General features: G+C 41.1%; 2 protein-coding genes across 3 annotated transcripts; both read left to right on the plus strand.

Moving 5' to 3' along the window:
- The first annotated feature begins 23,883 nt into the window (after window positions 1–23,883).
- On the plus strand, window positions 23,884–34,549 carry IL1A (interleukin 1 alpha). Its single transcript, XM_025354301.1, has 7 exons — window positions 23,884–24,823; window positions 25,490–25,544; window positions 26,499–26,547; window positions 27,424–27,646; window positions 29,320–29,490; window positions 30,876–31,000; window positions 33,190–34,549. The coding sequence occupies exons 2-7, from the start codon at window positions 25,498–25,500 to the stop codon at window positions 33,388–33,390; spliced, it is 816 nt and encodes a 271-aa protein (XP_025210086.1). The 5' UTR covers window positions 23,884–24,823; window positions 25,490–25,497; the 3' UTR covers window positions 33,391–34,549.
- Window positions 34,550–43,747: 9,198 nt separating this feature from the next.
- Window positions 43,748–71,732, plus strand: CKAP2L (cytoskeleton associated protein 2 like). Of its 2 annotated transcripts, none has more exons than XM_025355082.1 (9): window positions 43,748–43,863; window positions 45,859–45,925; window positions 47,686–47,737; window positions 51,066–52,294; window positions 55,851–56,058; window positions 61,669–61,824; window positions 65,377–65,440; window positions 67,125–67,314; window positions 69,034–71,732. In XM_025355082.1, exons 1-9 carry the CDS (start codon window positions 43,827–43,829, stop codon window positions 69,257–69,259), a joined length of 2,229 nt encoding a protein of 742 aa, XP_025210867.1. In that variant the 5' UTR covers window positions 43,748–43,826; the 3' UTR covers window positions 69,260–71,732. The 2 variants fall into 2 exon arrangements, with proteins under 2 accessions (XP_025210867.1, XP_025210869.1); XM_025355084.1 differs by having other exon boundaries at window positions 51,125–52,294.
- Window positions 71,733–72,089: the final 357 nt, after the last annotated feature.

A 72,089-nucleotide genomic window follows, 5' to 3' on the forward strand; every position in this document is an offset into this window, starting at 1 on the left:
ATCAAACAATGACACTCACAGCCAACAAGCCTCACCCATGTATTCAGAGTTTCCAATCAGCTTTCCAGTTGCCCACGCTCAAAAATCTAATATTACTAAACATCTACAGAAAATTTCTAGCAAGATAGAGATCAAAACAAAACAACCCAAAAAAGCAGAGAGGGGAAAAAAGACTTGGCAAAGAGAAGAAAACTTTTTTTTAAAGTCAGATGCAGTAGTTCACACCTGTAATCCCAACACTTTGGGAGGCTGAGGCAGGAGGATTGCTTGAGCCCAGGAGTTCAAGACCATCCTAGGCAACATAGCAAGACCTCATCTTTATTAACAATTTAAAAGTTAGTGGCCGGGCACAGTGGCTCATGCCTGTAATCCTAGCACTTTGGGAGGCCAAGGTAGGCAGATCACAAGGTCAGGAGTTCAAGACCGGCCTGGCCAACATGGTGAAACCCCGTCTCTACAAAAATACAAAAATTAGCTGGGCATGGTGGTGTGTTCCTGTAATCCCAGCTACTCAGGAGGCTGAGGCAGGAGAATTGCTTGAACTGGGACCCAGGAGGCAGAGGTTGCAGTGAGCCGAGATCGCGCCACTGCACTCCAGACCGGGCTACAGAGTGAGACTCCACCTCAAAAAAAAAAAAAAAAAAAATTAGCTGGGTATGGTGACACATGCCTGTGGTCCCAGCTACTTGGGAGGCTGAAGCAGGAGAATAGTTGAGCTCAGAGATCAAGGCTGCAGTGATCCATGATCACACCACTGTACTCTAGCCCGAGTGACGGAGTAAGACATTGTTTTGAAAATAAAAATGTAAAAACTAACTATTATTAGTATCTCCAGAGTAATAAGATAGTAGAACTGTCAACTGAAGACAAAATACTATGGGGGAAAATGTGAGGAAGAGAGAGGTGTATTCAAAGTAAAAAATACATAGCAAAAGAAATGAAATTCAATAAAAGAGAGGAGATAAGGTTAAGCAAGTCTCTCGGAAAGTAAAGCGAAAGGATAAATATTTAGAAAATGAGGTAAAGTCAATAGGAATATTAGAGGACAAATCTAAGAGACTCGGGACTGAAAACAGACCAGAGAAAGACACAAGAAAAAGGAAGTAATTAATAAAGTTTGCAGAACTTGAAGAACACATGTTTTTCCAGATTAAATGGCCCACTGAATGCCTAACATAATGAATGAAGAAGGACCTACATCATGAAATTTCAGAACACTGGGGATAAAGAGGCAATCCTACAACATTCCAGACAGAAGACAACAGTCAAATAGAAAAAAATCAGACATTTGAATGGTGTCAGACTTCTCAGCAGCAATACTGGAAACCAGAGGAAAATGGAGCAATGTCTTATAAATCAGGAAGGAAAATTAATTCCAACTTAGAATTTTATACCCAGCTGAACCATCTACCAAATGTCAGGATAGGATAAAGATATTGTCAGATATGCAAGTTTCTAAAGAAAATGTTTCTTCCTACACATCTCTTTCCAAGAGGCCACTGAAGGGAATGAAACAAACAAACAAAAAAAACTCAAGAAACAAGAAGAAAGATCCAAGACAGGAATGAGGTGAAGGCAATCCTGATGGTGAAGGGAGATCCCAGGATGAAAGTAGGCACAGCAACAAGGAGCCACCAGTCCAACTTGCAGCGGGTCAGAGAGCACTAAGAATTTTTTTTTCATAAGATAAAAAGAAACTGCCTAATACATCTGAATGTCTTAAGAGGAAATTTAAATAATTAGTGAAAAGTTTGGAGTGAAATTAATGATAATCAGAGGTGGATTTACTGTAAAGTTAATCAAACTTAAGTTTCAGAACACTTCATCTGCAAGAGTCCTTTGCAAGACCCTACACCTAATTTTGTGTTTACGATTTTATATTTGTTTTCTTAAAGAAGACCACCAATGTAAACTATACCCAGTCTTCATGAAAAGTACATAGGAAACCGTGCAAATAAGGGGGAAAAAGACAAAGAAAAATACCTAGTTTACTAATGGTTCAGTTCTGAATAGCATATATTCATAATAATACAAGCACTGATTACTAGTCTAAGAAAATGAAGATATAATTGCATTAGGAAGACCAGGAGGTAGGAAATGTGGATGTGTGTGGTATAGACTAGGGCAGGACAAAGAACCTAAATCCTCATTTTCCAAAGATAATTGTTAATATGTAAAACTCAAAATTCAAGAAGTAACAGTAAAAGCAGTCATTAAGAAACAAGTATTAAACACCAGGTAGGAAGCGAGAGATGGGGGAAGAGGGCAAGAATCTGATTATTTCTTGCAATAAATTTTAACTATTTGACTGTTTACATGTAGAACGTGGATCTTTTTTAAAAAACACAAAATAATACTATTATTTTTTAACTGGATTTTTGAAAAAGAAGATAAAAGTCAGTCTCATTTTAGTAATTAAAACTCATTCCAGGTTAGTCCACTCAAAACTTATATTCAAAAATTAAAACTTTGGGAGGCCAGGGCAGGCGGATCACCTGAGGTCGGGAGTTTAAGACAGCCTGACCAACATGGAGAAACCCTGTCTCTACTAAAAATACAAAATTAGCTGGGCATTGCGCACACCTGTAATCCCAGCTACTCAGGAGGCTGAGGCAGGAGAATCGCTTGAACCCAGGAGGCGGAGGTTGCAGTGAGCTGCGATCACACCAGTGCACTCCAGCCTGGGCAACAAGAGTGAAACTCCATCTCAAAAAAAAAAAAAAAAATTAAAACCTCTGGAAGATGAGTTTGCAGATGTTCATTATGCTCATTTTTTAACTTGTATGTTTGGAAAATGTCATGATGAGAATTGAGGTTGGGGGATGAGAAAAAAAGAAAAACATCAACTGCACATCCCATTCAATTTTCAGCCCGACAGACAGCTCTGGGGAAGGGCAGCAGGTCCATCCTTTACTCCTTCTTCACCTCTTTCCCCTCCTTCTGCCTCTTCCTCTCTAAGTTTGAGCCCAAGAAGAGGCACTGGGAAATGGAAAAGTCTTTTGTATGTGGTACTTGCCAGGGAAGCTGCCATGGAGACCTGACCCCGCTGTGGGACGGGAATGCCCAGCTGAGGCCTCGTGCCCATGCTAGGATAGACTCGTCCAGACGTGTCAGGTTCTGACAGAGCAAGCAGCAGGAAGTCATGTATGAGTATAAACTGATCTGTATGCAAGGGTGGGGAGAACATGCAGAGGACTGGGACGTGAGAAAACAGCACAGTACGTTCCTTGAGCAGGTGTCTCTGCTCAGCCATGGGAGGTCACAGAGAAAGAGGCTTGGAGGCGTTATTTTCACTGTGAGATGTGAGTGTAAAAAAGTGCCCGAGACACAGTGAGTACCAGGGAGATGTCCACTTGCCTACCCGAATACAGAATGACCACAGGCCTTAAAACACACACATGGGTCCTCAGAGGAGAGACAGGCCTCTAGAGTGGACACCAGCATTCTCCCCTGGTCAGCGGCAGCAGGGCGAGTGCTGGGGCCCTCATGAAGCTTCACAGGCAGTGAGCTCTCAACAACAGCAGGAACAGTGCCCGGGAGACTGTAGCTGCAAGACCGATTTTCATGTAAGAAGGCCTCTGAGGACTCTGAGATACGCCAGACTGAGACTAGCAGGCAGCTCCAAGATCTTGGTCAGAAGGGAACAGGAACTAGGGAAATTGGAATTATTGTTACTACAATTCCTTTACCTCTGCAGTCATAAGGTCCAGAGAGTCTCTCTTATTCTTTTTTTAAAGACAGAGTCTCACTCTGTTGCCTAGTCTAGAGTGCACTGGTGTGATCATGGTTCAGTACAGTCTTGACCTCCCAGGCTCAAGTGATCCTCCCGCCGCAGCCTCTCAAGCGGCTGGAACAGCAGTTGCATGCTACCAGGACCAGGCCTGGCTTTTTTGTTTTTGTTTTTGTTTTTTCTTCAGTAGAGACTGGGTCTCTCTATATTGCCCAGGCTAGTCTTGAACTCCTGGGCTCAAGTGATCCTCTGGCCTCAGCCTCCCAAAGGGTTGGGATTACAGGCATGAGACACTGCACCCAGCCAGTATAGTCTTTTAACAGCTTTATTGAGGTATGGCTAACATTGAAAAAACTACACACATTTAAAGTATGCAATTTGATAATTTTGACAAATGTATACACCAGTGAAACTATCACTACAGTCAAAATAAGGAACATATCCATCACTCCCAAGTTTCCTCACGCCCCTTGGTAACCCCTCTCTCCCGACTCCCTGCCCCCTAACATCAACTACTGATGCATTCTGTCTCCACAGACTCATTTACATTTTCTAGAATTTTACATAAATAAAATGATATAGTATATACTCCTTCATGTATGGCTTCTTTCAGCCCAATTATGTCAAGATTCATGCTTACAGTTGTGCGTATCCTCAGCCCATCTCTTTGTCTTGCTGAGTAGGATACCATTGCATAGACAGACCACAGCTTGCTCATCCATTCACTCTTGACAACGTTGAATTGTCTCAGTTTTTAGCAATGACAAATAAGGTTGCTATGTACATTCCCGTATAGACATTTGTATAAGCACAGGTTTTCATTTCTCTTGGGTAAAGACCTAGCAGTGGAAGGGCTGAGTCACATGGTAAATATATGTCTAACTTTTTAAGAAACTGTCAAACTGTTTCCCAAAGGGATTGTACCATTTTACATCCCCACCAGCAGTGTATGAAAATTTCCGTGCTTCCACATCCTCACCAATATATGGTGTGGTCAGTCTTTTTAATTTTGGACATGCTAATAAGTGCAAAATGAGGCCCAGAGAGTCTCAAGTTACATTTGTGTCATTTTTGGCCTCCAAAACAGGTGTCAACCATAGAGAAAATACTTGTTCCTTGAATGATCGTCATTTACAAGTGGAATTCATTACAAACCGGTAGTTCTACTGGGTTAAACTATGCCTTAGTGTCAACAGGCACATACTCATACAGAGAGACAGGAAGGCACAGAGACAAGGCAGGGCATTGATAAGGAGGTGACTTGGGCTCTAGCTCTGGCCTATCACCTAGTAAAATATTAGTTAAGTAGCCATGAGTAACTCACTTAACTTACCATGGGCTCCATTTTCTTATCTGTAAAATAGGAACATTGAAACAGCAAATCTTCCAAGGTTTGTGGATAATCAGAATTACAAAGATCAGTGACATTTCTAGGAGAGAAACATATTTCCAAGCATTTTATGGAGTATATCAGACAAAAAGTAAAGGAAACTGAATATTTTTGAGGTTTTTTTTTTTTTTTTAACCAAGAAATTCACATTTTGTTAAATTTTCAGAACTACCTCCTGAGGAAGGTGTAGCTGCACCCATTTAGAATGATAGAAAACATCAATCTGTCTGACTCCAAAGCCAAGTTCTTGCTACAATGAGAAATGAAACAACTGGATCCCTACTGATGCAGAGACCTGGGCCCCACAAATGTGAATTCTGTTCCCCTACCGAACAGAGTTATGGTTCCATAATATAGTACTCCCTCACTTTTCCACAGTTTCACATTCCACAGTTTCAGTTACCCGCAGTCAACTGCAATCCGAAAATATTAATGAAAAATTCTAAAAATAAACAATTCAGAAGTTTTAAATTGTGCTCCATTCTGAGTAGTGTGATAAAATCTTGTGCCAACATCCCGCCTGTCGAGCTTATCATTAGTCATTGACATCGTCTGCTCCTGACATCCAACCATTGACATCATCATGACTTTATGACCCACGATCACCAAAGCAGATGACCCTCCTTCTGACATATCATCAGGCCAATATCAGCCTAACACTGCATCACAATGCCCACATCAGTCACCTCATTTCATCTCATCAAGAAGGCAATGGATCAACTCACATCAACACAAGAAGAAGGGTGGCTATAGAACAATAAGATAATTTGGGGGCAGGTATGATGGCTCATGCTTGTAATCCCAATACTTTGGGAGGCCAAGGCAGGAGGATTGCTTGGACCCAGGCATTCAAAACCAGCCTGGGAAACATAGTGAGACCTCTTCTCTCTACAAAAAAATAAACAAAATTATCCAGATACAGTAGTGCATGCCTGTGGTCCCAGCTATTCCGGGGACTAAAGTGGGAGGATCACTTGGTCCCAGGAGGTCAAGGCAGCAGTAAGCTGTGATCACACCACTGCACTCCAGCCTGGGTGATAAAGTGAGACCCTGTCTCAAAAAAAAAGGTAATTTTGAGAAAGAGACCACATTCATATAACTTTTATTACAGTATATTGTTAGAATTGTTCTATTTCATTATTACTTATTGCTATTAATTTCTTTCTTTGCCTAATTTTTTTTTCTTTTTCTTTTTTTTTTTTTTTTTTTGAGTCAGAGTTTTCCTGCCCAGGCTGGAGTGCAATGGCATGATCTCAGCTCATCGCAACTTCTGCCTCCCAGGTTCAAGCAATTCTCCTGCCTCAGCCTCCCGAGTAGCAGGGATTACAGCTGCCTGCCACCATGCCCGGCTATTTTTGTATTTTTAGTAGAGGCGGGGTTTCTCCATGTTGGTCAGGCTGGTCTCGAACTCCCAACCTCAGGTGATCCACCCACCTCGGCCTCCTAAAGTGCTGGGATTATAGGCTTGAGCCACCGCGCCCAGCCTCTTTGCCTAATTTATAAATTAAACATTGCCATAGGCATGTATGAATGTATAGGAAAATCATAGATATATAGGGTTGGATACTATCCACAGTTTCAGGCATTCACTGAGGGGCTTGGAACATGCCCTCCTCAGATGAGGGGGGACTACTGTCATCTCCTCAATCATCCTTGATTCAATCCTCAACACAAATGGTTTGGCCAGGTCTTGCCTCTGGAGACAAAATTGCTAAGGATTTAGAGGGGAAAAAAATGTGGTTCACTGAGAAAGTCACCTCTGCTCCACTGGACAGCAATTTAAAACCCAGACCACGACAAGCAGAAAGGCCACCCCTCGACTCTCCTTCACACCTGGAATATTCAGGAGTCAATCATATTTCAGGACCACCAGGGGCAGACTGGGGAAAACTGAGCTGCTTGAGGAAAGCAATCAGCTCCACAAGGGGCTTAAGAAACAAGCTCTGGGCTACTTGGGAGGCTGAGGCAGGAGAATGGCGTAAACCCGGGAGGCGGAGCTTGCAGTGAGCTGAGATCCGGCCACTGCACTCCAGCCTGGGCGACAGAGCGAGACTCCGTCTCAAAACAAAACAAAACAAAACAAAACAAAAAAAACAAGAAACAAGCTCTGGGAGGAGTGGCTGGAGAAGACTTGGGGACACATAAGAAATGCCATCCAATTTCTAAGGGCTCCCTCGTGGTGTCAGACCTGTGCATCTTCAAGGGCATAAACAGATGAGATAAGCAGATGAGACTCACAGAGGACCTCAAAATACTGGCTCCCCAGAAGGGAGAACATTCTAGTAACAGAGCTGTCCAGCTGCAGAGTGGACTGCTTAACAAAGCGACGGGTGTCCTGCCTCTTGAATCACCATCTTCATAGGAATGCAGTAGAAGGGACTTAACTTCTGCCCTGAGGAAAAGGTTAGACTAGGGAAACAGCTCCAAAATTTTTTAAAAGGAAGCAACATAGCCATCTACTGGGAGTTTTCTAAAGCCTTGGTTTAATTAAACTAAAGAGCTGGGACAGGAAATGCCAAATTAAATTAACAGAGACTTGCTTTAAGACAATGCAAGTGGATGGTAATGAAGGAATGAGTCCTAGGCCCTGGATCAACCGTATTAAGCAATGCAGAGCATAAAGCCAATTCTGTTCACTAGATTTGCTTAGAAAGGGCCAGATAAGAAGGACTTTTCTAAAGGCACCTACTACCCAAAGAGCTGCCAAGGTGTCCAATGGAGCCCAGAGAGAATATGCTAACAATAAAAAGTTGAACATCCTCAATAAAAAAGGGTAAAAGTGGCCGGGCGCGGTGGCTCAAGCCTGTAATCCCAGCACTTTGGGAGGCCGAGATGGGCGGATCACGAGTTCAGGAGATCGAGACCATCCTGGCTAACACGGTGAAACCCCGTCTCTACTAAAATACAAAAAAAATTAGCTGGGCGAGGTGGCGGGCGCCTGTGGTCCCAGCTACTCGGGAGGCTGAGGCAGGAGAATGGCGTGAACCCGGGAGGCGGGGCTTGCAGTGAGCTGAGATCTGGCCACTGCACTCCAGCCTGGGCAACAGAGCCAGACTCCGTCTCAAAAAAAAAAAAAAAAAAGGGTAAAAGTAATTAACAGAAAATTACTGAAAGCTTTTTTGAAACCAAAGGTAGTCAGCATTGGTAAAAGTCCACAAAAGTGGACACTTTTATATAATGTTGGCAGGAGGGTAAAAAGACATAATCTTTTTGGAGGACAATTTGGCAATAGAGTACCAAAAACCTTACAATTGAAGAGAACTTTGGGCTGAGTGCAGTGGCTCACACCTGTAATGCCAACACTTTGAGAGGCCAAGGTGGCAGGATTGTTTGAGCCCAGAAATTCGAGACCAGCCTGGGGTAACACAGTAAGACCTCGACTCTATGAAAAATATGAAATGTTAGCTGGGCATGGTGACATGTGCCTGTGGTCCCAACTCCTCGAGAGACTGAGGCAGGAGTATCACTTGAGCCTGGGAGGTCAAGGCTGCTGTGAGCCATGTTCATGCCACTGTTCTCCAGTCTGGGTGACAAAATGAGACCCTGTCTCACAAAAAAAAAAAAAGGATTGAGAGAGAGAGAGAGGGAGAGAAAGAAAAAAAGAAAGAAAGAAAGAAGAGAGAAAGAGAAAGGAAAAAAGGAAAAGGAAAGGAAAAAAAGAAAAGGACAAAGAAAAGACCTTTGAACCCTGAATTTCACTTTTAGAAATTCATCTTAAGGAAATTCATTCCAAAGAAATTTATCCCCAGGATTATCTAAATATTTGCCTTTATTTTCTTCTAGTAATTTTATGGTTTAACTTTATTATATTTAAGCCTTTAATTTATTTGGAATTTATTTTGGTATGAGGAAGATGTGACCTTTTTTTCTTTTACTTTAAAAAAAATGTATTACGATTATTATTTTAGAGACAAGGTCTTGCTCTGTCACCCCGGCTAGAGTGCAGTGGTGTGAGCATAGCTCAGTAAAGCCTTGAACTCCTGGCCTCAAGCCATTCTCCCTCGTCAGCCTAGGAGTAGCTGGGACCACAGGCATGTACCACCATGCCCAACTAATTTTTTTTATTTTTTGTAGAGACAGAGTCTTCCTTGTTGCCCAGTCTTGCTGTATTGTCTCAAACTCCTGAGCTCAAGCGATCCTGCCGCCTCAGCCTCCCAAAGCACTGGGATTACAGGCGTGAGCCTCTGTGCCCAGCTGCCTTTTTATTTTTTCATTTTTCAAATGCTTTGTTGGTTCCAAAATACCATTTATTGACCCACGCTTTCCCCCTCTGGTTTTAAATACTGGAAGTTTGACTTTGAAATGTAACCCGCTGCCTTATTCAGGCTACATTCGAGGAAATCTGAGACCAAGAGTCTGAAGGCTCAGTTTCCTTCCTCAAACCCAGGAGATGGTAAATGTGTCACTTCCACCCTTTCGATCTATTTCTCAGAACTCCTTCTTTCCAAACTCAGCCATGCCCCTGGCTCAGGTCTATAGAAATTCCCAGGGTCCACAGACAAAGCAGAACTCACTTATGGGGAAATTGGGGAAATACCTATCTATTCAGTTAAGCCTGCCCCATATGGTGACTCAGATCGTCTGAAGCCCAAAGCATCATTTTCCACCCCAAAACCATTTCCTCCTCCAGACTTCTCTATTTCTATGGTCCAGACTCAAGACCTTGATATTACCCTAGAGTCCCCCTTCTGTTCTCCTGCACACCCAGATGGCCCTCCCTCCCCAGATCCATTCTCCCACCCTCCCTCCTATCAGTTTGGTGGGCCCATCACCGCTTCCCCTGGCCCAGGCTCTCCCTTCATGCGCTTGGAGCAGACTGATCTCCTAGCCTTCACTCACTTCATGTGGTAATCTGCTGTGTTCATCACTGTCAGGATCTTCTGCCTCCCCTCACTGCTCTGCTGAAAACACTCTAGTGGTTCATCATTGCTCATTAATGAAAGTCTAGATATTAAATGTAGAAGGCCCAGCACAATTTGCCCCTACACCACCTACCTCTCTAATCTTTTCTCCTTATTCTGACAGATAGACTCTCCGTCTGTCATTTATATATATTTTTTACTGCACTCTTCTACTTTATGGATTTTTTAAACATTGCTTTCAAGTATGGAATAAAGAATTTTATTTATTTATTTATTTGAGACTGGGTCTCACTCTGTTGCCCAGGTCAGAATGCAATGGTGCAATCATATCTCACTGTAACCTCAAATTCCTGGGCTCAAGCCATCCTCCTGCCTCAGCCTCCTGAGTAGCTATGACTGCAGGTGTACATCACCACATCTGGCTAATGGAATAAAATATTACAATGCCTAATCTTAATTTTCAAAATGTTAAATTACATTGTACCTAATACCCATGCATTTACTTTTTTCAGTGGTTCAACAGCCCTCACTTTGGCAAAGGTCCCAGGCCCAAGGTAAGGCCTTGCTTTTTCCAAACTCATCTTTGAAAGACGTTAAGTGCCTGTAAGTTGTACTACGTTAGGTTCTAGGACATTTTCATAGAAGACTTTATCAGACTATTTTCCTCTAACTTGAGAAAGAGCTGGGGGCAGAATACAGCACTGAATGATTGAAGAGGATGCACTGAAATCAGGCCAGAGGTTGCTGGAAGGAGCAATGAGGAACACCAGCAGCAATAAGGAGCCGGTGATGATTTTGGCTTCACAGGGAGGTGTGTACCACACCCATTTTATCTCTACGTGGATGAACCACAGCTGTTGGCTCCCTTGTCTCCAGGACATCACACTCTCCACATTCCCTCCCACCTTCTGGCTTCTGCTTCCCAGGGGCCCTCATCTGCCCCGTCCTGGGTGAACACCGGTGAGTCAACTGCTGGGCGTGCCTTCCTGCTCTGCACACCCTCCCTGGCCACCCTACCCACTCCCACAGCTCGCACTGCAGACAAGCTGCATCTCTAGCTCCAGCCCATCTGCCTCTTCTGAGCTCTAAATTCATGCAGGTGAAATCCTGCCGGTGTTGCCTCAGAGGCCCATCGTACTTCTCAAGCATTTTCCCCTCAGAACGCATATCCAGAAGATGCATCTCTTAGGCACATCCCCGTGGCTCTCACCTGGATGACTGCATTCACCTTCTCCCACATTTGCCCCCTCCTTCGGAATTTATATAGATTGTTTTAAAACACAAATCCAATGTGCTTGCTCTCCTGCACCTCAAAACTGCCTTCAGGATAAACCACTGCCTTTAACATGTTCACAGGTTGCCCATGGCCTGGCCCTGCTCATCTCTTCAGCCTCATCTCATGTCCCTTGCCCCTCGCTCTCTGGGCTTCTGCCTCCCGGGCCCTCCTTTAGGTTCTCTAACACACCATAGTCCTTCTAGTGTTGGGGCCTCTGCACATGCTGTTCCCATTGCCTGAGACATGAATCCCTCTCCCTATCTCTACCTGCACCTTCATCTGATTAATCCCTACCCTTCCTATCCATGATGTTGCTTTCTCAGGGACTCTCTCTGACTTTTTAAACTAATCAGGTTCTCCCCGGTATATATCTTCATAGCACCTTGTATTACTCCTTTCTTAATGACCACCTGCTATAGACTGAATGTCTGTGTCCCTCCAAAATTCATATGTTAAAAATTAGTCCCAAATGTGATAATATTTGGAGGAGGGCTCTTTGGGAGGCAGAGCCCTCATGAATGGGATTAGTAGCCTTATAAAAGAGACCCCTGAGAGCTCCCTTGTCCCCTCCGTGTAAGGATGCAACAAGAAGGTGTGGTCTATGATACAAAAAGCAGACCTTGCCAGGTGCCCAATATGCTGACACTTGAACTTCCCAGCCTCCAGAACTGTGAGAAATAAATTTCTATTGTTCATAAACCATCGAGTCTACGGTATTTTGTTATAGCAGCACAAACAGACTGATGTGCCACCCAACCATGATTATATGTGTAATTTATGGTTTCTCTGCTAGTAGGGATGCAACATGGGGTTAGGAACCATGCTTATTTCCCACATAGTCCTTAGGCCCAAGCATGTTCCTGAATCAAAATGCCTCATCTTTTATGAATGAAGGAGTGAGTGAATGAATTAATGAATGAACTGATAACCCTCAATAATTATTCCAGCCTTTTATACCTACTATTGACAAGCTTGCACTCTACTCCAAATTTATTGGGCTTTAACTCTATTTTTGGCCAGCCACATTTGACATTCCCTGCAGTAAGTCTATGCTTTCCATCCTATGTCAAGGAAGGACATGGACTAGTACGGCCAAGAAAGGTCTAAATTCCATGGGTGGGAGAGAGAGACTAAATCTGAAAGGAAGAATAGATTGAGCAAAGGTGTAGAGATTGGGGAAGGCTGGACATTTGGAGAGAAAGAAAAGGAAACTGACACTAAACCGAACAGTCTCACAAACACAATTTCATTTCATCCTTCCAAAACCCTGTGAAGTAAGAATTACTACCCCAGGGCTAAGCTCAGTGGCCCACACCTTTAATCCCAGCACTTTGAGAGGCCAAGGCGGGTGGATCACCTGAGGTCAGGAGTTCAAGACCAACCTGATCAACATGGTGAAACCTCATCTCTACTAAAAATACAAAAATAGCCGGGTGTGGTGGTGCATGCCTGTAATCCCAGCTACTTAGGAGGCTAAGGCAGGAGAATCACTTGAACCTGGGAGGTGGAGGTTGCTGTGAGCCGAGATCGTGCCACTGCACTCCAGCCTGGGCAACAGCGAGACTCCATCTCAAAAAACAAAACAAAACCAAAACAAAACAAAGCAAAAAACAAGAATTACTATCCCAGTTTTTCAGATGAGGCAATGGAAGCTCTAAAAAGTTAAGCAGGAGAAACAGATATGAAATGTATGTCTTACACTTTTCCTCATTCTATTTTCTCAGCCTGGAATGTCCATTCTCCCTCCACTACACAAATCTACTCTTCAAATTAACACATAGCAAAGTCTAAGAAGCCATCCCTGTGTTCACTCTGTCAGCCTCACTTGCTCGCTCTCCATCCCTCTGCTTCCTCTCTAACACTTCTTTATTCTGCTGGCACCACAGTCATCTCCACCCGCCTTCCTCACAAGTTAAAAGCTTGTTAAGGGCAAGTGGTGATCTTTGCCACCTCTTTCCCCAAGGCTTTTAACACAAAGCCTCATGCATGACAGAGCTGTAAAACAGGTTACCAAGCTGGCTCCAGGCAGGTTTGCAGGGAACTGTGCTCTACAGAAATACCTCCTCCCCGCAGGCCCTGGGTCCTGTTCCTGAGTCATGAGTCCTGTTCTCTCATCCTGCTTGTTCTCTCTAGGGGAGCTACAGTACCTTTGAGCAACCTTGCAGGAGATACAATGGCTTATTAGAGGCAGCACAAAGACCCCGTGGAGGGAAGAGTACAGAAAGGGAAAGCGATAATCATGTATATTTTTAGATGTTCATTTTCTTAACAAAATGCTCCAAAACTTGTCCAGACTTTCAAACTCAAAAACCTAAGCCTCCTTTTCTTGAGGATCATCAAAGTCCCCGATGGTCCTTCAGGTATGTCAAGCTTCCTAGAAAATAAAGCTAAGTCATAATCACTTAACACACATGGCTAAATGGCCATTTCCTTCTAATTTATCAGCAACTGTTATAAATTTCTATACTAGAAAAGAAAAATTTCTATTTATACTCAGAGTGATACGTTAAATTTGCCATTGAAGTAAAGCAGAAAGAGTGTAGCATGTATGTATTTGTAACTCGACTGTGCATGAGACAAAGATCTATTTAGGAGAATGTGTCTAGCATGGGTCCTGAGTAACCGAACACAATCTATCATGAGCATAGAGGTGCCATGAAGTAAAACATGGTATGTTCAGGGTAGTCATGAAATACTGAATGAACAGGGGCTGGAAGAACCCCAGTAGTTAGCCAGTCCAATCTCCTCCTTTCATAGATAAGGAAGCCCCAGAGACACATGGGAATTGCCAGAGGTCACATAGCTCATTAGGATCAGAGCCAGGATGAGGATCCAAGTCTCTTGCCTCTCCAGCCACATTGTATGCCACACCTGCCCCTCCCAGTCCTACACCACAATTGCCCTAACCAGGGTCCCTTCCCCCCTGCAGCCAGGAGTTCACACCAAAAGGAGGAAGGAGAGAACTGTGCACTGGCGTAGGACTTCACTATTCACTGTTTGCAATGGATAAAAAGCCTTGTATCAGATTGAATGCTTATATTTATGTTTATGAAAAATGCTTTGAAAAACTGTAAAGCACCATATAAATGTTAGATTAGTAATACGTTTATTACATGATTTGTATCTGGGATATTAATTCAACAGTACCAACATTATTATTGGTCATTTTATTTTCACAGCTAATTTATCTTTAATCTGGAATCCAAATTTGGCCAACATGAAAGCATCTGATTAGTTTCTGGGTTTGTCTTATTGGAAACTTCATCTCTCAGAGAGTAGAGAATATGACAGAGGAATGCTAATCTAAACATATTTCTGTCCAAGAATAAAATGATTTGTGAAAGAGGAATTTGAGATAAAGTGAATGTCATCTTGCAGTTTATGATAAAGAAGGGAAGGCGAGTCATATAAAGGATTAGTCAGAATAGACTAGGTTATATTACCGTAACAAATAAATTCCAAAATCTCAGTGACTTACTACATCTAATACAGGTCATTCTATTCACATGCATTTGCAACCACACCTAATTCATTTGTAGCACATTCTCTAGAACACGTGACTTCCAAAGTTGCTGCATCAGGGCAAGTTTATGTGACACAGGCATACACTGGCCCTTGATTGCATCAGCCAAGACACGTAACACATCATCTATCACTTCCTCTCAGAGTTCAATGGCCAGAAAAAAACGCATGTCCCCAGCTTAAACTACAAGGGAGACCAGGAAAAGAAGACAGACATTTACAGAGTAATCTCTCAAATGAGCAGGTATTTGGTGAGCACTGTCTACCACATGTATGTTCTCTAGATTTCAGGAAAGCAAATATCAAAAAAAGTTTGAGTGTCCTAATTGTCTAAAACCAAATCTATATATGCCTTGAATAAAAGAAAGACCAAAAGAAAAGACAATGGAGTCATAAGAATGATTATCTCTAGTTATTAAATTGCAGATTTTCCTTTGTTCTTTATATTTTTATATTTCCTCAGCAAAATTTAAAGAGCATGTTTTAGAATCTGAAAAAAGTAACACGAGCTATTCTTGGAAGTTGAAACACAAGTTTAGACCAGAGATAACCTTGACTCCACTAAAGAAAATGACTCAAAAGGAAAGGGAATTTCTTTAAAATGCGCTTTTGATGAGATAACCAGAATTAGTCAGAAGAAAAGTGACAGACGGGCACAGACATGACTGCTTCCACACCGGAAGCTCTCTGAGGAACTCTGATTTTTAAAGGGCATCCATGAAGAGGGAAAGGAGGACAGGTCTCCAAGAAAGAAGAGAAAGAGGAGGCAATCCTGTTCATCACTGTATTAGGCCATACTTGTGCTGCCATAAAGAAATACCTAAGACTGAGTAATTTACAAGGAAAAGAAGTTTATTTTGGCTTATGGTTTTGCAGGCTGTACAAAAAGTATGACACCACCATCTGTGTCTGGTGAGGGCCTCACGAAGCTTCCAATCACGGCAGAAGGCAAAGAGGGCCAGGCATGTCATGTGGTGAGAGCAGGAGCAAGACAGTGAGGGAAGAGGTACCACACACTTCTAAACAACAAGGTCTTGTGAGAACTCAGTCCCTATTGAGAGGACAGCACTGAGCTATTCACAAGGCATCTGACCCCATGATCCAAACATTTCCCAGCAGGCCTCACCTTCAACACTGGGGATTACATTTCAATGTGAGATTTGGAGGGGCAAACATCCAAACTTTATTATTCCACCCTTGGCTCCCTAAATCTCAGTGCTTCTCACATTGCAAAATAAAATCGTGCCTTCCCAATAATCCCCCCAACTTTTAACTCATTCCAGCCCCAACCCAAAAGTCCCAAAGTCCAAAGTCTCATCTGGGATTCAAGTCAAGTTCCTTCCACCTATGAGGCTGTAAAGTCAAAAACAAATTATTTACTTCCAAGATTCAAAAGTGATACAGGCATTGTGTAAACATTCCTATTCCAGAAGGGAGAAATTGGTCAAAATGTTACCAGGATTGGGTCCCAATCCAGAACCAAGAGAAGGCTCTGGACCTCGCACAAGAAAGAATTCCAGGCGAGTCCATAGAGTAAAGTAAAAGCAATTGTATTAAGAAAGTAACAGAATAAAGAATGCCTACTCCATAGGCAGAACAGCAGCTTGGGCTGCTGGACTAAGGATACTTAATAGTTATTTCTTAATTATATGTTAAACAAGGGGTGAATTATTCACAAGTTTTCTGGGAACGAGGCAGGCAATCCCCCGAGCTGAGGGTTCCTCCCCTTGTTAGTCCATATGGGGTACATTTTAGATGTTGCCATGCCATCTGTAAACTGTCACGGTGCTGAGACAGGCACAGACATGACTGTTTGGGTCATGGTGGAAGTGTCTTTTGGCATGCTAATGCATTATAATTAGCATATAATGAGCAGTGAGGACAATCAGAGGTCACTCTCATCGCCATCTGTATTAGTCTGTTCTCACACTGCTGTAAAGAACTGCCCAAGACTGGGTAATTTATAAAGAAAAAGGGTTTAATTGACTCACAGTTCTGCATAGCTGGGGAAGCCTCAGGAAACTTACAATCGTGGCAGAAAGGAAAAGCAAGTACCATCTTCCTAAGGCTGCAGGAGAGAGTGAGCATGTGTGTAGGAGGAACTTCCAAACACTTATAAAACCATCAGATCTTATGAGAACTCACTCAGTATCACGAGAACAGCATAGGGGAAATTGACTCCATAATCCAATCACCTCCCACCAGGTCCTGCCCTCAACATGTGGGGATTATGGAAATTATAATTTGAGATGAGATTTGGTTGGGGACACAGAGCCAAACCATATCACCATTTTGGCTTTGTGGGTTTGGGCCAACTTCTTTACTGCAACCTGTTTTATCGGCAAGGTCTTCGCTACCTGTATCTTGTGCCAACCTCCTATCTCCTCCTATGACTTAGAATTCCTAACCTCCTAGGAATGCAGCTCAGTAGGTCTCAGTCTTATTTTACCCAGCCCCTATATAAGATGGAATTGTTCTGGTTCAAACAGCTCTGACCAAAAAAAAAAAGCAACAGGTACCACACAAGTCTGAAATTGAGCAGGGAAGACATTAAGCCTTAAAGCTGCAACATAATCTTTGATTCCATGTCCTGCAAGCTGGTTCAAGAGGTAGGCTCCCAAGGTCGTAGACAGCCCTGCCTCTGCGGCTTCCCTGGGAGTAGCCCATGTGGCTGATCTCATGGGTTGGAGTTGAGTGTATGCAGCTCTTCTAGGCTCAGGGTGCCAGCTGCCGGTGCATCTACCATTCTGGGATCTGGAGGGCAGCAGCCCTATTCCCACAGCATCACCAGGCAGTGCCCCAGTGGGGACTGTGTGTGAGGACTCCAACCCCACATTTTCCCTTGGCATTGCCCTAGTAGAGGTTCTCTGCAAGGGCTCTGCCCCTGTATCATGCTTCTGCCTGGGAACCTAGGGTTTCTAACACATCCTCTGAAATCTAGGTGGAAGTGCCCAGGCTCCCTCAATCTTGCATTCTGCGTGTCTGCAGGCTTAACACGACATGGAAACCACTAAGGCTTATGGCTTGTGCCCTCTGGAGTGGTGGCCCAAGCTGTATCTTGGCCCCTTTGAGCCAAGGCTAGAGTCAGAGCAGAGTGGCCAGGATGCGGGCAGCAGTGTCCCAAAGCTGTGCATAGCAGCGTGGCCATGGCCTGGCCCATAAAACCTCTGGGCCTAGTGCACCAAACTTCTGCACCTGTGATGGGAAGGGCTGTTTCACAGATCTCTGAAATGCCCTCAAGGCCTTTTTCCCATTGTCTCGAATATTAGCACTTGGCTCCCTTTTAGTCATGCTAATCTCTCTAGCAACGATTGCTCTGCAGCCTACTTGGATTCTTTCTCTGACACAAGGCCAGGCTGCAAATTTTCCAAATTTTTAGACTCTACTTCCATTTTAAATATAGGTTCCAACTTTAAGTCATTTCTTTATCCCTGAGCATAGGCTGTTAGAAGCAGACAGGCCATATCCTGGCTTAGAAATTTCTAAGTAGGCCGGGGGCGGTGGCTCACTCCTGTAACCCCAGCACTTTGGGAGGCTGAGGCGGGTGGATCACAAGGTCAGGAGATCGAGACCATCCTGGCTAACATGGTGAAACCCCGACTCTACTAAAATACTAAAAAATTAGCCGGGCGTGGTGGCAGGTGCCTGTGGTCCCAGCTGCTCAGGAGGCTGAGGCAGGAGAATGGCATGAACCCAGGAGGCGGAGCTTGCAGTGAGCCGAGATGGCGCCACTGCACTCCAGCCTGGGTGACACAGTGAGACTCCGTCTCAAAAAAAAAAAAAAAGAAAGAAAATTTCTAAGCAACACTTTGCTGCTGAGAGGTTTCTTCTACTAGATACTCTAAGCCATCACTCTTACGTTCAAACTTCCACAGATCCCCAGGACACAAACACAATGCACCCAATTTCTTCACTGAGTTATAGCAAGGGTGACCTTTGCCCCAGTTCCCAATAAGTTCCCCATTTCCATCTGAGACTTTGTCACCCTGGACTTCATTGGCCATATCACTATCAGCATTTTGGTCACAACCATTTAGCCAGTCTCTAAGAAGTTCCATACTTTCCCTCGTCTTCTTGTTTTCTTCTGAGCCCTTTAAATTCTTCCAATCTTTGCCCGTTACCCAGTTCCAAAGTTGACTCCACATGTTCAGATATCTTTATAGCTATGCCCCACTCTTCAGTACCAATTTTCTGTATTAAGCCATTCTTTTTTTTCTTTCTTTCTTCTTTTTTTTTTGAGACAGAGTCTCACTCTGTCACCCAGGTTGGAGTGCAGTGGTGTGATCTTGGCTCACTGCAAGCTCCGCTTCCCGGGTTCATGCCATTCTCCTGCCTCAGCCTCCCGAGTAGCTGGGACTATAGGCACCCACCACCACGCCTGGCTAATTTTTTGTATTTTTAGTAGAGATGGGGTTTCACCATGTTAGCCAGGATGGTCTTGATCTCCTGACCTTGTGATCCACCCACCTCAGCCTCCTAAAATGCTGGGTTTACAGGTGTGAGCCACCACGCCCAGCCTGTATTAAGCCATTCTTATGTTGCTATAAAGAAATATCTGAGGCTGGGTAATTTATATGGAAATCAAGTTTATTTGGGCTCACAGTTCTGCAGGCTGTACAAGCATGGCACCGATATCTGCTCAGCTTTTGGCGAGGGCTTAGGAAGCTTCCAGTCACGGCAGAGAGTGAAGGGGAGCAGGGATGTCACATGTCAAAAGCAGTAACAAGACAGCAAAGGGGGAGTGCCATACACTTTTAAACAACCATAGCTCAGGAGAACTCATTCACTATTGAGAGGACAGTACCAAGCTATTCATGATGGATCTGCCCCCATGATCCAAACACCTCCCACCAGGCCCTACCTCCAACACTGGGGATTACATTTCAACATGAGATTTGGAGGGAACAAATACCCAGACTACATCAATCACCCGTCTCCAGAGAAAAGGAAAAGGGAATTTAGAAACAGAAAAAACCGCATCCATCAGGGAACAGATGAGCTAAGGTGACGAGGTAATTGCAGCTAAATAGAAATTTGCTGACTGAACGTGAAGCTGTCCCTTCCTGCTATGGACTTCAGATTTTAGCCCACTTGAATTGCTCCATATCCTCCAAGCCACGGCCATCCCTTGACTCTCTGGGTTCCCAAGCACTTGCTGCCTTCATCACACAGTTTGAGTTAAGGCAGAAAGACTGGTTTCCACGTACACTTTGTGGAAGCTTTCTCATTTCTCTATATAATCTCTGTCCTTTGTCTACTGCTTTAAAATCTAGAAATTGTTTACAAACACAAAGGTGATCCTTTAAAAGCTCAAAGTTGATTGTGTCACCAATATATACTACTCTTAATGGCTTCCTGTTAAACTTTGAGTAAACGCTTTACGGAGCCTACATAAGGCCATGACTGTCTGGCTCTTATGTTCCTCCTCATCCTCATCTCACCAATTCACCCTCCACTCCTGTATCCCTCACTCCTTCCCCCTTCTCTCTCTGAGCTCCAGACTCAATGACCTACTTCCACTCTTTTTGACCCCCAGGGACTTATCTCAGCCTGGAATTTTCCCTCTTCGCCCTCCACTGAACTGTACACTCCCAGTCTAAGACATGTGCTTCTGTCACACACCCTTACTGTACTTATCTCAGTTTATAATTATCTACTCATTTAGAAAAGTATCGATGAAGGTCTTCACTGTCAGCTTTCAGTATAGCAGGAATCATAGCTGATTTTACTTAACAGGGTTTCATTCTTTGTAACTTTTGTTTGTTTGTTTGTTTGTTTGTTTTTTGAGATGGAGACTCACTCTTGCCCAGGCTGGAGTGCTATGGCGTGATCTCGGCTCACCGTAACCTCTGCCTCCTGGGTTCAAGTGATTCTCCTGCTTCAGCCTCCCGAGTAGCTGGGATTACAGGTGCCTGTCACCACACCCAACTAATTTTTTGTATTTTTCGTAGAGATGGGGTTTCATCATGTTAGCCAAGCTAGTCTCGAACTCCTGACCTCAGGCGATCCACCCACCTCGGCCTGCCAAAGTGCTGGGATTACAGGCATGAGCCACCGCGCCCAGCCATTCCTTTTTCACTTATGGGTGAGAAGCCATTACAGATTATTTCTTCTTTTTTTTTCTCTCTTCACTGACACACCAGGGTCACTAAGTAGTAGGACACTGTGAACTAGAATTCAAGAAATTGAGTTTTAATTTTACCTCCCACTGTCATATGAATTCTCCATGTGACCTTGGGCCATACTTCCCCTGTACCCTGTTTCCTCTTTTATAAAAGTAAGAATTTAAACTAGTTGGTCTCCGACATGCATCCTTCTCTAACATATTCTGGGACCTTCAACAGACTAAGATAAAGCAGAATAATTAAAACTTAATTTAAAAGAACACAGGAAAGGAAGCGGCTACATTAAGGAAGAGAGACATCCTCATGGTTGAAGCAGCATATGCCCTGGTGTCTGGATCCCATTTAGGAAACATGGTAACTTTGCAATCTTGGGCAAATTGCTTAATTTCTCTGGACCTTGACTTCCTCTTCTGTAAGATGTGATAAGAACATCTACCTCACAGGTCTGATGAGAGGATTAAGTGAGATAATGTATTATAATCCCTTGAACCTGGTAGGCTGTTACGTTAAGTCCTTTCCTCCTTCACTGTAGCTATAATGGAATTTAAAAACACATTATAACTAGAGCATGAGTTGCGACGAAAGGCTCAATTGTCTCTGCATGTGTTGGCTTATGCATGCTTAATTCCTCTGAAAAGCTTTTATACCACGTGAAAGGAAATAATTGCATTTCCCTGAAAATTCACAGGAAAAAGTTACATTTTTCTCTTCATTCAAGTGATTCTGTCAGACCCAACCACATGCAACAATTTTAAAGTTGCTTCCAAATAGGTTTACAGATATTTCCTGTCTTTATGGAACAACGGCAAGACCATGACTGAAGTTCACATCCAGATTCCACCACTAACCATGTACCCAATTACTTCAGTCACCTTCATTCAGGTCTTATATATCACAGAATAAAATCAGATTTCATCAGAGGAGGTGAAGAGAGGGAGAGGAGGTATTTCAATCCCTTCCCCCCTCCCCTGTTTTTTGTTGTTTTTTTTTTAACAAGGATCCTAGAGTTACTGAATGATAGCATGTTCAAGGGGAAAAGACCCTAAGGATGATCTTTTTCAGTCAACACTTGGTGTTGGTGGTGATAAGAGACTCCAGCATCTTTATGCAGTAGAAAGAGAAGACTGGACTCGGAATCAGAAGCTTGACTTCAAGCACTGGTTTCATCAGTCTTGTGGTCTTGGGTTGGTCACTTCACCTATTCAAGGATCCTCAGCTATGAAAGAGGACAGTGTCAGCTAACTCTTGTAGGTGCAGTGAGGAGGCAGCGAGATAGTGCAGGTAAACTAGAAAACAATTGCCACATGAAAGGCATCACAATGGTTCTTTAGATTCATAAGCTCCAATCTTATAAAACATACCCAGTCACCTACCAACATAGAACATCTCACCTTGCATATCTGATTTTGTGGATCATGGGAAAAAACTGCTGATTCCTAGCAAAACCCATGGCATAGAATAAGTGCACAATAATTTTTTTTCTTCCTAAATGATTTAGATGACAGTGACTCATTAAGGGTTTCTTGAGGCCTCCTCAGAGTCGAGAGGTGAGTGCCTGAAGCCACCCAACGTCCCTGTCACAGGATGGCTCCCAACACACACACACCACAGGCCTGCCCAGTATGTTCCACTATCCCTTCCCTAGAAGAGGTAACTTTTGTTCACAGTCCCAGAAAAGCAGGCTCCCCAAAACAATGCAAGGACCCACCTCTCTCTGAACCTCACCCACCCTAGTTTTCCTTTAAAAATCAATTGACAAGACAATCATGTGAAGGAAAATGTTGGGTGATATTCTAACCCAAGTTCACTGCTTCTCAACCAAGTTCTCCTTGAGAAATTCAACAACCACATTTGGGGAATTCTCTACAACAGAGGAGTGAGGATGGGACCAGGATGGGTATTGCCTATGTGGGTGGAACCAGGGTTTTTTCCTGGATTACCAAAGAGATGGTATGCATTGCTCCCAGAAGCTAAATATCTTCAGGCTTTCAATGGTGGCCTTCACCTGAAAATGTTATCCCTGTTGAAGCTTTCGAGCCAATATTTTCATAAGAACTATATTTTCTTTGGTGAACTAAGGCATTATAATGATGACTATACAGGTTCTTGAGTGACTGAAGCCATCATTAGCATTGTTATTATTTTTGTTTAGTTGCATCTCCATAGCAGCTCACATTCACAATGTGCTTTGCAATTGTTCCTTAGCAATAGCCCTCACAAGATTCTCAGGAGGAGAGGGGGTAATCAGGATTAACATTTCTGTGTTGCCTAAGGAGGAACCAAGGTAAGCAGAAATGTAGCCAGTTGGCTGACATCACTGTTCCTTCAGGATTTATCCTTAGACACCCAAGCTTCTACCCTAGTCTGGTGCTACACTTACATTGCTTACATCCAAGTGTGGTTATTTCTGTGGCTCTTGTTATAGCTATTATAGCACCAGGTACATGACCAGGAGAATTAGACTGGCATTAAATCAGAATAAGAGATTTTGCACCTGAAATAGACCTTATGACATCTAACCAATCCTATTATTTATAATTAAACAGGAACAGAGGGAATACTTTATCCAACTCACACAAGCCGCTTTCCTCCCAGATCCACACTTTTTTGCTTTTCTATACCATGTTTTAGTGCCTTGCCTCTTTTTTTTCTCTCTCTTCTACCTTGTTCTTCCATCCATTTCCTTTGTTTGTTTGTTTTTTTTTTTTTTTGGAGATGGGGGCTTCACTACGTTGCCCACACTGGACTCGAACTCTGAGCCTCAAGTGATTGTCCTGCCTCAGCCTCCTGAACAGCTGGAACTACAGGGGCATGCCACCACACCTAGTTCATTTCCTTTATTTAAAATATTTATGGCTTAAACTCCACCTGGGAACATCCATTTGCTAAGAGTCTGGTGTTCTGCCACCTGAACTAGGCTGGCCACGGGAATTATAAAAGCCGAGAAATTCTTTAATAATAGCAACACCATTGAATAGCAACACCATTGAAGTCTTAGATGTAAAAATCCATGCCTTCCTTTCTCCCAATCTCCATTCCCAAATTTAGCCACTGGCTTCTGGCTGAGGCCTTAGGCATACCTCCCGGGGCTTGCACACACCTTCTTCTACAGAAGACACACCTTGGGCGTATCCTACAGACCAGGCTTCTCTCGGGTCCTCGGTAGACGGCTACTTTACTGTAACAGGGCCAGGGTGGAGAGTTCTGTCCCGAAGCTCTGTCCCCTCTCTAGGAAATGTGTTGACAATATTCAGAGGAGTAAGAGGCTCAAGACTTCTTTGTGGTCAAATATCACTTTTCTCTTCTCTACCCTGACCTAACCAGGAGCTTGTCACCCCATACTCTGAAGTGATTTATGCCTTAATCAAGCAAACTTCCCTTTCAGAAAAGATGGCTCATTTTCCCTCAAAAGTTGCCAGAAGCTGCCAAGTATTCTGCCAATTCACATTCAACCTGGAGCACAATCAACAGATTCAGCCGGAACACAACTCCAGCTACTATTAGAACTATTATTATTCATGAATTCCTCTCCAAATCTAGCCCCTTGGCTTCTGATTTCAGGATTTCTCCCTTCCTCCTAGAAACTTGATAAGTTTCCTGCACTTCCCTTTTTCTAAGACTACATGTTTGTCATCTTATAAAGCAAAGCAGTGAATAAAGGAACCAAGTCAATAACTTCTGGAATATCTGCAAACAACAATAATATCAGCTATGCCATCTTTCATTATTTTAGCCAGTATCAAGTTGAATGAACGTAGAAAAATACAAAACTGAATTCTTCCCTGTAAATTCCCCCTTTTGACGACGTACTTGTAGCCACGCCTACTTAAGACAATTACAAAAGGCGAAGAAGACTGACTCAGGCTTAAGCTGCCAGCCAGAGAGGGAGTCATTTCATTGGCGTTTGAGTCAGCAAAGGTATTGTCCTCACATCTCTGGCTATTAAAGTATTTTCTGTTGTTGTTTTTCTCTTTGGCTGTTTTCTCTCACATTGCCTTCTCTAAAGCTACAGCCTCTCCTTTCTTTTCTTGTCCCTCCCCGGTTTGGTATGTGACCTAGAATTACAGTCAGATTTTAGAAAATTATTCTCTCATTTTTCTGATAAGGACCGATTCGTTTTACTGAGAGATGGCAGAATTAGCTTCCTGTGAGGGCATGGGGTGAATACAACTGAGGCTTCTCATGGGAGGGAATCTCTACTACCCAAAATTATTAGGAGAAAATTGAACATTTCCAAGTCTGTCTCTCCCTTACCTCTGTGTAAGGGAAACACCTTATTCTTGTGGTGTTTCTGTAACCTCTTCAAATTTTCATTGATTGAATGCCTGTTCTGTGCAATACATTAGGTTGGGCACATAAGGAATACCAATATAAATAAAACATTCTAAAAGAAGTTTATGATCTAATAAAGGAGACAGGTACATAGCAAACTAATTCAAAGGAGCTAGCAGATGGAGAAAATGCTGAATGTGGACTAAGTCATTCAACAAAGTTTTCAAGAAGCACAAAGAGGAGGGGTTCCCCTCACAGGTATCCGGGTTAGAGGCTGGCTGAGCTGACCATGGCTGGTGTTCTCTGTTGCAGAAGTCAAGATGGCCAAAGTTCCGGACATGTTTGAAGACCTGAAGAACTGTTACAGGTAAGGAATAAGATGTATCTCTTGTGATTTAATGAAGGTTTCAAGGCTCACCAGAATCCAGCTAGGCATAACAGTGACCAGCATGGGGCCAGGCCGGCAGAGGCTGTAGGAATGTGTACTAGTCCTGAAGTCAGAGCAGGTTCAGAGAAGACCCAGAAAGACTGAGTATTCAGCATGTTAAACTGAGATTACATTGGCAGGGAGACCGCCATTTTAGAAAAGTTATTTTTGAGGTCTGCTGAGTCCTACATGAATTTCAGCATCAACTCAGACACAGCCTCTGTTGAGATCACATACCCTGATATAAGGATGGGTTTTACTGGTCCATTCTCAGGAAAACTTGGTCTCCTGCAGGAATAGGAAATGACTCCACAGCAAGCTGGGCATGTGAACGCAGATACGCAGGCAAATCTCGCTCATATGTAGAAGAAAGGTAAATGAACACAAAGATAAAATTACGGAACATATTAAACTAACATGACGTTTCCATTATCGGTAGTCAATACTAATGCAAACTAGGCTGTCAAAATTTTGCCTGGATATTTTACTAAGTATAAATTATGAAATCTGTTTTAGTGAATACATGAAAGCAATGTGTAACATATAATCTATTTGGTTAAAATAAAAATGAAGTGCTTCAAAACCTTTCTTTTCTCTTAAGGAGCTTAACATTCTTCCCTGAACTTCAATTAAAGCTCTTTGTTAGCCAGGTCTAATTTTTATAGATAAAGCACAGGTAAAGCTCAAAGCCTGTCTTGATGACTACTAATTCCATATTAGTAAGGTATGAATTACTCTACCTATGTGTATGTGTAGAAGTCCTTAAATTTCAAAGATGACTGTAATGGCCGTGTGTATGTGTGTGACCCACAACTACCATGGTCATTAAAACACGTTGGCCAGAGACCAAAGTGAAATAACAAACAATTACATTCTCATCGTCTTATTTGGCAGTGAAAACGAAGAAGACAGTTCCTCCATTGACCATCTGTCTCTGAATCAGGTAAGCAAATGACTGTAATTCTCATGGGACTGCTATTCTTACACAGTAGTTTCTTCATCAAAAGAGAACAGCAATGACTTGAATCTTAAATGCTTTTGTTTTACCCTCACTAGAGGTCCAGAGACCTGTCTTCCATTGTAAGCGAGAGCAGCTGCCTTATAAAGTTGATGTGCATTGGCTTCTCCCAGAACAGAGCAGAATTATCCCAAATCCCTGAGAACTGGAGTCTCCTGGGGCAGGCTTCATCAGGATGTCATGCCATCCTGAGACAGGCCCCACAGACCGCTTCACCAGGGGTCTGTCTCCTAACATGATGTGTTGTGGTTGCCCTCTCTGACACCAACATCAGAGGTTAGAGAAAGTCTCCAAACATGAAGCTGGGGGAGAGGAAGCAAGCCAATTGAAAGTGAGAAATCTACAGCCACTCACCAAGCTGTGTCATTGTGTTTGGAGACCACAAATAGACAGTATAAGTACTGCCTGGTATGTCTTTGGTACTGGCTTTAAAAGCTGTCCTCAAAGGAGTATTTCTAAAATATTTTGAGCATTGTTAAGTAGATTTTTAGCCTCCTGAGAGGGAACTAATTGGAAAGCTACCACTCACTACAATCATTGTTAACCTATTTAGTTACAGCATCTCATTTTTGAGCATGCAAATAAATGAAAAAGTCTTCCTAAAAAGTCATCTTTTTACCTTGGAAGGAGAAAGGAAGTTGAGACAAAAGGGAGAGAGGGAAAGAAGCCTAATGAAACATGAGTTACCTAAGACCAGAATGGAGATCCTCCTCACTACATCTGTTGAATACAGCACTACTGAAAGGACTTTCATTCCCTGACCATGAACAGCCTCTCAGTTTCTGTTTTCCTTCCTCATAGAAATCCTTCTATGATGTAAGCTATGGCCCACTCCATGAAGGCTGCATGGATCAGTCTGTGTCTCTGAGTATCTCTGAAATCTCTAAAACATCCAAGCTGTCCTTCAAGCAGAGCATGGTGGTAGTATCAACCAATGGGAAGGTTCTGAAGAAGAGACGGTTGAGTTTAAGCCAGTCCATCGCGGATGATAACCTGGAGGCCATCGCCAATGACTCAGAGGAAGGTAAGGGGTCAAGCACAATAATATCTTTGTTTCACAGTTTTAAGTAAGTAGGGACAATAGAATTTAGGGGAAAATTAAACCTGGAGTCAGAATAACAAGAAGACAACCAAGCATTCGTCTGGTAACTACATAGAAAGAAAATTAATTTTTATCCTTCTCCAGGAGGGAGAGATGAGCAGTGGCCCAAATTGAGAATACTTGCTCACAGCCATTATTTCTTGGCCATATTGTAAAGGTCATGTGGCTTTTAGCCTTTCAGGAGAAAGCAGTAACAAGACCACTTACAAGCTATGTTCCTCTCATACTAACTATGCCTCCTTGGGCACGTTACATAATCTTTCGGTGATTCAGTTTCCTCCACTGTAAAATGGAAATAATCAGAATCCCCCACTCATTGGATTGTTGTAAAGATTAAGAGTCTCAGGCTTTATAGACTGAGCTAGCTGGGCCCTCCTGACTGTTATAAAGGTTAAATGAGTCAACATTCCCTAACTTCTGGACTAGAATAATGTCTGGTACATAGTAAGAACCCAATAAATGTTAGCTATTATTATTATTACTACTACTACTACCTATATGAATACTACCAGCAATATTAACTTATTAATGACTGATTATGTCTAAACCTCACAAGAATCCTACCTTCTCATTTTACATAAAAGGAAACTAAGCTCATTGAGATAGGTAAACTGCCCAACGGCACACATCTGTAAGTGGGAGAGCCTCAAATCTAATCTAGTTCTACCTGAGTATAAAAACCATGGTTTCGTGCTCGCTTCGGCAGCACATATACTAAAAACCATGGTTTCTCCTCCATGCCTTTACTGTACAAGCCTCCACATGAACTAGAAACCCAGTATTCCTAAGATAATACCTAAGCAATAACATGTGTTTACCTAGAAGGTTTTAAAATGTAACAATATATAAGAAAATAAAAATCACTCATATTGCCAGTGAGAGTTTACTACTACCAGCGCTATGGTATGTTTCCTTAAAGTCTTTGCTATACACATACCTACATGTGAACAAATATGCCTAACATTATCAAGACCACACTATTTACAACTTTATATCTAGCTTTTCTTACTTAGCAATGTATTGAGGACATTTTAGAGTGCCCATTTTTCACCATTATAAGCAATGCAACAATGAACATCTGTATAACCATTCATTTCTCTCACCCTTTATTTCCTTAGAATATATTCCTAGAATTTCCCAGAGCCATGAAGATTTGTGACGCTATTGATATGTGCCACTTTGCAGAAATGTGGTGGATCTGCACTCTCAGTGACATATATAATTATTTTTAAGGCGTTCATTTTTTTCTCAGAGTGCATTCATTTGAACATATAGATAGGAAATACTGGTAGTCTTCCTGGTCAGTTAGAAACACCCACACAATGAGAAAGTTGTGCAAATAGTCTTTTTAAAAACAATGAAACTATTGCCTGAGGAATTGAAGTTTTAAAAGAAGCACATAAGTAACAACAAGGATAATCCTAGAAAACCAATTCTACTGCTGACTGGGTGATTTCACTTCTCTTTGCTTCCTCATTTGGATTAGAATATTCCTGATATCCCCTCCAGAACTATCTTCCCTGCTTGTACTAGAGTGTGTATATCATCTGTGTTTGTACATAGACATTAATCTACACTTGTGATCATGGTTTTAGAAATCATCAAGCCCAGGTCGGCACCTTTTAGCTTCCTAAGCAATATGACATACCACTTTATAAGGATCATCAAACACGAATTCATCCTGAATGACACCCTCAATCAAACTATAATTCGAGCCAATGATCAGTACCTCACGGCTGCTGCAATACATAATCTGGATGAAGCAGGTATATTAAAATGGTACCAGACATTTCTGTCATCCTCCCCTCCTTTCATTTACTTATTTATTTATTTCAATCTTTCTGCTTGCAAAAAAACATACTTCTTCAGAGTTCTGGGTTGCACCATTCTTCTAGAATAGCTTGAAGCACAGCGCTCCCATAAAAATCCCAAGCCAGGGCAGAAGGTTCAACTAAATCTGGAAGTTGCACAAGAGAGAAGTGTCCTATATTTGAGAGTAAAGGGTTGTGCACAAAGCTTGCTGATGTACTACCTCTTTGGTTCTTTCAGACATTCTTACCCTCAATTTTAAAACTTAGAAAACTCACTGTCAGACATATTAAATGACTTACTCAGATTTACCCAGAAGCCAATGAAGAACAATCACTCTCCTTTAAAAAGTCTGTTGATGAAACTCACAAGTAACACCAAACTAGGAAGGTCTTTATTATCTCTGATAACACATTTGTAAGGCAAAACCACCAATAAGCTACAAATATGGCTTAAAGGATGAAGTTTAGTGTCCAAAAACTTTTATCACACACATCCAATTTTCATGGCGGACATGTTTTAGTTTCAACAGTATACATATTTTCAAAGGTCCAGAGAGGCAATTTTGCAATAAACAAGCAAGACATTTTCTGATTGGATGCACTTCAGCTAACATGCTTTCAACTCTGCATTTACAAATTATTTTGTGTTCTATTTCCTACTTAATATTATTTCTGCAATTTTCCCAATATTGACATCATATGTGTATTTGCCATTTTTAATGTCACTAGATAATTCAATCATGTTGCTCTGTTGGTCCCTTGGGTTTACTCTAAATAGCTTGGTTGCAAATATCTTTGTATATATTATTGTTTTTTCTCCTATGTGGTAATCTCTTTGAGCATATCCCAAAGTGGAATGCCTAGATCAACGGGCATAATTTGACAGCTCTTATTAAACGTTATTCTGTAAGTAAAAACTGAACTACTTTTCAGTATCATTAGCAACATATGAGTGTATCAGCTTCCTAAACCCCTCCATTTTAGGTCGTTATGAACTCATGATCTAACAAATTACAGGGTCTATCCCACTAACAAAATTATAAGAGATTCAACACTTATTCAGCCCCCAAGGATTCATTCAATGTAGAAAATTCTAAGAACATTAACCAAGTATTTACTTGCTTGGTGAGTGTGGAAGACATTGTGAAGGATACAAAGATGTATAGAATTCCATTCCTGACTTCCAGGTATTGACACCATAGGTGGGGACCTAACTATACACACATACATACACACACACACACACACACACACACACCATGCACACACAATCTACATCAACACTTGATTTTATACAAATGCAATGAATTCACTTTATTTTTGGCTCTTCTCTTCACCAGTGAAATTTGACATGGGTGCTTATACGTCATCAAAGGATGATACTAAAGTTCCTGTGATTCTAAGAATCTCAAAAACTCAATTGTATGTGAGTGCCCAAGATGAAGACCAACCGGTGCTGCTGAAGGTCAGTTGTCCCTTTGTCTCCCACTTACCCTCATTTACATCTCATATGTTTGTAAATAAGCCCATAGGCAGACACCTCTAACAAGGTGACACCATCCTCTTTTCTTCCTACCACAGCCCCCACCTGCCCACCCCACTCCCATCGATTCCAGAGGCATGCCTAGGCAGGATCTGGAGAAAATATAATAGAGGTGGCAAAAGTAAATAAGAAGAAAATTACCTTCTTCTTTCTTTTTCCTTTCCCTGCCTGACCTTATTCACCTCCCACCCCAGGGCATCCATTTATTCCATTGATCTTTACTGACATCTATTATCTGACCTACACAATACTAGACCTTAGGGCAATGTGGCCTGCCTCCAAGAAACTCAAATAAGCCAACTGGGATCAGAGACGATTAATCACCTGCCAATGGGCACAAAGCAAAAAGTTGGGAACCAAGTCCCAAAATGGGGCTTGCTGCTTCCAGTGCCCCTCTCTCTGCATTGATGTCAGCATTATCCTTCATCCCAGCCCTATCTCCACTACCACTTCCCCCCTAAAACACACACACACACACACAATAGCCTTAGATGTTTTCTCCACTGATAAGTAGGTGACTCAATTTGTAAGTGTGTAATCCAAGACCTTCTATTCCCAACTAGAACTTATGTGCCTGCCTGTGCTTTTCTGGATCAAGTGATGCCCACAGAGTAGGGTAGCAGCTTCATTCATGAACTCATTCAACAAGCATTATTCATTGAGAGCCTTCTATTTTTCAGGCATAGTGCCAACAGCTGTGTAGACAGTGGTGCATCAAAGCCTCTAGTCTCATAGAACTTAGTCTTCTGGAGGATACGGAAAACAGACAATTCAAACAACCAACAAAAGAGCAAGACACTGCAAAAAAAAAAAATGAATAGGGTGCTAAGATAGAGAAAAGTGGGAGAGTGCTATTTAGACAAAGTGGTAAAAACAAATCCCCTTGTGAGATGAGAGCTGCCGACAGGAGGGGGTGGGTCATGGTTGTGGGTTTGGGGGTAGGACATTCAGAGAAGTGTGAACACACCCAAGCCCTACAACTTCAAGATGGTAAAGGACAGCTCCAAGGATCAGAAGAAGCACTCTTGGAACTGGGGCATTTTGAGAAGGAGAAAAAATATGCAGAGACTAGAGCTTGCATTTGGATTTCATTTGAGGTACAATGAAAAGCCATTAATGGGTTTCAGACAGTGCAATGCCCTGACCTCACTTATACTTCCTAAAATAGAAAACAGATCAGAAGGAAGGCAATAGAGAAAGCAGAAAGTCCAATGAGGAGGTTTAACGGCAGTCATGGGGGTGGGGTAAGGAAAAGAAATGGAAAGAAACAGGCAGAATTGGGTTATATTTTGGAGATAGAACCAACAGAAGGAAGAGGAGAAATATCATTTACGAGAAGGGAAAAAGTAGGAGAGGAATAGGTTTGGGAAATAAATCCTGCTGACATTGGAAACCCCAAGGAAGCCTCAAAAGTATGTTTACTTGCTTTGGATTTTAAAGAGTAGGAAAGAAGCATCTCAACTTGGAATTTGAAATCTATTTTTCCATAAAAGCGTTGTTAAATTCTACTCATACTCACAAGAAAAGTACACTCTGAAGAGAGTATATTGAAAGAGTTTAGTTACTGATATACTTAGGAATTTTGTGTGTGTGCGTGTGTGTGTGTGTGTGTGTGTATGTGTGTGTGTGTTTAACCTTCAATTGTTGACTTACATACTGAGATAAATGTCATCTAAATGCTAAATTGATCTCCCAAAGGTATCATTTGTTCATTTGGAGATCAAAATGTTTAGGGGGCTTAGAATCACCAGTGCTCAGATTTGATGCAAAATGCCTTAGGCCTATGTTGGAGGCAGGACAGAAACAATGTTTCCCTCCTACTTGCCTGGATACAGTGAGATACTAGTGTCCCCGGTAATCTTCATAACTAATTTAGATCTCTCTCTAATCAACTAAGGAAATCAACTCTTATTAATAGACTGGGCCACACATCTACTAGGCATGTAATAAATGCTTGTTGAATGAACAAATGAATGAAGAGCCTATAGCATCATGTTACAGCCATAGTCCTAAAGTGCTGTTTCTCATGAAGGCCAAATGCCAAGGGATTGAGCTTCAGTCCTTTTTCTAACGTCTTGCTCTCTAACAGAATTCTCTTCTTTTCTTCATAGGAGATGCCTGAGATACCCAAAACCATCACAGGTAGTGAGACCAACTTCCTCTTCTTCTGGGAAACTCATGGCACTAAGAACTACTTCATATCAGTTGCCCATCCAAACTTGTTTATTGCCACAAAGCACGACAATTGGGTGTGCCTGGCAAAGGGGCTACCCTCTATCACTGACTTTCAGATACTGGAAAACCAGGCTTAGGTCTGGAGTCTGCTCACTTGTGCAGTGTTGACAGTTCATATGTACCATGTATATGAAAAAGCTAAATCCTTTACTGTTAGTCATTTGCTGCACATGTACTGAGCCTTGTAATTCTAAATGAATGTTTACACTCTTTGTAAGAGAGGAGCAATGTCTAGTGGAACCAACACTAACATATAATGTTGTTTGTTATTTAAAGAACACCCTATATTTTGCATAGTACCAATCATTTTAATTATTATTCTTCATAACAATCTTAGGAGGACCAGAGCTACTGACTACGGCTACCAAAAAGACTCTACCCATATTACAGATGGGCAAATTAAGGCATAAGAAAACTAAGAAATATGCACAATAGCAGTTGAAATAAGAAGCCACAGACCTAGTATTTCATTTCAACTGTTTGCTTCTACTTTTAAGTTGCTAATGAACTCTTACTCAAATAGCATAAGTTTCTGGGACCTCGGTTTTATCATTTTCAAAATGGAGTGAATAATACCTAAGCCTTCCTGCCGCAACAGTTTTTTATGCTAATCAGGGAGGTCATTTTGGTAAAATACTTCTTGAACCTGAGCCTCAAGATGAAGGCAAAGCACGAAATGTTATTTTTAAATTATTATTTATATATGTATTTATAAATATATTTAAGATAATTATAACATATTATATTTATGGGAGCCCCTTCATCCTCTGAGCGTGACCAGGCATCCTCCAGAATAGCAGACAGTGCTTTCTGGGATGAGTAAGTTTGATTTCATTAATACAGGGCATTTTGGTCCAAGTTGTGCTTATCCCATAGCCAGAAAACTCTGCATTCTAGTACTTGGGAGACCTGTGATTATATAATAAATGTATATTAATTACTTTGAGCTGATAATTGGTCCAATCTTTGACTCTTTTGTAATTAAACTTGCCTGGGCGTTCTTGTTTCATTCAATTCCACCTGCAATCAAGTCCTACAAGCTAAAATTAGATGAACTCAACTTTGACAACCATGAGACCACTGTTATCAAAACTTTCTTTTCTGGAATGTAATCAACATTTCTTCTAGGTTACAAAAATTGTGATCAGACCATATGTTACATTATTATCAACAATAGTGATTGATAGATTGTTATCAGTCATAACTGAATAAAGCTTGCAACAAAATTCTCTGACACATAGTTGTTCATTGTCTTAATCATTATTTTACTGCATGGTAATTAGGAACAAAAGGTAAATGTTTACATAAATAATTGCATTTAGTGTTACTTTATAAAACCAAACCAAGATTTTATATTTTTTCTCCTCTTTGTTAGCTGCCAGTATGCATAAATGGCATTAAGAATGATAATATTTCCAGGTTCACTTAAAGCTCACATTACACAAACACAAAACATGTGTTCCTATCTTTATACAAACTTACACATATAGGGATACATTAAAAACAACTAATAGGCCAGGCACGGTGGCTCAGATCTCAATCCCAGCACTTTGGGAGGCCAAGGCAGGAGGATCACTTGAGGTCAGGAGTTCGAGACCAGCCTAGGCAACATAGTGAGACCTCATCTCTACAAATAAAAAATAAAAAATAAAAAAATTAGCTGGACATGGTAGTGAGCACCTCGTTCCAGCTACTTGGGAGGCTTGAGGTGGGAGGATCACTTGAGCCTGGGAGATGGAGGCTGCAGTGAGCTGTGTTCACACCACTGCACCCCAACCTGGGCGACAGAGTGAGACCCAGTCTCAAAAGATAGATAAATTTTTTTAAATGTTAAAAATATATAAAAGAGAATTTTAAAAGAACAACTAATAGATCCAAGCATGGATGCAAGACATATTTAGTTGGAAAATCAAGGTTAATATCAAGGGATCTTGGAAATGGGTGTGGTAGATTTGGGTAAGGAGTAGTCTAAGATGACCCTGTTTCTTGGTACTGGAGACTGGATGAGTGGCAGCGTCTTAACCATATTTTTGGTAGAAATATGGAGGTCTTCTCCATTCCAGGACGAATGATGAGTAAAATTTTAGGCATGTACTTTGAGCTACTAGAGGACACTCAATTGCAGATGTACAATGGGGAGATGATAACGTATCTGGAACTCAGAAAAATAACTGCATATAGATATGGAAGACATTAGTAGGTATGTAGTAGATAAAATCCTAAAAGTGATGTCAGAGGGAGAAGAGAAGTATATGGTGAACACTGTTGGTTGTCCATGCAATTGCCATCTCTCCTTCTTCCTTACTGACAGAACCCTGATTTCATTGAGAAGTCAACATGCCCTTCCCCAAAGGATGAATCCAATTGATTTAAGATTATGTTCATTCTATTCTTATATGACTAAGTCATGTTGACTTAATCCTATCAAATGAGATGTCAATCTGGAAACAACTTCTGGAAAAGATTTTCTACTTGCTAAAATAAAGAGCCATATAGATGGTCCTTTATCTTCCTTCTTCCTTGAATGAGACACGTTCTATGAGGAAGTGAAGCTCGAACTGTGGTCTCCAACTTGCAACAACTGGGAAGTCAGAGCAACACAATGAAGAATGCAGAGTGGAAGGAGAAAAACAGCCAGCATCTCTGACAACATTGTTACACCGAGAACCTACCTCCAGATTTTAAGAAAACAAGAAATGCTACTGTTATTAAGCCATTTTCACTGGGTTTGCTATGATGTGCAGTCAAATCTAGCTTAACTGATACAGAGTGCCACAGAGACCTGGTCTCTTGTTTGTCTCACCCTGTTCTTTCTAGCAGCCATGACTTTCCTAGGGTTTCCTTACCCCAAGTCTGGCTAGAGCAAGACTAAGTAAGACTTGATTCCTTACTCTCCTTTGGTTTTAAGAATATTAAAGAATTATTTTAATATTAATATATTTTAAGAAATAAGGAAATACAAAACACTGAGCAAGCAACACAAATTCAAGACATCTTAAAAAGTATAATAGTTGCTCAGTCTCTGATTAACAGTGAAACATTGAATCATTGTAGAAATGGCCTTGGAGTGTTATTCTCCCAGGCCAGCTATCCATATGGTCTGCCCACAGTAAGAGTCACCATGGTGAGACTCAACAGTCTTAGCACAGAACTTGTTAGAGTCTATTTCTTTTCTTACGGTCCTATATATCAGGTTCCAAATCAATGACAGTAAAGCCAAATCTCTGCCTTTAAACCCAAGGCACAGAGCCAAAAGCCAAAAGATATTTCCCTAACCTTCCTCCCACTGAGGAGACTCCTCTGACATTTAAAAACACCTACACTTGAAATTTGGGGGGTGATGGAATTGTTGAGATAGTAATAACTGTTGTGGTGGATATAAAATATGCTCGTGTATCTGTATCTCTGAATGACTTATTTATAAGTTTAATGGTTATATACATTTCTGACTTTAAAAAATGAATGTATGATTATATGACAATATAACAATTTACAAAAAATGTATTATCTACAACACCTCATTGAACTATATATAAAATAAATTATACCTCAGTAACAAGGGATTTTTTTAATTTACAAGGAAAACAATCTTTATTCCATTTACTGCTTTGTGTATCCAGAGTGGTCTTTTCTTTTTTTTTTTTTTTGTACCCTCTCTCAACCCCAGGCATGAGATGTTCATTTATCCTAAATGCTCTATAGAGTAATTTACCTTTCTTATGGATACATTGTTTGCATTTCCCTGTCATTGGCTCTCACTGGCCAAGAACACCTTTGCTCCTTCTTCTCAAAAACTTATCCCTTACCAATTTTTTTTTTATCAGAGTGGCTGACAGACAAACAAAGGGTGTCATGCAACCTTATAAGCAAAGAGGCTAAGCTCTGGAGGGTAAACTGAGGTCTGGCTCAAAAGTATACATCCCTGGGCCTCACCTCTGGAGATTCAGTCAGTTTGGGTAGAACTTAAGCATCTTAAATTTGTTAAGCTCTGAAAGTAACTCTCATGTTTATCATTGGTTAAGAAACACTGCATGAAGAGAGTCCCAGATTAAGGGTGGTTTTATTATAGTGTTAATAATGGCTTCCCTTTGGGCAAGTCAGTCCAGGATTAGAAGAGATGAGAACACACAAGTTCCATCAATTCAGCAGAGGCCTTCTCACAGCCACAGGGACACCAGCAAACCTCATTTGGAAATAAGATATTCAACAGCACAAGTACTCCCATTTTATATACTCACTTATACTTGCATAGAAACTGAGGGGCCTGCCAAGCAGGTGCTTGCCTTTGGAGTCACTCTTCCAAAAGGTCTGGAGTGCTTTGCCCAATTGAGAGGCCTATGGAATAAGAAAAACATGACTGGATGTTCCCTGTCTTATCTTCTCAACTCTCCACACTCTAAAAAACAACTTTGGCTCCTCACATGACAAGAGCCTTGATTTTCAGAGGAACTCTCCCTTCTCATCTCCACCAAGAAGTAGAGCTAATTTCCTTCCACAGAGCTCCTATTCACTATTTCATGGATGGTGAAGTCAATTCTTTGTCATGTGAGGAGAAACGCTGTTACTTCTTTTAAAAACAGAAAGGAGAGCGTTTACGGAGATTACGGACAGGTATTCTTGATATGAATGTATTGCATCAATTCAGAAGATTATTCAACAGATGTTTTGTACATACGTATAATAAAATGCTGCAATCCCAAGGTCTCAGCCTGGGATCACTAAGAACAACTCATGCTGCAGACCTCATTACCACTTTTGATGGGATTACCTGAGTGGCATTGGCAGGTATATCTCTGTTGTGGCAGTGAGTGGATTGTGGCTTAAAGTCATTAAGCATTTGGATCAGATAGATAATTCCTCTTGTTCTGATCCATATCAAGAGTTTTCTTGAAGTTGTTCTTTGTTTGTTTTTGTTTTTGTCTGTAGAGACAGGGTCTCAATATGTTGCCCAGACTGTTCTCAAACTCCCACCTTGGCCTCCCAAAGTACTGGAATTACAATTGTGAGCCCCTGCACCTGGCCTTCACCAAAGGAAGTTCTTATTACAGATTTCCTGCATATTTGCCTTCAGGAAGAGGATGCACTGGTTAGAGGTGTGAATGTCAGGTCCCTTCTGCCATTCTAACCCTGTTATAAAGTAAAATTGGCTCTCCAGCTTATCATTTAGTCTCTTTGAATCTAGAATACTGTAGAATTTGGAATCAAGACTGGATTCAAATCTCATTTACTTTGTGATTTGGGCTAGTCTCTTAATCTCTCAATGTCAGTTTCCTTACTTGTAAAAATGGAGATAGTAATTATTAACACAGCAAAGGTTTGTAATATCAAATGAGATAAAATACAGAAAGAGCTTAGCACAGCACCATGGATTTAGAGTGTTTGATGCATTCATTATTTTACTTAAGAGTAGCTATTATCGTTTTTACTTAGTGAAGGTATCCCTGAGAATCTAATCCACAATCAGGATACCAATTAAATCAAGTTCCTGAATCCACACTGAGGATTGGCTCAAGCAATCCTCCCACGTGGGTGAAGGCAAATATTCTACAAACCATCAGGTAAAGTCACTTGATCAGTCAGTCAGCCATCCTTGGTGACTTCAACCCAGCCATGCTTATTTCTTTTCTGGGAGGGTGGGAGGTGTGGTTTATAGAGATGGGGTCTCTCTCTGTTTCCCAGGCTGGTCTCAAATGCCTGGCTTCAAGCAATCCTCCCACCTTGGCTTCCCAAAGTGCTGGGATTACAAGCATGAACCACCATACCCAGCCTGTATTTTGATTTTTACCATTGCATTTAGCAAAGTCTCTAGTGATATTGTGGTAGACAAGGCAGAGACATATGGGCTATAAGAGCTAGTAGTATTATTGAATGGGCTTGTGGCTACTTATACGTAGTGTGGTTACTGTATTGAAGGGATCTTTAAAAGGAGAAAGCCCTATTCATTCAAAAGACATTAATTTAGTTTCTCTTTGGTGCCAAAAACAATGAATATAGTGGCCTACCCTCAGTTTACAGACTAGCAGGGAGAAAGATAAGCACATAATCAAGCTAATCACAATCCTTGAGAAAGGGATGTTTTGTCTGAGACTGAAAGATGATTAAGAGTCAACAAAGAGACCAGCCTGGCCAACATGGTGAAATCTCATCTCTACTAAAAATACAAAAAAAAAAAAAAAATTAGCTGGGCGTGGTGGCAGGTGCCTCTAATCCCAGCTACTTGGGAGGCTGAGGCACTAGAATCACTTGAACACAGGAGGTGGAAGTTGCAGTGAGCTGAGATCACACCACTGCATTCCAGCCTGGGAAATAGAGTGAAGCTCCATCTCAAAAAAAAAAAAAAAAAAAAAAAAAAAAAAAAATAGTAAGAAGATAACTGGCCCAATTTAAAAATAGGTAAAGACTCTGAAGAGAGATATACAAATGGCCAGTAAACACATAAAAAGATGCTCAACATCATTAGTCATCAAGGAAATACAAATAAAAACCACAATGTGACACCACTTCACACCCACTAGGATGGTTATAATTTAAAAGATGGACAATAACAAATGTTGTTGAGGATGTGAAGAAACTGGAACTTTCATACACTGCTGGTAGGAATGTAAAATGCTGCAGCTGCTTTGGGAAACAGTCTGGCAGTTCCCAAAACGGTTAAAGATAGAATTATCGTATGACACAGTAATTCCTCTCATTAGGTATATACCCATGGGTATTGAAAACATATGTCTACACAAAAACGTATACATGAAAGTTCATAGCAGCATTATTCATAATAGCCAAAAAGTGGAAAGAACCTAGATGTCCATCAACTGATGAATGGTAAATAAAATACTGTATATCTGCACAATGGAATACCCAGTCATAAAAAGGAATGAAGTACTGACACATGCTATGTGGATTAACCTTGAAAACAGTATACTAGGCGAAAGTGAAACTGACCCAGTAGTCCCATAGACTATTCTTTCGCATAAACATAGAAATTGACCCTTCTGGTCTTAAAGCTTGAAGCTTATATTTGTTTTGTTTGAGTTCCTTTCTGAGGAAAAGACCTTCAGGCCTCTCAAAGAAAGTATCAAAGAACTGAAACTCACCAGATCACCACATCCAGGCAATGAGACTTAGGACCCTTCATTCATCAGGATTGTTTCCTTGCCCCTCCCTGGTTCCTGTTTTCTTATGCATTGTTACATTTCTTCCCTGCTATCTAAATCCCTGGTTTTAGGTCAGGGAGATGGATTTGAGATTGAGCTCCCATCTCCTGGGCTGCAGCACCCGCTTAAAGCCTTCTTCCTTGGCAATACTTGTCATTTCAGTGATAGGCTTTCTGTGCGGCGAGCAGCAGGACCTAGACCAAACCCATGATATATTGGTAACAAAAGAAGCCCATCAGAAACCACAAATTGCATAATTTAATATATATGAAATGTCCAGAAGGCAAATCTATAGAGATAGAAAGCAGATTCGTGGTTTCTAAAGGCTGAGAGATAGGGAGAATGGGGAGTGACTGCTAATGAGTATAGGGTTTCTTCAGGGGGTGATGAATATGTTAGAAAATTGAATTGTATGCTGTAAGTGGGAGAACTGTACGGCACGTGAATATCTCCCAATAAGGCTGTTAGAGTAAAAATAATAATTAACTAAGAGAAATGAAAAAAGAAAGTTTAGATTCCCAGACAGAGAGGAGTATGGAAAGGGAAAAACAATGTGTCTGGATGACAGTTAGCAAGAGGAGAGAAGTGTGGGCTAAGGCTAAGGGAGGTGGCTAAGGCTGAGGGAGTAAAAGCCCAAGCCCTCCAGGTGCTTATAGGTCATTAGCCTGAGAGCAATGGGAAACTGTTAAAGCCACCAGGATTGTCCTGGTGCGGTGGCTCACACCTGTAATCCAAACACTTTAGGAGATGGAGGCAGGTGGATCGCTTGAGCCAGGAGTTCGAGACCAGCCTGGGGCAACATGGCAAAACCCCATCTCTACAAAAAATACAAAAATTACCCCGATGGGTGGCTGAGGTGGGAGGATCACTTAAGCCAGAGAGGTGAGGGCTGCAGTGAGCTCAGATCATGCCACTGCACTTCAGCCAGGCAATGGAGCCAGACTCCTCTAAAACAAAAACAAACAAACAAACAAACAAAAACACCAGGATCATGGAGAGCTACAGTGGATACTTTGATGAATGAGTTGAGAATTTTATTTATTTATTTATTTATTTATTTGGAGACAGGGTCTTGCTCTGCCTCCCACGCTGGAGTGCAGTGGCATGACCATAGTTCACTGCAGCCTTGAACTTTTAGGCTCAAGTGATCCTCCCACCTCAGCCTCCTGAGTAGAAGGGACTGCAGGTGTGTGCCACCATGCCTGGTTAATTTTTGTATTTTTCTTTTTTAGAAATGGGGTCTTGCTATGTTGCCCAGTCTGGTCTCAAACTCCTGGGCTCAAGCAATCCTCCTGCCTCAGCTTCACAAAGTGCTGGGATTGATTACAGGCATGAGTCACCACCATGCTTGGTAGAGTTGAGAATTTTTAAACCTGCCTAGCTATTTTCCCACATTTTGTGTCCTACAAGATAGACCTTCAAATACCCAAAGGATGGAGAAAAGGAGGCAGAACTGGCCTATGTTACTCCAAAGGACTAGGACCAATGAGCGAGGAAGCTCATTTGAGTTCATTTTAAGTTTCCTAATAAGCAGGGGTCTCCAATAACAGGACAGGTAAGGCAGCTCACAACACCGGCAGTATTCCTGCAAAGGTGCAGTACCTACATGGAGTCCGTGGAATACTCCAGCACTGGGTGGGAGATTAGGCAAGGTGACTTCTAAAACTGAGATGCATTCAATCACCTAGATTCTACAAAGACCAAAACAGAACCGTCTTCACTTTTCTGAAACTGTCGGTGAAAGAGTCCCTTTCTCAGTCATTAACAGAAACAATGATCGGGTTTCCTATTTCAAACATTTTATACACTATTGAAAATATCAAAATGCATGAATCTAGAAACCCTGGCTCTCTTCCAAACTCCCTATTTAGGGCTAAAGAGAAGGGCTGCTGCGTGGCCGCAGCTCACCCAACTGGTGAGCTGAACCTGGCCAACAGGTACCCACGTATGACTGCCCCTCTACCCACCACCTCTCCAGCATCCATGAAAGAGGCACCTTCACACACAAGGAGCCAAAAGCATTTTCCAGCCCTCTTCAAGAAACTGGAGAATAGATGAAACAGGACAAACTTCAAAAGAAAAAAAAATTAGGATTAAAACAAGGGGAATGAAGTGTGCCTAGGGATCAGGGCAACTAGGCCTCCCATCCACCGTCCCTTTCTCCGTTAGCCTTATGGCCTTATAGTCAGCTGATGAGGCGAAATCGAAAATATACCTTGAACAAGAGATCATCCTGAGAGGAGTAAGGCAGTTTCTCAAAAAATTTAAAATAGAATTGCCATTTGATCCAATACCACTTCTTGGTATATACCCAAAAGAATGAAAAGGAGAGTCTCGAAGAATTATTTGTACATTCATGTTCATATCATTATTCACAATAGCCAAAAAGTGGAAGCAACTCAAGTGTCCGGAGAGGGACGGACCAAGAAGCAAAATGTGGCATGTCCACACAACGGAATGCTATTCCCCCTCACAAGGAAATTCTGACACATGCTACACATGCATGAACCTTGAAAACTTTATGCTAAGTGAAACAAGTCAGCCACAGAACAAATACTGCATGATTCTACTTTCCTTGCACCTACAGTTGTCAAATCCACAGAGACAGAAACTAGAACGGTGATTGCCTGGGGCTGGAGGAGGGAGGAGGGCGGAGTAAGTGATGGGGACAGGGTTTCAGTTGGGGAAGACGAAAAAGTTCTAGAAAGGACAGTAGTGATGGTTGTACCACCATGTGAGGGTACTTAATACCACTGAACTGCACATTTTTGGAAAATGTAACACTTTAAAATGGTTAAAATGGTATATATGATGTTATGTATATTTTACCTCAATTAAAGGAGCCACCCTGCAGTACTAAAATTAGGAGCCTTTAGATGCGTAAGACCCACATGTCCTCTTTATAATATTATTTTTTCATAGCTTCCTGTGAGTCTGAGACTCTGAGACGAAGGAATCCCAGCAGCCTCGGAAGACGGCCCTGTCTCTCAGCTCAGGGACTCCCGGAGCGCCAACCCCAGCTGGATGCAACGTAACCGCCCCCCTAACCGCCAGCGCGGCTGAGATCCCTCGGAGAGCCCCACGCCCACTCAGAGGCGGACTCAGAGGCGGGCGGTGCCGCGCCCCGAGGAAGCCGCCCTCAATGCCGAGATGCACTGCACGTTCTTCCAATCAAAGGGCCCCAAGTCAGGCTCTCAAGGCCAGAGCCAACCGCAAAGAGGCTACTGCCTGTTGTCCCGCCCTCCCGTGATGACGACTAGCGAGTTTCAAACCCGCAGGAGCCAATGAGGACGCGCGGAGGCGCGGCACGCCGGTCTTGGCTACGGGCGCGGCGTTTGAAGAAAAACTGTCACTGAAGAGTCATGGTGGGGCCCGGGCCTACCGCCGCTGCAGCTGTAGGTGAGTATGACCGCGAATGAATCCCCGTTATTCTCGGGCGTTGGAACATGGCCAGGGTAGTAGGAGGCCACCGAGTGAGTTCTTCCCGCGGAAGGTGCCCGTCCGCTCGCCTGCCTAAGTTTCCCTCGGGCGTTTTCCATCCCGGAAGCGCATACGCGACCCCCGGCCACGGCCCCCAGGTAGACGTCTGGGCCCGGGGCGGCGGAGGCTGTGCGCAGGCCCAGATACCTCACGGGCACTTTTCTAGAAAGCCCTGCAGCAGCCTTGCAAAGACATGTCATTGTCGCAATGTTCTGGATAAAGAAACAGGCCCCTTGGTCGGGCCTTCACCAGCAGCGGGAAGCAGCGCGCTGTTTTGATCCACATTTGGCTCCAGGCAGAGCCGGGCATGGTCCTCTGTTCCAGGAGGCGGGGTCTGGCTTGAGCCCGGGTCTCCTGCCTTGGGTGGAGCTCTCACTCCACACCTCTCAGCCTGCCGTGGCTAGAAGTTGATGGGTTAAATCTGCACCCGGGGCTAAGGCTTCTGTGATCCCTAATCTCTTAGATGTGCTTGGAGCCCTTTCCTACCTTTCAAAATACACCTGCACATATGCCACGTTCTCCAAGATACGCACCGTTGTTTTGTTTCTTCCATTATTTCTGTTGATGCCTACGAGGTCCTAGGCACTTTACATAACAAGCTTTAAAGATGGGCATTTCTGTCTGCCTTCTAGGCTCAGCAGCAGCAAAGTTTGCTAATTTGCTAGAAGTCACGGAGGTGGGACTCCCAACCCCCTATGTCAGCCCCTACGCTCTACACTGCCTGGCAAACTGTCTCTAAGGATACAGTGAGCATCAGCAAAACAGGGCAACTCCGTTGAGATGAGATTAAGAGTCGTTTGGCACCCCTGTCGTCTTTTTTTCTTCCATCACGTCATTGTTTTAATTTTAACCTTTTTCCAACCACCTACTTCCCTCATTTATGCCCCACCTCTGAACTCGCATACTTCTTTTTCTCTCTTATGGCCCTTAGATTTTACCTTATACTGTAATTATTGCTGTGCTTATTTTATCTCCACTGCTAGTTTGAAAGTTGTTGAAGGCAGAAATCATTGACTTGTCATGCCCTCACAAATGGCTTGTGTAGAAAGTCACCATAGTATAGATGTCTGCCATGAGCAGACTGGCATATTTTATCCTTAATACCAACAAAGGAAGCCATATAAGGGTTTGTGGGTAAAAATCATCATCCCTGTTAAAAGACATCAGACCAGGCCTGGCTCACCAGCTCAGGTGGGCCAGTAACAGAAGTTCTTCAAAACATAGACTGTTACAGCTGTGAACAGTGGCTGTGAGCTCCAGGGTTAAATAAGCCTGTTTTCAAGTCCTGGAATTGCCACATATTAGCTTGGTAACTTTGGGCGTGACATTTACCCTCTCTGGATTTCAGATTGCAAAAACTCATTGGATTGTTTTGTGGATTGAAAGAAATAATGTAAATTTAGGCCGAGTGCTTTGACTCACGCCTGTAATCCTAGCACTTTGGGAGGCCACAGCAGGAGGATCACTTGAGCTCAGGAATTTGACGCCACCCCTGGCAATATAGTGAGATCCTGTCTTTACAAAAAAAGATTTTTTGAATTACCCAGCGTGGTGGTACACACCTGTATTCCCAGCTACTCAGGAGACTGAGGTGGGAGGATTGCTAGAACCTGGGAGATCAAGGCAACAGTGACCCGTGGTTGTGCCACTGCACTCCAGCCTCAGTGACAGGAAGACCATGTCTCAAAAAAAAAAAAAGTAGTAAGTTTAAAGAGCTTAGTGTAGGCCTGGCATATAAATGATATTGTTGATGTTGATATTAACTTGAAGGCAAATTTATAGGACTAGGGATTTTATAACATTATGTCGCAAAGCCAAAATCACTAGAGAAAAGTGTCATCTTTTAGAATATTAATGAACTGGTTAAAATCTTGAACTAAAGTTATGTCGTTTGTTTGCTTGCCTGTGTTGCAGAAGAGCGACAGAGAAAACTTCAGGAGTACCTTGCAGCCAAGGGAAAACTGAAGAGCCAAAACACCAAGTGAGTGTATCTGTCCACAGTTATGCAAGTTTTGTTGCCTCCTTTGTACTAGCAATTTAAAGCCTTTTTGAAACATGTCCCTTTTGCTTAGAGTCTACTCAGACTGCATTGGGATTCTATGATAACGTAAAAAGAGCATTTCAGTCCAGGCATGACCAAACCCCCGGGCAGTGCTTAGTCCATTGGCAAAGCTTTATGCATTGTTACTGTGCGAATCTCCAAAGGAAGGAGGGAAGGGTCAGTATTACCTACCATGCTGGAAGCTTTGCCAGTTTCTGCGTTTTTTTTCTTGGGGAAGTTGATTCTCATGAAGGCAGTTTTTGGTCAAGAACTTGAATGAAAAAAAAAAAACAACTTGAATGACCATGGTTCTGGCATTTCTTGCTAAGGCAGGAGAGCCAGTTACAATCAATCCTCCATAGCAGAGTGACATCCTCCAGCCTAGTGGTGCTCTCGGGTCATTCTCTTAGCACTTACTGTTGAGGTAGACAGAACATAACCACTTCATTTTTATCCTTTGTAGATTCTTACCATCTTTGTGGTGTTATATGTCCTTCTTTCTTAGCACTAATTAATTTTTTCCCCATTTGAGTTGCTAAATATTTATTTGAAAATTAATTTTTACAAAGTTAGCTTTCACCCTTTATTTTATCTTGGGTGTTTACTCACCTCTATTTCCTTGATTAAATGAACCTAATTCATTTATTCAACAAATATTTATTTAGTACCTACCATGTCTCAGTTACTTCTGATGCTAGAGATACGGTGCTTAACAAGACAGACATTCCTGCCCTCCCAGGGCTTATGTTCTAGATGGGAGAGACAAACATCAAACAAGTCATAATCAAAGTCCTTGTTAGTCTAGCAATTGTTTTTGGTCCATGCAGATTGATTCCTTCTAAATTCTCTGTTTTCCTATCCTTTTTCTGCATTTCCTATCTCACTAGCTAGATTTCATGTGTGTCTTGCTTTTTTTTTTCTTTTTGGTCTCACTTTTCCCCTTGAAAATTAGAAAAGATAATATTTGAAGATACTTAAAACAAGGAAATTTTTTTTTTTTTTTTTGAAATGGAGTCTTGCTCTGTCGCCCAGACTGGAGTATAGTGGCGCAACCTCGGCTCACTGCAAGCTCCGCCTCCCGGGTTCACGCCATTCTCCTGCCTCAGCCTCCTGAGTAGCTGGGGACTACAGGTGTGCGCCACCATGCCCAGCTAATTTTTTTTGTATTTTTAGTAGAGATGGGGTTTCACTGTGTTAGCCAGGATGGTCTCTATCTCCTGATCTCGTGATCCGCCTACCTTGGCCTCTCAAAGTGCCGGGATTACAGGCGTGAGCCACCATGCCCAGCTGGAAATTTTTTAAAGAAGCAGTTAATGGTTTCATTTGGCATTGTATCTTCAGTGTCTGGCACATTGCAGTGCTCCAGGAATGATATTTGAATGAGTAAGACTATACAAATATGAAGGAAACACATATATCTCATTAATATTGTGAGAACGCTAGATTTGTGCATAGACAGTCTCTGTAAGGATCATAAGGCAAAAAAAAAAGTAGGAGCAGTTGGTGATCTCCAAGGGGGAGGATACAGAACTAAAGAAATGATGATAAGGAGACTTTATTGAATCTAATTTTGAATTATTTTGCCATTACAGAAATTCTAATTATTTAAAATTCTAATCATAATTTTTAATCACTGTACTTCCCAAGCTTAGCTTGGCATCCTTCTGTGCTGAGGATTAATTTTAATTTGTCTTTTATAGGCCTTATCTGAAATCCAAGAATAATTGCCTGAATCCACCACCTTCTAAATCTGTAAGTAGAAATTAGTCTTTTTAAATATATGCATTCATAGGTATGATTAGTAATAAAAATAATAAAGATGTTAGCAACCTAAAGAACATGTATTTCAAAGATATTTCTTTTAGATATAAAAACAGTTTGGTTTAATAAGAGACAATCATTTTTTGAAAAGTATGACATACTACAGTTTAGTTTTATTAACCAAAAAAAGTCTCAAGTGAACTTTAGTCCTCTTGATAGCTAACATTTATTGAATACTTACTGTGTGCCTGATACTTTTCTGACTTGCGTTACCTCACTGAGTCCTCACAATCTTATGAGGCTACTATTAGTAGCCCCACTTTACAGATGAGCAAACTAAGTTACAGAAAGGTTAAATAGGTCGCATAGCTATTAAGTGACAAAGCTGAGAGCCTGTGATCTTAACCACTTTGGTATGCTGCCATGAAGTTAAATAGCTCAGTAGTCATTAAAAGAACATTTGCATTGAACCTTCCGAGCCACTTAAGTATATGCTTCCTAATCAATTTAATTTAGCTACATTAGATAGAATGGTAAAGGATCCTTAACTTAAAGTTTAAATGGAAGAAATCAGCCCTCTGAAAGAGACACAGATTCTTCATCTGCAATAAAAATCTCACCTTTAGTTTTTAAAAGCATAGTTTTTATCTGTGTTCTGAAATGTAACTCAAATAGTGCTTCCTGAAGTGAAACATTCTCATTGGTGAGAATTTTAATAAGTTTTAATGATTCATTCACCAAATGACCTCAGTCATATTTGTCATATGCATATGCATATATAGACTATATATGTTGTGTATATACATGACATCATTAGACACTGTGAAGGACAGCAAAATGTATATAAGGCAAAATTTATGCACAATGATTTAACGTTTGGGAAGCACTGGGTTACACTTTTACTTTATGTAGCTTGAACCAGTGTAGCATGCAAGTCTTAAAGAAAAATCCACTGGAAAGGGCCCTCAGTCAGAGTTCCCTGAGGCATCTCTGGAAGTTGAAAGTACTGATTTCAGTACATCAACTCTTAAATGAAGATGATACCTACCTTATCTGCTTTACACAGTTGTAAAAGTGAAAAATGAACTCAGGAAGGGAATTACAGAATTTAGGAGGAACTAAAACCACGATGTAAATAATAGTCATCATTTGCAGTTATATAATGCTTGACAATTTATATAACACTTTCCATATATGACAGCAACTAACACCCAGACACTTTGTATACATTACCTCACTCAGAACAACCTTGTAAGGAAGTAGACCATATGCTTTAATGTCCAAACCAGGACACTTTTGAGAGTAAAAAGCAGTACTCTTTGACCAACAGGCATAAATCAAAACTATCTTGTGAAAACCAGGATATATGGCATCCTTTCTAGATCATAGATGCTATTATTATTATCAGTTTTATTGTGAATCTATACCTGCTCTAAAGTTAATTTTAAAAAGTAATGAAGTACTGATACATACTACAACATGGGTAAATCTTGAAAACATGCTAAGTGAAAGAAGCCAGACAGAAAAGCCCACATATTACATGATTCCATTTATATGACACATCTAAAATAGGCAAAGCTGTAGACATACAGAGACAGAAAGTAGACTAGCAGTTGCCAAGGACTGCAGGAAGCAGAAAATGGGGAGTGACCGCCAACAAGTAAACCAAGTTTCTTTCTAGGGTGATGAATATGTTCTGGAATTAGACAGTGGTGATTGCTGTATAATAGTGTGACTGTACTAAAATCCACAGAATTGTGCACTTATTAAAATGGTGAATGTTATGGTTTGTGGATTATATCAATTTGTTTTTAATGTAAAAGAAAGAGCAACTAAAATTAACACACATTTGGAAGCTTTCATGCCAGCATCCCTCCACCTCTTCAGTAAGCAATGATGGAGGGATCCGAGGTGTATATAAATGTTGGTGCTCAAAGATTAATCCAGATATAGCCATTGTGGGTATACCATCCATCTCTCTGCCTCCCACTCGCAACTCTCCCCCGTTTCACCCCTAACAACAACACACACACCACTGTCATCCGGAGTAGACATCTCTTTGCCCTTAATGCCAAATGGTTCTGGTTAGATATCCTTTACATACTCGCCAGGTTTATATAGTGATTCTTCACGATATTTGTCAAATCAAAAATAGAGCAGTAACTCTAGCATTGCCATATCTTACCCTGGAAACATATTCCATAAATCTCTGTGAAATTCTCCTTTCTGAGTAATTGCTTTCATGATAGATGCTCAGGAATTCACAGTGGCTTGCCCAGTTACTTACCATATGAATTCTAAACTCCCCTAGTTTTCAGAGTTCTCTGTAATCTAGCCCTACCTTCTCATCCAGAAATAAATCACATGACTAAACATTTGTTTATTATTAACATAGACTCTAACCTTAAAACCCTGTCCTGGCTGATTTTACACATGTGACTACTAAGATGTTACATGTTTATTGAGAGCTGTGGCAGCATATCTCAGCCTTCACATCATCTGCCACCTATCTCCTTGTCACCAATCTCCAGGGATGAGACAGAGGTTCTTGAGTGATACTGTGATGTTTACAAAGGCAGTAGTTTAAAAAACATATAGTGTGACTATACAAAGTACTAGGAGAGATTTGTTGGGAGGTACCCTAACATAAGTTCATTATGTATATATTTTTTCAGGGTCCTTTGGAGGGCACTTAGGATATAATAGGCATTCAACAACTACTGTTTGAGGCAGATTCATTTTTTAAAGAGCAAGTTTTTTATATTCACTACATGTCTGCTTAATTCTGTCAAGCTAAAAGATTCTAATATATTTCTGATAGGAACTCAAGTTATAAAAACTACCTATTAGGACAAGTACGGTGGCCCATGCCTGTTATCCCAGCACTCTGGGAGGCCAAGGTGGGTGGATTACTTGAGTTCAAGATTTCACGACCAACCTGGCCAACATGGTGAAACCCCATCTTTACTAAAAATACAAAAAAGTAGCCGGGTATAATGACACGCGCCTGTAGTCCAGCCACTTGCAAGGCTGAGGTGGGAGAATTGCTTCAACACAGGAGGCAGAGGTTGCAGTGAGCCAAGATTGCATCACTGCACACCAGCCTGGATGACAGAGCAAGACCCTGTCTCAAAAAAAAAAAAAAAACACAAAAACTGTCTATTAGTCATTCTTTACTTTCTGAGAATTCAGCTTTCTTAGGTGAAAATCTAAAAATGATTAATTTTTTTAGCATGTGTTAAACAGTTATTTTTATTATTTTAAAAACAGTAGGATATTGTTAGGAATTTTTTAATATATACTTTCTTTGTTTTTTCAGACTATTAAACCCAAAAATGATGTTACCAACCATGATGTTTTGCCTGTCAAACCTAAAAGATCCACCAGCATTAAACTCCAACCCAGACCACCTAATACTACAGGGTCCCAGAAGCCGAAGTTGGAGCCACCAAAACTTCTGGGCAAAAGGCTGACTTCAGAATATGCTTCTTCTAATCCATACTCTAAGCCTTCTAGCAAGAGTTTTCAACAGCGTGAAGCTGGATCATCCACAACAGGAGAACTGTCAAGAAAACCCGTGGGGTCACTTAGTATGGAGCAATTGAAAACTACAAAGCAGCAGTTAACAAATCAAGGAAATGCTAAATGTACAGACTCTGTGAATAATGCCCATGTTGAAAACGAATCTTTGGTTAATTTTATAAAAGAAACAAACAAAGAGAACTTGCCCCATATCTTAACAGAACCTGAGAGGAAGCCAGATCCTAATTTATGTACCACAAGTAAGCCAAAGACTAACTCTTCTAATCAAACCAAGAACAGTTTGGTTCCTAAACAAGCCTTGGGCAAAAGTTCAGTTAATAGTGCTGTTCTGAAAGATAGAGTTAATAAACAATTTGTTGGAGAAACACAAAGTGGGACTTTCCCAGTAAAATCACAGCAACTCTCTAGAGGAGCAAATCTTGCAAGACCAGGAGTAAAACCCTCAAGAACGGTTCCCTCTCGCTTTATTCAGACCCTTAGTAAAGTTCAGTCATCAAAGAAACTGGTGGTCAAGAACATCAAAGATGTAAAGGTTAATAGGGGTAAATATGAAAGACCAAATGAAACTAAGTTACAGTCATACCCTGTTATTGAACAGAGAATGAAACATACCAAACCCAGAACATACCCCAATTTGCTTCAGGGTGAATATAACAACAGACATCCAGACATCAAGCAAGATCGGAAGTCCACCCAACCTTGTTGTATACCTCAGACATCATGCATACTGCAAAAACCGAAAGCCATAAGCCAGAGGCCTAATCTGACAGTTGGCAGATTTGATTCAGCCATTCCAGGCACCCCTAGTATAAGACCAAATGGAACCAGTTGTAATAAACGTAACAATAATGACTTTCAACAAAAAGCACGGACTTTGAAAAAGGCTGTTGTTCCCCAGAACCATTTTCTGAACAAGACGGCTCCCAAAAAAGCTGATGTCACAACCGTAAATGAGACTCAAACAAACCCAAATATTAAAAAGAAGGCAACAGCAGAGGATCGAAGGTACTTTGCTTTAATTCTAAACTTTTGCAACTTAAGATAATTAGGAAAATTGACCATCAAGAAGACTTGGTCAGGAAATAGGCCATAAATAATGGCTCCTAAGTAATTTTTAACTACAGTCTGAAAAAAGATTTGAAGGAAATATATTAAGACTTGACAGGGCTAGGTGGTACATATGTTATAAATCATTTTCTGTAATTGTATGCTTAAAAAATTTTTTTTTTTTTTAAGAAATTGAAACAATGGATGAGTAAGAAGTAGGGGGTGCAGATGTAGACATGTTCAAGAAGTGCTCTGCTAGGCTGAACAGCAATAGAACAGATGAGAGTTCACATAGCTAGGAAGTGAGAAGATGGTAGTCTCTTGTCAAGCAAACCAATGGTTAAGTTCAGAAAAGTTATCAGGGAAGAACCAGAAACTTCCATGAGTCTGAGTGGGCCAAGTTATGGCAAGTAAGCTCAGAGAGGAGCAGTCAGTTCAAATACAGGGTTCAGATGGTGGAAGTCAAATCTCGGGCCGGGCACACTGGCTCACGCCTATAGTCCCAGCACTTTGGGAGGCCGAGGCGAGCGGATCACCTGAGGTCGAGAGTTCGAGACCAGCCTAACCAACATGGAGAACCCCTGTTTTTACTAAAAATACAAAATTAGCTGGGCGTGGTGGCACATGCCTGTAATCCCAGTTACTCAGGAGGCTGAGGCAGGAGAATTGCTTGAACCCAGAAGGCAGAGGTTGCGGTGAGCCAAGATCACGCCATTGCACTCCAGCCTGGGCAACAAGAGCAAAACTCTGTCTCAGAAAAAAAGAAAAAATCAAGATTTCAGCTTGGTTAATATTAACATACACATTGATTGAAACTGAGCCAGTGAATTTTTCACACTTTCTACCCAGGAGAAGCATATACGTATACCTGCTTGTCAGAAATGTCCTTATTTTGTACTTCAAGCAGGTATGCATATATGCTTCGTACAGCTCTGAACACCACCACTAAGCCCCTTGCCCTCCTGAAGAGACAGTAAGTAAACAACTTAATTCAGGGTGATGTGATCAAGAGAATAGAGCTGGAATGGTTGCTTTAGATAGAAGGATCAGTAGAGGTACTTTCAACAGCAACGTCTGAGCTGAGACCTAACTGAGGAGAGGCTGGTGACAAGAAGAAGGACAATCCTGAGCAGAAAGAGAAGTGAGTGCAGAGACCTTGAGGTGGTGAACAAGGAAGTCAGGGTCCCAGCCCTGGAGCTCACAGTCTACGTCAGACAACAGAGGATTGGTCATAAGACTGTGTTGCATGTTGAACATGTTTGATTACAAAAGAGAAGGAGTCTGGAAAGGAAGAGATTCATTCACTCATTCTGCAGGTGTTTCTTCGGCACCTACAATGTGCCAGGCACTAGGAGACACAGTGATGAGCACACAGTCAGTCAGTCTTTACCCTTCTGGAGCTAACTGATATATATAGAAAGTACTAGAGAAACAAAACTGGTATTGAGGTCCTAGGAGTAAGTTGCCTTTAGAAAGGGAAAGTTCCCTCTTCATTTATGATTAGAAGGAAGGCTAAGGAGATAGGAAAAATGCTAGGAACATGGAGGAAGCACATGCCAGATGTCTCAACTTCTATCATCAAGTAGGTGGTTGGAGTGAAGGCAAGGGGCAGTATTTGGGGCTGAAATAATAAACATTGCATGGATTTTGCTCTGGAGTCAGAAATGAGAGTTAGTAGCATTCATTCATTCAAAAATTAGTTACTGGCATTCTGGAAAAAACAAAACTATAAAGACAAAAAATAGATCAGTGATATTCAGGAGCTGGAGATTAGGGGTGAGACTGACTACCAAGGAGGATAAGGGAATTATTGACGGTGTTACAGCTCTCTTAGAGCTTGATAATAGACTTACCTGACTTCAGGCATTTGTCAAAACTCAGAATTGCACACTGAAAGGTGAATGTTACTGTGTGTTATTAAATAGCTGTGTGTGCTAGACACTGTGCTAGGAACTGGACTGCCAAAGTTTCTGCCTTCATAGAGCTCACACTCCAGTGGAGGAGACAGAAAACCAACACATTGACTAAGTAAGACATGGTAATTACAGGTAATTGCCTCTCCATGGAGGTGTCATTTGAGCGGAGGACTGAAGATGCAAGACATTAAGGCAGGAATAAGTCTGGATCAAGAAACTTCAAGGAGGCAGGGTGCAGTGGCTCATGTCCGTAATCCCAGCACTTTGGAAGGCCGAGGTGGTCGGATCACTTGAGGTCAGGAGTTCGAGACCAGCCTAGCCAACATTGTGAAACCCCATCTCTACTAAAAATACAAAAATTAGCCAGGTGTGGTGGCACGCACCTGTCGTTGCAGCTACTCAGGAGGCTGAGGCACAAGAATCACTTGAACCCAGGAGGTGGAGGTAGCAGTGATGGGAGAGCATGCCACTTCACTCTAGCCTGGGCAACAGAGCAAAACTGTGTCTCAAAAACAAAAAAAGAAACTGCAAGGATACCTGAGCTCCTAGAGGGGGTGAGTGACAGACTAGTGTGGAGAGGTAGGTTGGAGAGGTAGGCAGGAGCCAGATTACACTGTGCCTTTCAGCCATGGAAAATATGTTGAATTTTATTCCAAGAGCCGTGGAAAGTCCTTGGCAGTGACACAGCCTGGGGTGCTATTTACCAAAGTAAGAAAAATTTGGAACAGATGCAGAGATGAAAATCGAGAACTTTGTTTAGGACAGTATTAGATTTGAAATACCTGTCAGACATCAAAAGATATCAACTAGGCAGTGGGTTTTACAAAGTTTGGGGATCCAGGGAGAGATCTGGGCTGAAATGTACACTTGAAAGTCATTATTAATATGTAGTTTAAAGAAACTGGAGTGCCTACATCCAAACATGAGGTCTACATGTCTTGGTGCCCCTACCCCCAAAAAGCAGTCTGTCACCTGCTTAGAAGCTGGAGTGGAAAATGTGAACAGTGGGGGACAGCAAGATTGAGGACTTGGCACTATCAGAGCCAGCTACTTAAGAGCCCTGAAATTACAGGTCTAGCTTATGAAGGAGTCATGTCTGGTCAAGAGAGGGCTAAGGAACCAGGTTAAGTGGGTCACTTCCCACACCAAGACCTTACTGAGGGTAGAATGCAGGCTTGTTAGGTTTGGGTTGAGTGACAGTTTATGGTGAGAGAAATGAAGTGCTGAGTTAGTCATCTCAAAAGGAGAGGGATGTCTTAGGAAAGCAAGTGTCAAGTAGCACAAGTGAAAACTTTCAAAGAATAATAATAATCACAAATTCTATTTGAAGTCTGAAGTGCTGGCCACGTGTGATCTAGGAATCTTGGTGTCTGCCTTCTCATGGGTGGGTGCAACCCAGTGCTGCCATTACCCATTACTTTTTTCTCTTGCATCAATGTCTGCATCTATTTTTATTAATTGTTTTTTAATTCCATTCTCCTAATTTTGTCTGTAGTTGAAAGTAATTATACTCTATCTATACATATCATATACTTTAGCAGCTTGACTGTGTTTAAAAATAAATAAATAAAACCACTCTCCCTTTAATTGAATTTCAGGAAACAACTAGAAGAATGGCAGAAATCTAAGGGAAAAATCTATAAACGGCCCCCTATGGAAATTAAAACAAAAAGAAAAGTAATAAAGGAAATGAATATTTCATTCTGGAAGAGCATTGAAAAAGAAGAGGAGGAAAAGAAAGCACAACTCGAACTGTCCAGTAAAATTAACAACACTCTGACAGAATGTCTGAACCTCATCGAAGGGGTGAGTGAAGAAGATAAATTCCTCCAGCTTTGGCCCAAAGTCTTAGAATTTTTGAACATTTTTCTTAAATATAGTATAGGAGAGATAGCCTTCATCTAAGCAGAAACTTAGCTACTCTTTTAAATATGGAGTAATAATAATAGCAATAATAATAATGACATGCCCATAAACGGTGGCTTTTGTATGTCTGCGCTTTTATAAACACTTAGCTGAGATTATCTCACGTAATTATAACCACTGTTACTATAATCACTTTACAAACGAAACTAAGGCACAAAGAAGTTGGAAAACTAATCCAAATAAACTGGCTCCAAAAGGAACTTTGCTTCTTTGGGTATCAGGTTCTGAAGAGGACACATTTAACATTGAAACTGAAGTCAGAAGGCAAGTTTATATGTAAAGTTGGAGTATTCTGAATACTGTGGGTAGCTATAAGTAGTATTTAAACTTTATCATGGATTCTGCAGATAAGGATAAAATAGATGGTAGGCAAAGAGTATGATGGTAGGCAAAGGAAAAATATATTAATAAAAAATGATGGAATAAACTTCTATACTAAGATCCTTGCCTAAAGCAAAACTCATTCGGTCCTTTGGCTGGGAATGTTGAACCTCAGCCAAAAAAAGGAAAAGTTCAGTTTAAATCTATTCCAGGCAACATTTTCACAACAGCCAGTTAAATATTAACTATTTCTCCTTGTGGAGTTAAACTTGAGTTCTTTTTCTTTTCCTCTTTTGTTTTTGTTGTATTATTTAAAAACATGAGTACCTTTTTATTATTAAAATCATTTCAAACAATACAGATAAATGATCAGCCCTCTCCCTCTATAACATACATATTTAGGCATCCCAGACTTCTCTCTGGAGGTGACCACCATTGCCAGTCATTCTTTCTGTTTTCACGCATGTCCATACAGTAGAGGTGTGGAGAGAAAGGAAGTATATTTTTGTGAGTTGGAATTCTTTTATTTACTTTTTTATGTACTTTGGTTGTTTTTTCTTGTGTTTTCCTAGTACCAATGTTATGCTGATTTAGGCAGATGAGTTGAGTGTTTTCCTTTTTGTCCTGTACACTGAAAATAGTTTGTATGACACGAGAATTATTTTTATTTTTTGAAGGTTTGATAAAAACTTGCCCATAAAAATCATCTGGACCGTGTTTCTTTGGAGGATAATTTTGTATATATCCTCTCAGTTTATTATGGGGTCATTGCTCTATTTAGGGTTCATATATCTTGAGTCAACTTGAGTAATGTTGTGACTTTTTAAAAATTAGACTTGCCAAAGATTTTTTCTCATTAATCTTTTTAAAAGACCTCAGGTTTTATTGATTATTTTTTCTCTTGCATCAATGTCTGCATCTATTTTTATATTTATTGCTCTTTTCCTAGCTTTTTAATTGAAACCTTAGATCATTTAAAAGTGAGAATTTCTTTTTTTTTATAAATACGTTCAATGCTATAGCAGATTTGCCTCTGAATTTTACTTTGGTCATATTATGTGTCAGGGTGAAGTCTGAAAAACAAACCACAGAAATAATGTAATTGGTTACACCGTATCTTATGTGGGTTCTCTAGAGGTGAACCCTAAGAGGAGAATCTGTGTGAAAGTAGTTTATTCGGAAGACACTCCAGGGAAAACTGGGAGGGGAGTGAAGTTGGAGGATCAGAAAAGCGAGTCCATGGAGGGTGACTGGCACAGCCCCACAGGGATGCTCTGGAGACAGTGTCACTCACATCTCTCCGAGTCATCCTGATCAGAGGCATGGGAGCTCCAGTGTTAAAGCTTCCATTGTCATTTATTCATGGCTACCTCTGGCGGACAAGAATTCTCAAGGCACTTCCCACTCTCTGGTCACATACAAGGGAGCACAGATGCCGGCTGTGAAAGCACATAGTGAGCGCTCAAAATGCTGAAGGGATCAGAAGGGGTGCAGGTGCTACACACAGGTCTGACAGCAAAAAGGAACCTGAGGTAACAGTGGTGATAACTGCAGGAAGCAGCTAGTACCCACTGGGTCTAGGGGAACAAAGAGAGAGGTTAGGGTATCAAAACCAAGAAGCAGGAGAGACAAACCCTGGTAGAAATGGGACTCCCAACTGTAAGGAAGGCATACTACCCAGCAGATGCTGGAGGAGAGGCCCTGCAAGGCTGGGGCTCAGATTTTGAGGAAAAGATGCTCTCCATTTGGTGCTCCTGCCTCTGAAGCTGCACAGGGAGGTGGGCTCTGAGTGGGGAATGGGAGAAAAAAAGATGGAGGCTAGGACCAACTGTTGCTGCCAGGGCGAGGGACCATTGCTGGGGTAAGGAAAGCAAATAGGACGAAGCAAGTGTCTTCCTTCTCCATCCCTGCAGCCTCCCTCTCGTGCCCCCTAGTGGCAGAGCTGAGCAGGGAGCTGGTGTCCAGCAGAAAGTGGTTTACAAGAGTTTCAACCCAAGCATCACAACGCAGAGGATGGGGTTTGGGGCTGACACACAGACGCTTCCTAACTGACATATCTTCTCATTGTTCATTTCTAAATAGCTTGAGATTCCCATTTTGAGTTCTTTAACCCAAAAAATATCTTAGAAGAATATCTTTTAATTTCCAGATTTGTAGATTTTTTTTCTGGTGTTAATTTCTAATTATATTGCATTGTAGTTGGTGAATGTGGCCTATGTGTACTCTACTTGATGGATTTTGTTGAAATTTTCTTTGTGGTCTTAATATCTGATCATTCTTGGTAAATATTCCAAAAATGTTTGAAAAGAATGTATATCCTATTTTGTTTATTTGATCCATTGCTTTCTGAAAGAAATAGGCGAAAGTCTCTCCCTGGCACTGTGATTAGTCATTGACAATTTCTCTTCATAGGTCTGTCCATTTTTACTTTCTGTTTTTCAGTTATGTTGTTAGGTACAGAAAGATTCATGATTTGCTTTGATTTCTTTTGTCTGATTAATTTTGCCACACCTGCTTTTTGTTGTTAGAATGTCTGGTAGTTCTTTTTCTATCCCTTTCCTTTAAACCTTCATGCGTTGACTTATTTTAGGTATGTCTCATATAAATGCACACAGTTACATTTTTTAAACAAATCTGAAACTCTCTGCTTTTAAAAAGCAAATTTAGTTCATCGCATTTATTATGATGACTTGTATGTTTAAACTGAATGCCTGCCATTTTGTTTTGTAATTCAGCTTACATGAATTCTTTTTTTCCTCATTTCTGTGTTAGATCTAGTTTTATTTCATAAGGAAAATAATACACTGAAATGAAAATAAAGTGGTAGATGTAAGCTCAAACATGATTTGCAGAATATATATCATATTCTTCTTGCAGTTCCTTTTTTGGTTTGTGTTTTTTAAGAGACAGGGTTTCACTCTGTTGCCTAGATTGGAGTGCAGTGATGCCATCATAGCTCACTGCAACTTTGAACTCCTGGGTGGACCCAAGCGATCCTCCACCTCAGCCTCCTGAGCAACTAGGACTACAGGTACACACCACTACACCCATTATTGTTTACATTTTTTTGTAGACACAGGGTCTCACTGTGTTGCCCAGGCTGATCTCAAACTCCTAGCCTCAAGCAGTCCTCTGCCTCAGCCTCCCAAAGTGCTGGGATTACAGGTGTGAACCACCCGCTGCGCCTGGCCTGCAGTTACTTTTGTTTCTAGTCTTTCATGTGAGTTCTAAAGTTTACTCACTAGTAAATTTATGATTTTTGAATGGCAAACCTTTTGAGTCTGTATTCTCGTGAAACTGTTATTTTGCCTTCATGCTGGAATCATAGTTTGACTGGGGAAATTTCTTAATTTCAGCTTGTTTTCCCTGGAAAAATTTAAGTGACTGCTTCATTTTCTTTCTTGCATCCGGAGTTGTTGATTTGTTAATGTCTCACTTCAGTCTGATTCTCATTCCTTTGTAGATAATCCTTTTCTTCCCCCTCTCTGGAAGCTTTTAAGGTTTTCTTTTTATCTTTGGTTTTCTAAGTTTTTATATTTTTTCTCCCATTCATCCTGCTTAGCTCTCTGAGAGCCTTTCAATCTGAACAACTGTTTCTTTGTTCATTTCTTGAAAGTTTTGTCCTACAACCACTTTGTGTGTTTACCTTTGTTCCTTCTAGAAACTCTCTTAGATGGATATTAGAATTATTGAGTAATAGATATATCCTTCAGAATTCTAAATTTTGTTTTCATACTGTTCGTTGTTCTGTTGCACTGGTTTCTAGGAGGATTTCACAGCTGAATTTTCAGCCCACAGATGTATTCTTCAGCGGCACCCATGCAATTGTTCTGCCCTTCTATTGGTTATTTTTCCTAACAGCCCATTCTAGTTTCAGGATAGCAATACAGTCTCATCACTCTGAAGATATTGGCTGTGATACTCTTAAAAGTATTCCTCTTTGCTCTAGTGTTCATTCTTGTTTGTTGAGTTTTATGCTTCTTTCATGTAGTGTTGGTTTTCTCAAATGTTAGTGATTCTCAGTTGTGAACTTAACCTTTGCGTCTCCCCCATTTCAATAGCAGTAGATGGTGCTGCTTGGCTGAGTGTGCCAGTACCTGGATTTCTGGGCATGGTAGTGCTCCACATTCCTCTGGGTCCATATCACTGTCCTGCTTGCAGCACAAGCCAGAAGGGAACCAAACCAGTGAATCCGTTTCAAAGTTTCTTTTTGTGGGGTTTAGCCCTGTTTCATAAACACCTGCATAAATCCCCGACACAGACACATATATACCCCATGACCTTTGCATGCCTTTGTCATTCTTTACATTGCTATTAGTCCTACGGAAATTCTGATCACTACTCAGTGTTCTCATTATTATAAATATGGAATATTATGAATATGTAAGAAATGTTTATGATTTGTTTTGTTTTTGTACCATGTAAAAATGAACATATTTCTTACCTTCAGCTATGATAAACATTTTCTACTTGGTCTTATGTAACTCTTAAAATTTAACAATGAGGAAGCCAGGCACAGTGGCTCATGCCTGTGGTCTCAGCTACTTGAGAGGCTAAGGTGGGAGGATTGCGTGATCCCAGGAGGTAGAGGTTGCAGTGCATTGTGATCGTACCACTGCACTCCAGCCTGGGCAGCAGAGTGAGACCTTGTCTCAAAAAAAAAAAAAAAAAAAAAAAAAATTAGGCCAGGTGTGGTGGCTTGTGCCTGTAATCCCAGAATTTTGAGAGGCAGATCACAAGGTCAGGAGATCGAGACCATCCTGGCTAACACAGTGAAACCCTGTTTCTACTAAAAGTACAAACAATTAGCCAAGCATGTGGTGGCACGTGCCTGTAATCCCAGCTACTCGGGAGGCTGAGGCCGGAGACTTGCTTGAACCCGGGAGGTGGAGGTTGCAGTGAGCTGAGATCATGCCACTGCACTCCAGCCTGGCGACAGAGCAAGACTCCGTCTCAAAAAAAAAAGTCTCAAATCATTAAAATGGATAATTAAAACAGGTGCATTTTATTACATGTACATTGTACCTCGGTAAAATTGACCTTTTTTTATAGTTTAAAAATATTAGTGATCAAACCAATTTCTGCATACCTGCTGTAATAAATATTAGGAGATGTGAGACTAACAGTGAAATGGTAATAATTACCTCTGAATATTTTGGTTTTTTTCAGGGTGTACCTTCTAATGAAATACTTAACATATTGTCCAGCATTCCTGAAGCTGAAAAATTCGCTAAATTCTGGATCTGCAAAGCAAAGTTGTTGGCAAGTAAAGGCACCTTTGATGTTATCGGGCTGTATGAAGAGGCCATTAAAAATGGGGCAACAGTGAGTATCTGTCTTGGGTGGGTAACTTCTTAAAATTCTCTTTCATGTGAGTTCTCTGTTGTTGTTTATAATATGGTGGTTAGAAGGTTGCAACATCAGTATCCAACACTTATAAAGTAATACTTTACCGTAAAGAACCTAAAAATATATTAAACCCAATACATCAACATCCTTAAATCAGTAATTCAGAGCCATTGCGTAAATAACTTTTAATTCGAAAATTTAGAAAAAAAACACGATATAATTATTATTTACAAAAACCGCATCAAATAGCTTTATAATGCTTTTCATTAAAATGTCATTTTCCATGTCATATTCCATATTCTGTGGTATCTTTTTCCATAATGGTTCAAAATCAGAATTGTACATGCACATAGTTTAAGCAGTCAAGTAGTTTGATAAGTTCCGTTCAATAAGGCCTCTGTCTTCCTTCCCTGCCATTTCCCCCTTCCCAGGGCAAACTGATTATTTTTATATTAACCTCTATAGTTTCAGAAAACACGTTTCTGTTTCTTGATTTTTCAGTTTTAGGTATGATTTATGGAATTCCAGCTATGCAGAATGAAGATTTAGCCCTCTTTCACACATACATACACAGATCCCCAGCACGCACAAATACACACCCCTATTTACCATCCTTACAGACCTTTGCCATTCTTCATACTTTCATTAGAGTCATGGAAATTCTGGTCACTATTTAGCATTCACATTGTTAATGAATATATAAGAAATATATGACTATGTTGAGCCATGTAGTATATACTGTGATTACTTTGCCTTTCAAGCAAAACTTTCTACTCTTCCTGGAGTTACTGTCTTGTTTTGCCTTTGCTTAGTTTTCTGAGTATTTATATATAATTAAGTCACAAACTCTCTCTAATTGTCTAAGTTCCTCAATACTTTGAAAACATCAGATATTCTCCTGATTTCTTTTTCTTAGAGACCTTTCTCCTAGACCCTTCTGGCTTATTCCAGACTGAACAAGTTGCACTTTACTGCCATCTTCACCAGCTGTCTTTCTGGGATCTCTTTACCATCACCTTTAGATTCCCTTTACATCCTTCTTAAGTTGGGTGGATCCCTTGTTTTTTAGAACCCATATCAGTTTTCTTCTTTCTACATTGTCTGTTTCTTCTCCAATGTTTTTCATTTCTTTCTCTCTCGTTGTTATTGTTTGTTTGTTCTATTTTGTTTTGTTCTCTATTCATTAAACGCTTTACACAGATGCTGGTGAAACTGGGCTCTTTGCCTATATATAAGGTGGGTCTGAAAAAGCTTATTTAAAGCTCTAAACACGTGAATGGGGCTTCACCACAGGGTGATCTGGCTGAGTTGATTAGTTAGAAAACCCTCAATATCAGTATCTTTAGGTCTTTACTCTTAAGCTGGACAAGTTCTCTGGAGAAGTATGTTCCAATCTCCTTCCTGGGAGCTAGAAACCAGACTGCCAGTGCTGTGGGAGAGAAGAGAGCAGGGAGTCTCAACCCTCAACGTGGAAACTTCCGCTTATCTCCTTTTCTGAGAAAGCACCCTATCCCAATCTTGCATGATATCCCTCAGAGACTTGGAGAATACATCCCCAGTTTTCTGTTAGGATGAAGGGAGTCAGACACAGTTACCAGGCTGCATAGAGTTTAGGGGTGCAGGGTGGATTTGGAGGTCTGACTGCTTTTTGAACAGATGTTAAAGAGTCCTCCTAATTTGGGCCCTACCACACATTCCTAAGCCGTTCTGCCAGCTCAGGAATGTTTCTCAGCCACACTGCCAGCTTGGGATTTGGCTCTCTCAAGTCGATCAAATTGTTTACTTCTCTTCTGCATTGAAGCTTCCAAAACCTTATCGCCATTTATTCTTTCCTATGTTTTGTGGTTATTGCCTCTTTTTAATCCCTTTATTATCCTTTCAGTCGCTTTTCAAGAGAAATTAAAAATAAAGGTATATTTAATCCACCATCTTTAACCAGAAGGCTATACAAATGTAAAATACGCTTGATGAATGTTTTATGGAATTCAGTCTTTGCAATATATTCTATGCGTTTATTCCCATTCATTTAGCTGAAATCATAATTATCTTTTGGATTTTGAAAAAAATCTATGGAAAGCTTTCCTTTTATGCTTTATTGTCAGTTTATATCTATTTGATACAGAGTCCCAGGTAAGGAAGACAAACCTCCAACTATAATGTTCTTGTGGGAAAGTACAACTTCTGCTTCATGGCATAGTTTACATACTTGAAAAATGAAGCCTATCTCAGATAATTTTATCAGAAAATTACTTTTCCATAAAAGTTTTTAATTTTTTTTCAAGTATGTTAACAAATAAAAGAAGAAAGAAAGGAAAAGCTGGAGAAAATTACCTAAAATGCCTACAAAGATTGTATCTTGGCCGGGCACGGTGACTCATCCCTGTAATCTCAGCACTTTGGGAGGCCGAGGCAGGCGGATCACCTGAGGTCAGGAGTTCGAGACCAGCCTGGGCAACATGGCGAAACCCCATCTCTACTAAAAATAGAAAAATTAGCCAGATGGTGTGGTGCATGCCTGTAATTCCCAGCTATTCCGGAGGCTGAGGCAGGAGAATCACTTGAACCCTGGAAGTAGAGTTTGTGGTGAGCTGATACCACACCACTGCCCTCCAGCTTGGGTGACAGAGACTCCCTCTCATAAAAAATTGTATTTGGGGCTGGGTACAGTGGCTCACGCCTATAAGTAATCCCAGCACTTTGGGAGGCCAAGGCAGGCGGATCACGAGGTCAGGAGATCAAGACCATCCTGGCTAACATGGTAAAACCCCGTTTCTACTAAAAATACAAAAAATTAGCCGGGTGTGGTGGTGGGCACCTGTAGTCCCAGCTACTCAGGAGACTGAAGCAGGAGAATGGCGCCCAGGAGGCGGAGCTTGCAGTGAACCGAGATCACGCCACTGCACTCCAGCCTGGGTGACAGAGCAAGACTCCGTCTCAAAAAAAAAAATTTTATTTGGTCAATGGAATTATAGGTGATTTCATTTGTTAAGCTTAACCTATTGTTCAATTTTTCTATAATATATATATATGACTTTTATGATAAAGGGAGAATCGCTTGAACCCGGGAGGTGGAGGTTGCAGTGAGCTGAGATCACACCACTGTACTCCAGCCTGGGACACAGCGAGACTTGTCTCAAGAAAATAAATAAATATATATATAATGCATTTTCTGTATGGCTAGCTTTACATCATTGGGTGAGAATCTTTATGTGGGAATACATATTACATATTTGATATGTTATACAAATCAATAGGAAAATAGAATTCGATGTAGACAAATTACATTATGGACAACTTTAAATACATCTGTTGATTAAGTCAAGTGTGCCAATACTTAATCAAAATTTTCTGTGTTCCTTTATTTTTCTCATGAAGCTATAAAACTGTCAAGCTAGACAAAAGACTTATAGTTAGACGAGATTTTAAAAGGAAACATTTTTATTATAAAACATTTATTTGATGTTAAAATTCCTAAGCAAATTTTTTCCATGAATGTTTTTAAGATTTTGTATGTTTTCTTCCTTCCAGCCAATACAAGAGTTGCGGGAAGTTGTTCTTAATATTTTGCAAGACTCAAACAGAACCACAGAAGGTACTATTATTTTTGTATTTAAATTCATCTTCTCTAGCTGTACCAGTAAAAGTCATCCAGGACATACAGGAAAAAGAAGAAAAGAATTATCCCCTGAAATGCTTCTCACTTCTTGGTTTCCATGACCTGGCCCTTTCAGCCATTGTCATCAGCTGATTTATTTGTGTGATTACAAGTAAATACACTGCTCAACACTGAACAAAGGTGGTTTCCACCAGAACAGCCTAGACTGGAGTGTCCTACTTCCCTGGAATCCTAGATGGGAGAAGACAAACAGCTCTTTACTGGAAGAGACTGAGGCAGAAAGGAGAAATGCCTTAAGTTACATGTTTAATCATAATAAACCCACCAACATACTCATCTAAATTTGTGTTATCCCTTTAAAAATAGCTATCTCAGGAATCTCGTCAATTGGTTGACCATTACTGTCAGTGGTTATAACCTTTAGAAGACTTCTATGAGAAATATATTGTGCCAAACACAAGTGACATTATAATTGCTTATATTTGTTGTATGAATGGAAAGAAAAAACAAGCTATCCTTAGAAAATAAATTAGATTCTTGTTATCTTAGAAGGTGACAAATCTTTGTCCTTTAATAGTAGATTTTGCCTGCATACAGTAGCTCACGCCTGTAATCCTAGCACTTTGGGAGACCAAGGCGGGTGGATCACCTAGGTCAGGAGCTCGAGACCAGCCTGACCAACATGGTGAAACCTTGTCTTTACTAAAAAAAAAAAAATGTGTATATATATATATATATGAAAATTAGCCGGTTGTGGTGGTACGTGCCTGTAATCCCAGCTACTCAGGAGGCTGAGGCAGGAGAATCACTTGAACCCAGGAAGTAAGAGTTTGGAGTGAGCCAAGATCACGCCACTGCACTCCAGCCTGGGCCACAAGAGCAAAACTCCATCTCAAAAAAAAAAGAGTAGGTTTGGGGAACAATCCAGTCGTGTAGCTAAGTAACCCACTACATGAGGGAAGAAGGACATAAAATAGATATACTTAATAGTAGATTCTTTGGGAATGAGACTACAATTCAGATATTTGGTTAAAACTTGACTGTTCTTAAAAAGAATAAAAAGGGAAGACAGGAATCCATGCCTTTGTTGCACCCTCTTGACCTCACTTAGGGTGTCAGCCTGTAGCCACGGTGTGCCTGGCACAGTCTGATTTCCTTCCTTTCATTTTCGTGATTGTGTTTGGGCTACCATGAAAACTTAGTGCAAGACAGTTTTTACCCACTGTCCAAGGCAGTAACCATGTGGTCATCCTGGGTAGGAATGGGATTGGGAGGTTGTGTGAATTAACCTTAATGAGTCAAGAAAATTGATCCAAGTTGTGGTGTAAGGGTAGGCCAGTGATTAGTCCCTAAGAGAGTTCTCTTGAGAGGGAATAGGAGACTGGGGATGTGTTCAGAGTCTTGAAAGGGTGTCAAGAATCTACCTACAGCTGTCTGCGGGGCTGGCTAGGAGGGTAGCCTGATGTAGCAGGACATTGCTACAGGGCTTAACATGAAAAAACAAGTTATAAGTCACACCTCAAATCAATCACTATTCAGTATGTGGAGCCCATGAAGATCACTGGGAAATTATTGTATGTATGTATTTTTCATGTTATTGATTTTTAGTTGAAATATTAAGTTGCTAAATCTTACTTCCTTCATGATCTTACATACACAGGAATTACTTCTGATTCTTTAGTTACTGAAACTAATATAACATCAGTGGAAGAGCTGGCCAAGAAGATGGAATCTGTGAAGTCTTGTCTTTCTCCAAAAGAGAGGGAACAAGTCACGGCGACACCCCAAATAGCCAAGGCAGAACAGCATAATTATCCTGGTATCAAATTACAGATTGGTCCAATCCCTAGGTAAGCAGACTCTAAAGCAGGCGTTGTGTTCACAGACTTAATTCTAGTCCAAGTCTCAGTTTTTCCTTCATAGATCTAGCGTAACAGCAGCTTATAGATACTTCTGCTTCATATGAGGTTCAAATGGCTTAATCCATCTTTGGCATTCAGGAAAGAACTGAGAATGAGGGGAGGTTGGAACCATTGACAGGAAGGTCTGTGTCTTTTCTTTGCACACACCATCCCCCTTTCACCACCCTAATGAGACCTGACCTGCAGTGAGGAAGGTGCTGCCGGAGTCAGGAGGGGTATTAGAATGCATTCACCCCTGCTCTCCTAAGGTCTCTCCTACCTTTTCACTCTCATTTGTCCTGCACTTGCAGATCCTATCTGCCTTTCTTGCAAGTCCTGACACAGTTGGGTAGGGTTGGGGCGATAAGATGGGGCACAAAGTCCCAAGCAGGAGCAAACTCTGTAGCTGTGGGAGGAAAGGGACAGTGAATACCCCTTTAAGAACAGGGAGAGCAGTGGAGTATGTACTAGTCAGAGACTGCTCATAAAGTCAGAAGCATTTTATTTTGTAACAAGTATAAATTTAAGGCAGAATTCATAGTAATTTAAGGAGTCATGTCAGGGCGTCAGTGTCATTTTCTAAACTGTGAGTGTAGCACCACTCTTCTCTGATCATGATCTGGAAAGAATTCCAAACAAGGGCATCAAGACAACTGTTCTGTGTTTTAATTCCCTGGAAAGCACAGCTGAGCCTCTTCCACTCCTAAACTCTCTGAGACATACCATTTTCCCACTACAGGAAAAAGAGCTGGGCATGGTGGCTCACACCTGTAATCCTGTCACTTTGGTAGGCCAAGGCAGGAGGATTGCTTGAGCCTAGGAGTTCAAGACTGCCCTGGGCAGCACAGGGAGACCCCAACTCTTTGAAAAATAAAAATTAGCCAGGCATGGTGGCATGTGTCTGTGCTCCCACTTGCTTGAAAGGCTGAGGTGGGCAGATCCCTTGATCCTAGGAGGTTGAGGCTGCAATGAGCTGTGATTGCACCACTGGACTCTAGCCTGGGCAACAGAGTGACCCTGTCTTTAAAAAAAAAAAGAAAAAAAAGAAAAAGCTAGAAAGAATCTTGGAATTCATTAATTCAACCGAATTTGATATTAGGCCCCATTTCCTTAAAACCTGTCACCTGTTTTGAGAACTTATAGAATAAACACCAACTGCCAAATATTTGCAAAATATTTTATTATTCAAATAAAAGCCACACTTCATACTTAATAAATCCTTATGCTTACACCATCCAAGAACAGATGGACACCACCCAATACATTCTGGAAATCAGGGAAAAGCCTTTTTTTTGAGACTGGGGTCTTGCCATGTTGCCCAGACTGAAATACAATGGTGTGATCATAGCTCACTGCAGCCTTGACTTTCTGGGGTCGAGCAATCCTCCCACTTCACCCTCCTGAGTAGCTGGGATTACAGGCATGTGCCACCATGCCCAGCTAATTTTTATATTTTTTGGTAGAGATGGTGTCTTACTAGGTTGCCCAGGCTGATCCTGAACTCCTGGAAAAAGCCATCTTCAGATGAAAGCTGCTCTAGACATATCTCTTGCATCGCCCTGTGTTAAAATGTCTTCCCTGTTTTTATTATGGAATAAGAAACAAAAAATAATAAAGAGACTTGTTTTAAATGATAAGGTTTTTAATGCATCTCTTGCTCTCTCTCAGAATAAACGGGATGCCAGAAGTGCAAGACATGAAACTTATCACTCCCGTACGGCGTTCGTCGAGGATTGAGCGAGCAGTGTCCCGCTACCCGGAAATGCTGCAGGAACACGATTTAGTAGTGGCTTCTCTTGATGAACTGTTAGAAATGGAAGAAACAAAATGTTTTATATTCCGTAGAAATGAGGCTTTGCCTGTAACGTTGGGGTTTCAAACCCCTGAATCATAATTTCTTGATGCTTTTTTTAAAAAGGTGTTTCAGAACCTCCATAAGACAAGAAGTATTCTTGTCCAAGTGACCTGGAAAAAAGTGTGTAATAGAGAGGCATCGTGGATGCAGATTATGGACTCTCAGGACTTAAGTAATTCACTGGGCTTACTCTCAAATGTTATCTCCCCATGGGAAAGTCTTTGCTTTGTGTGTTTAAGACTGTAATTTGCCAGTTTTACAGTATACATAAATGTCAAACTTTTGGATACCCTACACCTATGATAAAAATTTATACTTTATTGATCTACTTTAATCCCAACATAGTTTTTTATATCAGAAGGTTGGTCCCACAATATAATGGGACTTTTCTTTCTGCATCCACCTTAGCAAAGGGCAAGTCCTTTCATCGTGGAAGATCTGAACTTTGACGCTAGCTTGACAGGCTGAATGGACCTTGACAGATGGCCAAGTCAAAACCCCTCATTTTACAGATGAGCTTATGCTAGCTGTGCTTTGCTCAGAGATCATAAATTTATGTGTGATCTTTGACTTCCATCACAGTATCCTTGTAAATGAGAGATAATTCTTGTTTTTCCTGTGCCAGGTCTCAGATGAAACACAATCCTGAATGGGCGTGGTCATCTAGCTTTTATATCCAAATCTAGTTTTGCATTTGTTACTCAAACACTTCAAGTAACAAAAGGGGGGCAGGGGAGAGGGGTAGGGAGTGGACACTTGCTTCTTCAGTTCTTTGCTCAGCTAGGGGATAGCTGGCCTGGGAAGGCAGTGCAAGCCCCAGAGACTGTTGTAGGTTGCTTTTTCTTCCTCCTGGGCAACTATTCGTGGAAAGGTTTTACCTTAGTCATTATGTAAATATAATGTGTAGAAAAACCTAGTCAACACATTTTATATTTTAGCTTTCTTAATATTTAAGTATTATCTTAAAACATTAAATTCCTATTAGTTCCTGCTTGTTTATCTTATTTATTATAGAAAACCGTGATGACTTTGCATAGAGAATTAGGAGTTTGTCTAAGGATACACCAGTTGGCTGTCCCAAGAAACCTCACAAGGAGCATTCATTACCAAGGAGAATGGACTTTGATCAAAGGTCTATGAGCCTCATCCAGGAACTAGATTTTTTTAAGGGAAGCAGATCTATTTCTGAAAGTCAAATTTATAATAAAGCTAAAAAAAACTGAGCTGTAAACCTGTAATACCAGCAGACTTTCAATAAGAGATAGACTCTTACAACTCAATTGTAGAAAAGCAAATAATTAAAAATGGGCAAAGGACCTGAACAGACATTTCTCCAAAGAAGACATAAAAAGTGGCCAATAGGTATAGATACGAAAAGGAGTTCAGCATCATTAATTTTAAGAATAATGTAAATTAAAACCACTGTGAGCTATCACCTCACATCTCTAAGAATGACTATTAACAAGACATGAGATAAATGTTGATGAGATTGTGAAGAAAAGAGAACCTAGTACACTTGGTGGGCATGTAGATTGGTGCAGCCGTTACGGAAAACAGTATAGAGGCTCCTAAAGAAATAAAAAATAGAACTGTTACCTGACCCTCTTCCAGTAGGTATGTACCCAAACAAGGTGAAATCAGCGGCCGGGTGCGGTGACTCATGCCTGTAATCCCAGCGCTTTGGGGTGGGTGAATCACCTGAGATCAGGAGATCGAGACCAACTTGACCAACATGGTGAAGCCCTGTCTCTACTAAAAATACAAAAATTAGCCGGGCATGGTGACGGGCACCTGTAATCTCAGCTACTCCGGAGGCTGAGGCAGGAGAATCACTTGAACTCAGGAGGTGGAGGTTGCAGTGAGCCAAAATCACATCACTACAGCCTGTGTAACAGAGCAAGACTCCGTCTCAAAAAAAAAAAAGATTAAATCATCACTTCATAAATATATCTGCACTCCCATGTTTGTGGCAGTGTTATTCTCGATAGCCAAGATGTGGAAACAACCTAAATGCCCATCAATGGACAAATAAATAAAAGAAAATATGGCATATGCATGCCATGGAATAGTATTCATCCTTGGAAAAGAGGGAGTTCTTGCCGTTTGCCACAACATAGATGGACCTGGAGAACATGCTAAGTGAAATAAGCCAGACACAAGGAGAAATACTGCATGATCTCATATGTGGAATATTTAATTTTTTTAAAAAAAGGAGCTCAAGTACACAAACAGCGCTTACCATAGATTGGAGAAGAGGAAATGGGGACATGTAGGCCAAGGATACAAAATAGCAGATAAGACGAACAAGCCTAGAGATAGGGCTAAAGTTAATACAATTGTATTAGGATTTTTGTTAAGTAAGTAGATTTTAGCTGCTCTTATCACATGAAAAACTGTGAGATGATAATGTTAATCTGCTTCACTATAGCAACCATTTTATTATCTATGTGTATCCCATAACATCATGTTGTAAATCTTAAATATACCTAATAAAATAAAATTGTCACCAAAATGCAGGAATTAGAGTTCACTTTACCTGTGAAGCCAAATAATGCTCAGAGGCTGCTTAGAGATCACAGAGTCTGAACATGGGACTTAGAGGAATCAAGTATTGAAAATCACCAGGCTTAGAGAGTCTGAAGCGAGTCCTGTGTTAGGAATATTCTTGCCTCACATCTCAAACACTGTCCTAAGTCCGTCGACCAGGTCCTCATGATTGATCCTGCACTGCCATCCATTGCTTGTGCACTTACTTTTTTTCTGGCTTCTAGAATGGTCCATCTTTGCCACCTAAATCCCTCCCCTGACCCCAGGCCTAGGAGTCAGTTGTCTCTTTAAGGTGGTTTTATGTCTCTCTCCTCAAAACCAT

This window comes from Theropithecus gelada, chromosome 13 (genome assembly GCF_003255815.1).
Source record: "Theropithecus gelada isolate Dixy chromosome 13, Tgel_1.0, whole genome shotgun sequence".
In the NCBI taxonomy this organism is placed as follows: Eukaryota; Metazoa; Chordata; class Mammalia; order Primates; family Cercopithecidae; genus Theropithecus; species Theropithecus gelada.

What these genes read in the sequence shown, in the direction of transcription:
- IL1A (XM_025354301.1), top strand. Translation starts at nt 25,498, where the DNA reads ATGGCCAAAGTTCCGGACATGTTTGAAGACCTGAAGAACTGTTACAG. An exon ending in ACATAATCTGGATGAAGCAG is followed by an intron (nt 29,491 to 30,875) that starts GTATATTAAAAT and finishes TCTCTTCACCAG; the next exon opens with TGAAATTTGACATGGGTGCT. An exon ending in ACCAACCGGTGCTGCTGAAG is followed by an intron (nt 31,001 to 33,189) that starts GTCAGTTGTCCC and finishes TTTTCTTCATAG; the next exon opens with GAGATGCCTGAGATACCCAA.
- CKAP2L (XM_025355082.1), top strand. Translation starts at nt 43,827, where the DNA reads ATGGTGGGGCCCGGGCCTACCGCCGCTGCAGCTGTAG. An exon ending in TACCGCCGCTGCAGCTGTAG is followed by an intron (nt 43,864 to 45,858) that starts GTGAGTATGACC and finishes CCTGTGTTGCAG; the next exon opens with AAGAGCGACAGAGAAAACTT. An exon ending in CCATTAAAAATGGGGCAACA is followed by an intron (nt 61,825 to 65,376) that starts GTGAGTATCTGT and finishes TCTTCCTTCCAG; the next exon opens with CCAATACAAGAGTTGCGGGA.